This window comes from Trachypithecus francoisi, unplaced genomic scaffold (assembly GCF_009764315.1).
Source record: "Trachypithecus francoisi isolate TF-2019V2 unplaced genomic scaffold, Tfra_2.0 Lachesis_group6, whole genome shotgun sequence".
Lineage (NCBI taxonomy): Eukaryota > Metazoa > Chordata > Mammalia > Primates > Cercopithecidae > Trachypithecus > Trachypithecus francoisi.
Window position 1 is genome coordinate 69,115,204 of NW_022681471.1, and position 72,089 is coordinate 69,187,292.

At 41.6% G+C, this 72,089-nt stretch overlaps 1 long non-coding RNA gene across 4 annotated transcripts; it reads right to left on the bottom strand.

Moving 5' to 3' along the window:
* Nucleotides 1-19,383: 19,383 nt before the first annotated feature.
* Nucleotides 19,384-52,379, bottom strand: LOC117078247. 4 transcript variants are annotated; one of them, XR_004434954.1, is made up of 7 exons: nt 40,836-52,379; nt 38,925-39,014; nt 36,573-36,636; nt 32,050-32,186; nt 29,861-30,068; nt 27,907-28,070; nt 19,384-26,815 (listed from the first exon to the last, which is right to left on the bottom strand). It is a non-coding gene; the product is annotated as an uncharacterized LOC117078247 (long non-coding RNA). The 4 variants fall into 4 exon arrangements; XR_004434955.1 differs by lacking the exon at nt 40,836-52,379 and adding an exon at nt 40,746-40,775; XR_004434953.1 differs by lacking the exon at nt 38,925-39,014 and having other exon boundaries at nt 40,836-52,377.
* Between the last annotated feature and the right edge of the window lie 19,710 nt (nt 52,380-72,089).

The following is a 72,089-nucleotide window of genomic DNA, read 5'->3' on the forward strand; positions in this document are numbered from 1 at the left end:
ACAAAATTCCAAGATTCTGTGATGATCCTTTGAGTATAAGAATCACACAGATACATGCTTTCTTTAAGTTATCTATGTTATATTTTCTCTTTACACCCCCCCCCACCCCATTTCTTGACTCCTTTTTAAGGGGTCTTTGGGATCATGAAAGCAAAATGCAGCATCCTCAGTGTCACATGCATCCATGTGAAGAGACCACCAAACAGACTTTGTGTGAGCAATAAAGCTTTTTAATCACCTGGGTGCAGGCAGGCTGAGTCTGAAAAGAGAGTCAGCAAAGGGAGCTAGGGGTGGGGCAGTTTTATAGGATTTGGGTACATAGTGGAAAATTACTGTCAAAGGGGGTTGTTCTCTGGTGGGCAGGGGTGGGGGTCACAAGGTGTTCAATGTGGGAGCTTCTGAGCCAGGAGAAAGAATTTCACAAAGTAATGTCATCAGTTAAGGCAGGAACCAGTCATTTTCACTTCTTTTGTGATTCTTCAGTTGCTTCAGGCCATCTGGATGTATACGTGCAGGCTTGGGCTCAGAGGCTTGACATTCCTGTCTTTTTATATTAATAAGAAAAATAAAACAAAATAGTGTTGAAGTGTTGGGGTGGTGAAAAATTTTTGGGGGGGTAGTATGGAGAAATAATGGGTGCTGTTTCTCAGGGCTGCTTCAAGCGGGATTAGGGGTGGCGTGTGAACCTAGAGTGGGAGAGATTAAGCTGATGGAAGATTTTGTGGTAAGAGTGATATTGTGGGGTTGTTAGAAGGAATATTTGTCATATAGAATGACTGATGATGGCCTAGATACGGTTTTGTATGAATTGAGAAACTAAACGGAAGACACAAGGTCCAAATAAGGGAAGGAGAAAACCAGGTATTAAAGGACTAAGAATTGGGAGGACCCAGGACATCCAATCAGAGTGCCTAAGGGGATTCAGCATGATTATTTGCTTGGTTGGTGAATTTTTGGTCCTATCCTTGAGTTTTTTTATGTTGTCATATACCAGGCCAGATTGATTTAGGTAAAAACAACACTCTTCATTAAAAAATATACAGAGTCCCCTTTTTTAGCAGTGAGTAAGTTGAGGCCTTGGCGATTTGGGAAGAAAAAGAAATGCAAAGCCAGCAATTGTTTGTTAAAGAAGGATTAGAAACGGCTAGGAGACAGTGAGTGAGATTGATAGTGTGGTGGAGATAGCTGGGTAGAGATAGAGGATGGCATAAGAATGGGAATGAGAATAAGAATGAATATAAAAGTAAAGAATAGGACTTTATTAGGGTGAAAGTATTGGAGTGTGCCTTGCCACTGAAGATCTTCTATTCACCTCAAGAAAGACTTAAGGAAGGCGGTTTGAGGTAAAACAAGGAGATATGAGTTATGATGGTTTGGAGGAAAAGTGTAAACTGGCAGTGTAAACAAGGGCAGGGCATTTACGAGCAGTTGAGAATGGTGAATAGGAGTATGACTAGACAGAAGACAGTAGGGATGACAAGCTTTTGGGGTACAGTCAAAGTAGTGGGGGTGACTGTGTAAAGCCTTGTTGTGAAAAGTAGGGTAATAAACTTAATAGAATGAAGGAATGTATTAGGCTCATAAGGGTTACTACTGTTCTTCAGAAACGTGGGTGAGTTTAAGGAAAGTAGGGTTGAGTACTTGCAACTTCTAGGAGGAAGAGGAGAGATTAGGCTGGCTGTCCAATGGACACAGCTTTATTCTAGAACAGTGAACCTAATGGGGAGGGTCTTGCAGGTGGATGGCAGTTGGGGTATTATAGATGACTAAGTAGGGTCCAGTCTATCAAGGTTGTAGAGTTTGAGGGGTCAGATTCTTAACAAGAACTTCTCATCCATCTAGGGTGTCTTTATATGGCTGGGAATATGGACTGGGCAAGAGAAGATTATAATAGTAAAAGTTTAAATGGACTGTACCCTGTAGCATCTCAAGGACAGTCTCTAATTCTGAGAAGGGCAAGAGGTAAAAGAACTGTCCAATCTTTTTTAAGTTGGAGGCTGAGCTTGGTTAGGTGTGTCTTTAAAAGACCATTAGTCCATTCTACCTTTCCTGAAGATTGAGGATGGTAAGGGGTATGAAGGTTCCACTGAATACCAAGAGCCTGAGAAACTGTTTGGGTGATTTGACTAATAAAGGCCAGTCTATTATCAGACTGTATAGAGGTGGGAAGGCCAAGCTTAGGAATTATGTCTGACAGAAGGGAAGAAATGACCATGGTGGTCTTCTCAGACCCTGTGGGAAAGGCCTCTCCATCCAGTGAAAGTGTATACCCAGACCAAGAGGTATTTTAGTTTCCTGACTCAGAGCATGGGAGTAAAGTCAATTTGCCAGTCCTGGACAAGGGCAAACTCTTGAGCTTGATGTGTAGGGAAGGGAGGGGACCTGAGAAATTCTTGAGTAGTAGTAGTATAGCAGATGGACACTGAGAAGTGTGATATTTTCAGGATAGATTTTTACGAAGGAAAGGAAATGAGAGGTTTTTTTTGAGATGGAGTCTTGCTCTGTCACCCAGGCTGGAGTGCAGTGGCCAGATCTCAGCTCACTGCAAGCTCCGCCTCCCGGGTTCAAGCCATTCTCCTGCCTCAGCCTCCCGAGTAGCTGGGACTACAGGTGCCGCCACCTCGCCTGGCTAGTTTTTGTATTTTTAGTAGAGACGGGGTTTCACCGTGTTAGCCAGGATGGTCTCGATCTCCTGACCTCGTGATCCGCCCGTCTCGGCCTCCCAAAGTGCTGGGATTACAGGCTTGAGCCACCGCGCCCGGCCAGGAAATGAGAGGTTTTAAGAGGCAGGTTAGCAGTTTGCAACTTACATGGAAGATGTTATGAAATGACAACAGAATAGAATGGGCCTATGAGACTGGAAGGAGATATTTTCCTTGGTGCAAGAACCATTTGCCTTGTGTGGAAAGAGATTGATATGTGGAAGTTTCGGTGGGAGAGTAGGTGGGAGTGACTGACTAGAAGGAGGAAAACTGGCCATGAGGGACAGAAGTTGGGAAACTAGCAGTTTCTTTTTTTTTTTTTTTTTTTGAGACGGAGTCTCGCAGTCGCCCAGGCTGGAGTGCAGTGGCCGGATCTCAGCTCACTGCAAGCTCCGCCTCCCGGGTTTACGCCATTCTCCTGCCTCAGCCTCCCGAGTAGCTGGGACTACAGGCGCCCGCCAACTCGCCCGGCTAGTTTTTTCTATTTTTTAGTAGAGACGGGGTTTTGCCGTGTTAGCCAGGATGGTCTCGATCTCCTGACCTCGCGATCCACCCGTCTCGGCCTCCCAAAGTGCTGGGATTACAGGCTTGAGCCACCGCGCCCGGCCACTAGCTGTTTCTTTAGCTACCTTATCAACATAAGCACTGCCCTGAGTGATGGGATCTGATGCTTTTTGATGGTCCTTGCAGTGAATGACTCCAGCTTCCTTTGGAATAAGTGGTCTTAAGAAGAGTTTTTATTAAAGAGGCATTAATGATGGAGAACCCTTGCATAGCAAGGAAACCTCTTTTAGCCTACATGACAGCATGGTGGTGCAGTATATGGAAGGCATATTTAGTGTCAGTATAAATATTGATGCATAGTCCCTTTGCAAGAGTGAGGGCCCAAGTTAAGGCAATGAGTTCGGCTTACTGAGAGGTAGTGGAGATGGGCAGAGCGGTAGCCTTAAGGATAGATGTGGAAGATACTATAGCATAACCTGCCTTTACTGATGAGTGGTGATTAGGCCTGATGGGCCTGCCATCAATAAACCAAGTGTGATCAGGGTGAGGAACAGGAAAGAAGGAAATATGGGTAAATGGAGTGAATGTCAGGTGGATCAGAGAGATACAGTCATGGGGGTCAGGTGTGGTATCAGGAATAATGTGGGAGCCAGCATAAAACAGTAAGATCAAGTTGTTCAGACAGAATGGCTACAGGGCACGGTCCTGGCTCTTGTGTAAGAATTCCAGCTGCACAGTCCTGCACTTTGGCTGGGTGTAATGAAAAAGGTTTGGGATGAGTTAGGGATAGCTAGTGTGGGAGCAGCTTCCAGGGCTTTTTTTAAGGAATGGAAAAAAGAGTGGGGAAAGGATTTAGGACCTATGGAGTCAGCTAGGTTTTCTTTTGTGAGTTTATATAATGGTTTAGTCAGGATGGTAAAACTAGGTATTTAAAGGCAAAAGTACCTAACCATGCCTAGGAAAGAAAGGAGTTGTTGCTTTGTAGAAGGGGTTGGGATTTGGGAGATTAGCTGGACACAATCAGCAGGGAGAGCATGTGTGTTTTTATGAAGAATTATGTTGAGATACCTAATGGATGAGGAAGAAATTTGGGTTTTGGAAGGGGATGCGCAATGTCCTTTTGAGAATAAATATTGGAGGAGCAGGAGGGTGTCCTGTTGGGAAGATTTGTAGGAGGGGCTATAAAGTAGAAGGTCATCAAAATATTTAATAAGGTGAGAAGCAGATGGATGGAAAGATAGTAAATCATGAGAAAGGGCTTGACTGAAGTACTAGGGGCTGTCCCTGGAGCCTTGCACCAGTACATCCCAGGTAAGTTGCTAAGACTGATGGGTGTCAGGGTCAGTCCAGGTAAAAGCAAAGAGGGGCTTGGACGAAGGGTACAAAGGAATAGTAAAGAAAGCATGCTTGAGATCCAGAACATACTATTGGGTTGTGGAGGAGTTGTGAAGGGAGATATTGAGGATAGGAGAGTATATGGGTTTGGCACCATGGGGTGGATAAGCAAGACAATTTGGTTGATAAGGCGCAAATCCTGAACTAACCTATAAGACTTTTCCCATTTCCAGTGGCGTCCCACACAGATGGGACATGGCTTAGGAGGAATCCCAGGCTGCAGGCATTCCTTGGCCCAGTGGCCAGATTTCCCGCACTTGAAGCAAGATCCTGGGGGAGGAGGTCCTGAAGGAATGCCTGACCACTGTGGCTTAGATGTTTTGAAGTTCTTGTGTGCTGGAGATGTGGCTGGGGTTTCTTTCACAGTGGAGGCAAGTAATTGCAACTCTTCTCTATTATTGTATACCTTGCAGGTGAGGTTGACTAATTCCTGTTGTGGGGTTTGAGGGCGGCAATCAAATTTTTGGAGCTTTTTCTAATGTCAGGAGCTGACTGGGTGATAAAATGCATATTGAGAATGAGATGGCCTTCTGACCCTTCTGGGTCTAGCTAGGGTGGTAAAGTGTCTAAGGGTTGTTGCCAAACCGGTCATGAACTGGGCTAGGTTTTTATATTTGATGAAAAAGAGCCTACACACTAACTGATCTAGGAGAGGTCAGCCAAAGGAAATGGAGCATTAACCTTGACTACACCTTCAGCTTCAGCCACCTCTGTAAGAAGAAACTGTTGGACAGGTGGGGGAGGGCTAGTTGAGGAACACAACTGTCAGCCAGACTGGGTGTGAGGAGGGGAGGTGATAGAAGGATTATAGGGTGGGGGAGCAGAGGCTGAGGAAAAATTGGGACCTAGCTCAGCCTGGTGAAGGGCAGTCTGGGGAGGAGGAGAGAGGTCAGATGGGTCTGTAGAAAAGGAGGATTCAAAGGACTCAGAGCTTGGGGTGGAGACTGAAGGAAGAGACAGGAGAGAAAGAAGAAAGATTTGGGATAAGACACATTGGGAGCAGAGATTAGGAAGTGACTGATGTGCAAAAGAATTCCTGGACATCAGGCACCTCAGACCATTTGCCCATTTTACGACAAGAATTATCTAGATCTTGTAGGATGGAGAAATCATAAGTGCCGTTTTCTGGCTATTTGGAACCATTGTCGAGTTTGTATTGGGGTCAAGTGGTATTGCAGAAGAAAATAAGGCATTTAGGTTTTAGGTCAGGTGTGAGTTGAAGAGGTTTTAAGTTATTGAGAACACAGGCTAAGGGAGAAGAAGGAGGAATGGAGGGTGGAAGGTTGCCTATAGTGAAGGAGGCAAGCCCAGAGAAAAGAGAGGGTAGAGACACAGAGAGAAGGGGTGGGGGGTACTTGCCCCCCAGGGAGGTGGTGCTTGCCACCAAGGTGAAGGATCAAGGCAGGCATCCCTGCGGTGATCAGACACCTTTGAAATGTGGGTGAATAATCAGGCAGGCATCCCCACAGTGATTTAACACCAAAGGAAGACTGTCTTCCCAAGTCTGTGACTGGTGCCAGAGTTTTGGGTTCACAGATAAAACGTGTCTGCTCTGTCTCTACCAGGAAAGGAAAGGCACTGAAATTAAGAGAAGGGAGAGACTGAAGGGTGGCACAGAAATTGAAAGGAGAAAGAGGTTGAGAGATAGTGAGAGAGGTTGGAGAAGGAGTAAAAGGAGGCTGTTTATCCGATTTAAAATTGGTGAGATGTTCCCTGGGCTGGTTGGTCTGAGGACCAGAGGTCATAGGTGGATCTTTCTCATGGAGCAAAGAACAGGAGGACAAGGGATTGATCTCCCTAGGGAGGTCCCCCAATCCGAGTTATGGCACCAAATGTCACGTGCATCCATGTGAAGAGACCACCAAACAGGCTTTGTGTGAGCAATAAAGCTTTTTAATCACCTGGGTGCAGGCAGGCTGTGAGCAATAAAGCTTTTTAATCACCTGGGTGCAGGCAGGCTGAGTCCAAAAAGAGAGTCAGCAAAGGGAGCTAGGGTGGGGCAGTTTTATAGGATTTGGATAGGTAGTGGAAAATTACTGTCAAAGGGGATTGTTCACTGGTGGGTAGGGGTGGGGGGTCACAAGGTGCTCGGTGGGGGAGCTTCTGAGCCAGGAGAAGGAATTTCACAAGGTAATGTCATCAGTTAAGGCAGGAACCAGCCATTTTCATTTCTTTTGTGATTCTTCAGTTGATTCAGGCCATCTGGCTGTATATATGCAGGCTTGGGTTCACAGGTCTGACACTCAGCAGCTACTACCACCACTGGCACCACTGCCACCACTGCCACCACCCCACCACACCCCAGTTGCTTCACTCTTCATCACAGAAGCCTTTTCAGCAACAGCCAATATTTGTACCCTCACCAAGCCCTCTGATTTTCCCAATCACAAGGCCTTCACTACGATATTTTCTTCATTCATAAGTGCAACCTATTCTCCATCCCCAAGGTAAGTCAGTTCTAATTTTTTTGCAAGGGTTGACAGAGGTAAAGCCTGTCCAGATACCCCAAAGATGTTTCATCTTGGCAATTCTTGACTCTTTCAAGGAAATAATAATAGTCAAATACAACTAAGTAAAATAAATAAGAATATATAAGGTCTGTAAACCAAAAATAAAAATTCTAAGCCCCCCAACCAACTGAATAGACCCCTCCTCTCAGCCAAGGGCTTTCTAAAGTTAACCTGAAAGACTACTTCAGGCCATGATGGAAATGGGTGATCAGGCATGCCTCATTATATCCTCCTCCCTTTGGAATTTAGGCACAACTGACCAACATTAACATGAAAACAGAGACCTTAAGATTGACAAAGCAGACTCTTTGTAGCAATAAGATATGAACACAACAGATAGCAGGCCCCAAAATATATTTATTGAATATATTTTTTAATGATCCTGCAAAGCTGTCTCTGGTGGGGAAACCTACATTCTGTAGAGAATGCCCTTCCCTTTCCAGTTCTTTTCCCTTATCCAGGAGAGAATTAAGAGTCTGGTACCTTTTTAACTCTGATAAGAAACATTTACAACCTATTCTCTCTGAAGCCTGCTACCTGGAGGCTTCATCTGCATAATAAGAGCCTTAGTCTCAGAAGCCCCTTATGTTAATGCAGATACTCCCTTCTATTGATTTCAGGACTTTAATCAGAAAATATTTGAATCCACCTATGACCTGGAAGCCCCCACTTTGAGTTGTCCCAGATTTTCAGACCCAACCAATGTACATCTTACATGTATTGACTGATGTCTTATGTTTCCCTAAAATGTATAAAACCAACCTGTAGCCTGACCACTTGGGTACATGTTCTCAGGTCTCTTGAAGCTGTGTCATGAGCTATTGGTCACTCATATTTATTTAGCTCAGAATAAATCTCTTCAAATATTTTATAGAGTTTGACTCTCTGTAGACAAGTCCTAGTTTTAAATCAGTTACCTTGTAGATGAAGGAAACCAAAATGCTCCTCTTTAAAATACTGAGGATTGTTGAGCTAAAGAAAATTAAAGTGCGGGGGGACACTGCCCTCCCCCTTCTTGCCTGATGGCAGGATAGCAATTTACAAAGACAAAAGGTCTTCCTGCCCTCCCCTCTGCCATTTTTCACCCCTTTATAAGGCTTATCAGCTCAGAGACAGTGGCACTCAAAAATCTAGAAAATCTAGGAGCAGATTTTACTCTTCCCATACATTTATCTTCTCACATTTTCCTGCCTCTTAGAAGCCTGAAGATGCTCTCTTACTTGTCTTGTCACTATAGGATTTATGGCTTTTTGTTAAAATACTATTTAAGCTAGGACCCTAAGCCACTGCCTTAAGGGAGAGATACTTTCAAGCTGAAGCCTCTCCTGCATGATGGGTGTAGCACAAATCAATAAGCTTCTGCTGGTTTTTCTCTTGTTAATTTTACTTCGTTTTTAGGAGAGTGTCTCAACTAAGAACCTATGAGGGAAAGAAAAGAGATTATATTTTCTCCCCTGCACAGATAATCTGACCACTTCTCTGAGCTCTCCTAATACAATACAGCTAAATTATCTTAAATAACATATACCCATTAGTCAGCAAGTCAGTCCAGTGCCTCTGCTGGCATAGCTATAAACTAAATGACTTGTTTTTATTTCATTTATTTATTTTGAGATGGGGTCTTCCCTCTGTTACCCATGTTGGAGTGCAGTGGTACAATCTAGCTCACTGTAACCTCTGCCTCCCAGGTTCAGGTCATCCTGCCACTTCAGTCTCCCAAGTAGCTAGAACCACAGATGTGTGCCACCATGCCCTGCTATTTTCTGTATTTTTATAGAGATGGAGTTTCTTCATGTTGCCCAGGCTGGTCTCAAACTGCTAAGCTCAAGCAATCCACCTGCCTCAGCCTCCCAAAATGTTGGTACTACAGGCATGACCCAAGGCACCCAACTAAAATGACTTGTTTTTAGACAAGAGGTTAGAAATTTCTTTCCTCAAAGGCCAGAGAGTAAGTAGATTAGGCCAGGGTTTCTGAACCTCAACAGTATTCACATTTTGGGCCAGATAATTCTTTATTGTGGAGTGCTTTCCTTTTCACTGTAGGGTATTTAACAGCATCCCTGACTTCTACTCCCTAGGTGCCAATAACATCTTATTCTCAGTTGTGACAACCAAAACATTTTCCAGACATTTCTAGATGTCCCATAGGAGGCAAAATTGCCCCGAGGTGAGAATAACTGGTATAGACTTTGTATTCCATATGCTGTCTGTCACAACTACTCAGCAGTGCCATTATAGCGCAAAAGCAGCCATAGACAATATGAAAATGAATGAACATGGTACTTTCCCAATAAGTACTATGTATGGAAACTGACATTTAAATTTCATATAATTTTTGCATGTAATAAAATATTCTTTAAAAAATTTTAAGCATTTAGAGATGGAAAAACCATTGTTAGCTTGTGGGACAAACAAAAACAGGTGGTAAACCATAGCTTTCCAACTCCTATTTGTTTTGTTTTTGAAAGATTAATAATATATGTAATTTAAACTACTATATCAAAATAATATTATTTAACATGTGGTAATTATAAAAATCAATTCATAAATCAGTATGTATTTTACACTTACAATATATCTCAATTTGGACTAGCCACATTTTAAGTACTGAATAGTCATATATGGCTAATAGCTAATATATTGGGCCATGATGCCCTAGAGTATTTGCTTTTAGTTATTAGGCATACTTCCTCTCAAGAGGCCCTAGTCATTAGGAACATGAGGTCACTTTCCTTTGAAGGTAAAAGCCTCTAAGTCCTGTTATTGATCTAAACTCACAAAAAGAAAAAAACAAAAAACAAAAAAACAAGAAAAAAACACTGTAAGCAAGGTTTAAAAGACCACCATGACAAGATTTATCCAATTTGTGACTGTATTTCTGATTGGCAATTCAAAATTGTATTTGGCTTAGTAATTTTTCTTGCTATCTTGAAGAGGATCAATCCCAGAAGGTCTGATAGACAGTGAGTGTTTTGGTGTAACTGGGTTTCTTTATGTACAAAGCTACAGAATTCCCCTTGAAGGCCGGGCGCGGTGGCTCAAGCCTGTAATCCCAGCACTTTGGGAGGCCGAGATGGGCGGATCACGAGGTCAGGAGATCGAGCCCATCCTGGCTAACACGGTGAAACCCCATCTCTACTAAAAATACAAAAACGAGCCAGGTGAGGTGGCGGGCGCCTGTAGTCCCAGCTACTCAGGAGGCTGAGGCAGGAGAATGGCGTAAACCCGGGAGGCGGAGCTTGCAGTGAGCTGAGATCTGGCCACTGCACCCCAGTCCGGGCGACAGAGCGAGACTCCGCCTCAAAAAAAAAAAAAACAACAACAACAACAGAATTCCCCTTGAAGACACTGTCCTTGACATCCCTGAAACAGCAAAATAGCCTTTTTTGTTTACTCCACAGCTATGTAGTATATTGACAGTTAGTGCATTGTAGATAGGGCCATCTATTGAAATCTACATGTAATTATACTCTATTGAATATCTACTTTAAAACAGCAAACATGAGAGCCTACAACTCACATCTCACTGTTTAAAAAAAAACAATTTCACATATATATTCACAAACATACTGAAGTGGTCAATATTCAAAGCAAATAGTAAAGACTCAGATATTCCTCACTTTGCACCATGGTTTAGTTAAATAATACAAGTACCCCAACAACACAGTTTAAATTTCAGTTACCATGGTATATTGACTGTGATACTAAATAAAGTACAAATTTCACTGCTAGGTTTTCAGTATGTAAATTACTATATAACTAACAGATGTGCATCATGATCAATTGTGAATCACATCACTTCTTTCACAGTCTTTGGTGACTGGTCACTTATCATCTATTCAGTATATGTGCAGAGAACAAACCATGTGTTTATGTTGCCTCTTTGTCTCCCAGTGATAAACCCAAGTGACATTTGACAAAAATGTATAATGAAAGAGGGAACTGGCCAATAGAAGATGAAAGCTCAAGAAAGAAACTAAAAGGCACAATGCTGGAAATGAAATTCAAATCAAAGGTAAATGAAGTTATAGAGGAAATAGCTGATGGTGGGAATGTTGACACTTCCACTGGTTGGAAAGGCTATATAGATATGAAGCCAGAGGAACTTAGTTAAATCAGACATTGACATAAATGAGGAATTTGGTTGTGACAAGCAATGCCTATTTTAAACCAATGGCTTGTGTCCTCATTAGGGACTGTCAGTATACCAAAAGAATGGGTGTTAAGTCTAGGAAAATTATAATACATCCTTATGTTGACTTTTAGTTCCCAAGATTTCCTATGACTATAATTACTGTTTTTAGTATTTAGATATTACTGCTAATGGTAAAATGGCCTATGAGTAGAAAATATGAAATTTACATTTCTCTTTATCCAAATTTCCCAGTGGATCCCTGGCCCTAACAATGTTTACCACTTCTTACTGTCCATTTTCACAGATATGGGGTACATGATTATATGCCCTCAACCCCTATGTTTTCTAGGTAACTCTACTACAGAATAAAGTGGTACTCAAATAACTCTCAGCTTCCTTAATATCCACTCTAGGACACTGAAAAACAAACACAAAGGGACTAAACAAGATGAATAGTACGTATTCCATTTCTAAGTCCACTATCTTGATATCATGAGGCCCCCTCACTGGTTTTATGTAGATGTGCTACTGGAATGCATAAGCTAGTGCCAATTCTTATTTTCCAAAGATGTTAAAAGATTAACAAAGAATGGGAGGAGAGTGAGGATCAAAAAAACTACCTATCAGGTACTATGCTCACTACCAATGTAATGAAATCATTTGTACATCAAACCCCATGACACACAGTTTACCCATGGAAATTTACCTGTTGGTTTTTGCTGCAAAAGTACCCCTTGAACCTAAAATAAAAGTTGGAAGAAAAAAAATTAACATAGCAAATTTTTAGACATTGTTCTGACTTGTTTGCAAGACCTATGCTTTCTTTGCTGGTGCTGGATAGTTCTTTTGATTTTTTTTTTTTTTTTTTTCATTATCTATCTTCTCCTTCCCTAGCATTGCCACCAAGGGAAACTATTTCATGTAAGACATTCTTTCCCTCCGGCCACTTGGTTGGCCCTAATTTCTCTGAGCACATCTTTTCTACCTGTATTGTGAACCACAGAGCAGGCCTAAGGGAAGGTTATAAAGAATGTAAGATTGGTCTGTATTGTCTCAGTCTCTTTTAATATCTACTCCCTGTGTATAGTACTCCTTCTTCTCAGAGACTGAAGGCCTATTCTCTAGCTTCTTCATAATCAGCTTTCAAAATAGGATCTGCTGGCCGGGCGCAGTGGCTCAAACCTGTAATCCCAGCACTTTGGGAGGCCGAGACGGGTGGATCACGAGGTCAGGAGGTCAAGACCATCCTGGCTAACATGGTGAAACCCCGTCTCTACTAAATATATATATATATTAAAAATTAGCCAGGCGAGGTGGCGGGCGCCTGTAGTCTCAGCTACTCGGGAGGCTGAGGCAGGAGAATGGCATAAACCCGGGAGGCAGAGCTTGCAGTGAGCTGAGATCTGGCCACTGCACTCCAACCTGGGCGACTGAGCGAGACTCCGTCTCAAAAAAAAAAAAAAAAAAAGGATCTGCTGTCAGCGATTTATCCCTTTAGTGCTAGGATGGTAAATAAATTTTATCTTGCATGCCAACTCTAAATTATCAGTAGCAGTCACCTGAAATGCTATGTGAAGGATTCTGGGGATGCATCCAGTTGAATTAGTTATGAGAAGAAAAATTGGTTACTATAGGAAAGAGAATCAACAATTCAATGGATTAAAGAGAAAGAATGTTAATTATTTCTTACATGACAGTATCAATGTAAAAAGTTCAAATCAGAGAGGGAATTCTGTTTCTTAGTCATTCAGGGACTTGATTTCCTTCCAAGTCACTGTACTTTCATCTCATAGGGAACCACTCTCATCTGTATGACTGAAACTGGGTAGCCATTACATCTGAGTTAAAGCTGGTGGGAGAAAGTATGGAAAGGAGAGCATACCCTGTGTCTTATGACCCAGGTGTGGAAATGGCACACATCATTTCTACTCACATTTTATTGATTATAACAATCATTTGCTATGCAGAACTGCAAAAGAAGCAGAGAAATGTAGTCTAGCTTGGCAGTCACACATCAAGCAAGAATGGGAGAATGTTTTTTGGTGGGCAACGAGCAGTTTTTTCCTTACTAGGCTTAACAGGAATCAATGCTGTGATTAATGAATGAAAGTTTCCACGAGTTGGAAAAAAGAAACTGTGGCAACCACCCATATTATGGTATTAGCTGATTTTGCCTTACGTGTGAAATGGAAGTCTTGTTTTCTTTCCTAGAGGGTCTGAAGTTTAAATATAATTCAAAAAAATTTAACAGACATTTTCTACTATGAGAAAGGTAATTTTGTTAGGTACAAAAACAAACTAGTCCCTGCTTTATCACTTATTGTAGAACCAAAGATTCATCTCCAGATAATGGAATTTCAGACATCAGCTACCAAGGAGGGCAAATATAGGCTTGGGAAAGAGGGCCTTCTTGTATGAAATCACACCACACAGGCACTAGACAGCTCTAATTACATATAAGTTTAGCTCTATAAAAATGAGATTGGGGTGTCTCAGATATTTTATTAGGAAATGTACAGAGAAAACAGTTGATGGGGCAAAAGCTATAAACACTAAGGTGAGAAGGAATCAGAATATAGGCAAGAGTTATAAAAGCATCTAAATGGCATTTGTATCTGTTTAATCAGCCTATCAGGTAAATCTGCCCACTTTTCTCCCTACCAGTGAACATCTGTTTTGAACCTCTAGGATATGGGACCTCTTACTTGATACCACAGTCTTTCTGTGCCTACCTATACTAAAGCCTGATGTCATCCTCTGTGCCTTCCCTTACAGGCTTATTTCCTTCAACACTGACCATTCCTCCAGCATTTCTTATTCTAAAGAAGAACAGGTAAAGAAACTTCATTGGAGGGAAAATTAAGCAGGGATTGGCATTAGAGAGGGAGCTGTGCACAGTCCCTGTCTCAACAAAAATAGCTTAAGATGAGATGAGTACCTTACTTAGCATAATCTTGCTACTGAAGGGGCTATTCTAAATGTCCCCCAACACAACACCATTATGTAAACATTCTCTAATATTCACTACTCAATTTAGATAATCCACCTTTCCTTCTGGCCATTGCATTCCTTATCTAGCAATGCAGGAAAAGGGCAAGAAATCAAAGGGAAGGAATAAAAGGACTTCTGATTCCAGACTGTATTTTGAAGGGAAGTCATGGTTGGTTTGCGATTTTCTTTAGCTTTTGCTTTGCCTTTGCAGAATAGCTAATATTATTGTTTTACCTATGGGAACTGGTATCCAATCTAGTGCCTAATGGGGCTGTTGTTACTAGAGCTATTTTCTGTGAACCTCACAGTGGACTCTCTTCTGCTGAAAATGAGATTTACTATTCATTCTGGGTTCTCTCAAAAGCCAGCCTGCCATCTACAAGAATTAGCGGTCCATCCATTTGGCTATAGTTCAGGTAAGTCCATACTTCATGTCCTGCTTCTCAGCAATCTGCTGCTCAGAGCCAAAAACCCTATATTAGAACCCCAAAATATATGTCTAGTTGCTGTATTAAAAATCAGGTAGCAGCCTTTACAGAAAGTCCCTTCTCTCAGAATCTAGTTAAGCCAATACTAGGCAGTGGCCACTATATTCTTCTTGGTTCATTCTCTTTCTTTTGGAGGCAACAGCTTAAAATGGTGAGGAAAACTGGAATCCATTTCTACCTATTCACCACTTTTTAAGTAGTGAAAGTGGTAACTCAAAAGTAACTTTATTCCCTGCTAAGTCTCACTCTTTCCAATTATTATTCAAACATGAGAGGTGACAGTGAGAAGATTGGTTTGGCATTATAGGATGGTACCACGCAAGGTACTCTAACAACTTGCCTTCTCTCTCATGGTCTATCTCCCTGCAGATTCAGGTTGCATCAGCTGTCCTTTTATGTCCACAATCCAAATGCTATGGGATACTATGCCAGACAAGTTTTCCAGTTCTTCAGGAAGTAGCAACTGTGAGTACTCTAGCTCACAATGGGAGGAGCACAATGACTGGACTCCAGCCATGAGCAAATACAAGTAAAGGTTTAGCTGAGACTGTCTGCTCCCCAGTTCTCCAACCCCTGCCTACCCCAGGCCCCTTTTTGTCTTCATTTATAGTAGAAAAGTAATAGCCGGCCGGGCACAGTGCCTCACGCCTGTAATCCCAGCACTTTCGAAGGCCGAGGCAGGTGGATCACCTGAGGTCAGGAGTTCTAGACCAGCCTGGCCAACATGGTGAAACCCCGTCTCTACTAAAAATAAAATTAAAAAAAAATTAACCGGGCATGGTGGCAGGCGCCTATATTCCCAACTACTCGGCGGGCCGAGGCAGGAGAATCATTTGAACCCAGGAGGCAGAGGTTGTAGTGAGTTGAGATCATGCCATCGCACTCCAGCCTGGGGGACAAGAGCGAGACTTCGTTTCAAAAAAAAAAGAAAAGAAAAAGAAAAGTAATAGTCACAAAATGGATATAAAAAGAGAGGTAACAATGGGAAACTACAGGGGGGCAAATTAATACTTTTATAGTTTCAGCAGTCCTGTAGTAATAGAAGAAAAACTGATTTTCACTTGGTTCTGACTATCTCCCTGGGCTAGAAGGTATAGGGCCAAGGTAGAGGAATCGGAGGTAGATGAATTATCTTCCTGTGTCTTCCTTTAAGTAGTTCACATTGCTCCCATTTAGGTACCAGCTAATAGTCATAATTACTATAATCCCTCTCTTTGGATATTCTCTAAGACTTTATTTCCCTGTGAGCATAAAGACATACAATAGTACACTGGAGGTTAGCTATGATTAGGAGGAGCCATTCTAACTATAAATTACTCATAATCCAAGCTCTTTCCTGATGAGCATGTATACGTTATAAAAGAGGCTATGATAATATACAGTGAGAAAAGAATTCATTTAGAAATTAAGTGAAATTTGGATCTAGGGTCACCTCAGCTATTTTGCACTGTGACATTGAGCGAGTTATTTTCTCTGGGTTTCAGGTGCCTCATCTTTATTTTGTGCATTTAGATACACAATTCTAATTGGTCTAATGGGAATTACACAGCTAACACCATCATGCAGCAAAACAAAATAAAATACAGTGGAATTGAAGTGAGGGAGTGAAACCACCACACTATGCAGATGAGACTATCTGCCTAGTAACAAGACATTTCTTGGACTCTGGTACTTCAGCCAAATGTCCTCTGGGGGTGGGGAGGAAAACAATATAGCCCACTGCCCGATAGAACCCACATCTGTTCCACCATTCTCATTGTCATTGCGTTTCCTGGGATACTTTCAGAATAATTCATTAGTAAGGAAAAAAAAAAAAAAAAAAACAGCAAGGAAAAGGCTATAAGGGGAAGGGTCTTTCTACGTGTTTGGGATATATCTAATCATTTCTTCATGGAATATTATAAAGTAGGGTCCACTCAAAGCTCATCCCTCACAAGCCACCCAACCTTTGACATTCTTCTTCCATTTAATACGAGTCTTGCTAAGATTTTTTAAAATCCTGCCTGCAAAGTCTGCTTATGAACTTTTTCCCTTACCACGGAGTTCCCAAAAAGGGACAGGTTCTGCCTAAGTAGTTGACTACCTGCAAGGCTGCTCAAATCCAACTTTCTTTCCCATTCTACTTTGCATTCTACTCTCCCTTTGCTCTCCTTTCCTTAGGCCCTCAAGTGATGCCAGCTTTTGTTCTAGCACTCTGGAAAGGAGTTACAATTTTGATCCAGAGTACACAGGGAAGAGAAACTGGAGTGGGTAAAAGGAAGCTCGTCACTGGGAAAGCTGGTACTGGGAGAAAGACTGTGGCAAACCCAGGAAATACTAACAATAAGAACGCCTCAAAAGTTCACCTTTATCAAGCCAATGGAAACAATATAGCTGAGTGGGGTTTAAATTTTGAGACCTATTCAAATGAGTCCTCAGCTACCATGTAAATTGCCTTGGTGCTCCATTTGCTATAATTCATAGGAAAGGTACTAAGGCCCTTCAACTGGTTTTCCTTGCTACCTCCACCTTTGTCAGAAGTTGAACCTATGACTAGCACACTTCCTGCCTATCCATTCACAGTGAATAGAATGGCTGGCTAAATTTTAGACCCCATTTAAATTATTTCACTTTGAAATTTGAATGATAGATGCTTGCCTAAGTCTACTAGCCTCAGTAACATTACCTTTTCTCATGACCAAGGGTAAAAGAGTAAACTGATAGGAGGCACAAGTTTTTGTGGATGTGGGTTGGGCTGGCAGCAAATCTAACTACAGACATACAGTGATCACTTCATACTCACCACATAAAAAATACAAAAGCTGAAAAATACTATCAAATGCTTTGACATTTTCTAAACATTCCTACTGCCCCTATAAAATTGCCTTGTCTGACCTTTCCTCACTAACCAGGAGACATGGTGTTTTTCATTTCCTCTCCCTTCAAATTTTACAAGAGAATGAAGAGAATTTGAGGACCAAAGCACCACAAACACAAGAGTAAGCACAGCAGATATGACAAGGGGACTGAAGTAAGCCCCTGTGGGAATAGGATCGGCTGAAGGAATCAAGAGGGATGGACAGAGGAACAGAAGACATTCAAGAATAACTTCAGGAAGTCTCCTTACCTCCTCACCTGCTTTCCCTGTCCTACACATCTAGCCTTGCAAAGAAATAAGAGTAAAGTCCGTGTAGGACCATCCCAGTTCAGAAGCAACCCCTAGGATATGGGTCAACTTTATCACCTCAAACTCTACTCATTTATAATGACAAAATTCAACTGTTAACACATATGTAAGAGTTCTTCAGGCATTGGTTTTGAAGGTACATGTACTGGGACGGGCGCAGCGGCTCACACCTGTAATCCTAGCACCTTGGGAGGCCAAGGCAGGTGGATCACCTGAGGTCAGGAGTTCAAGACCAGCCTGGCCAATATGGTGAAACCCAGTCTCTACTAAAATACAAAAATTAGCCGGGCATGATGGCGGGTGCCTGTAATCCCATCTACTCTGGAGGAGGCTGGGACGGGAGAATCGCTTGAACCTGGGAGATGGAGGTTGCAGTGAGCCGAGATCACACCACTGCACTCCAGCCTGGGTGGCTGAGCAAGACTGTCCAAAAAAAAACACCATAGTTTCCAGTTTAATTTCCAACAAAGGAGTAGGAACTCTTGCCTATAGAATACCGTGCTGGGGGCTGGGCACGGTGGCTTATGCCTGTAATCCCAGCACTTTGGGAGGCCGAGGTGGGTGGATCATTTGAGGTCAAGAGTTAACAGACCAGCCTGGCCAAAATGGTGAAACCATCTCTACTAAAAATACAAAAATTAACCCAGTGTGATGGTACACACCTGTAATCCCAGATATTCGGGAGGCTGAGGCAGAATTGCTTGAATCCGGGTGGCAGAGGTTGCAGTGAGCCGATCACGCCACCGCACTCCAGCCTGGAGTGAGACAGACTCCGTCTTAAAAAAATAATACTGTGCTGGTTCATTTGCCTATAAAGTCACCAATCTAATGTTTGGGTATTTGATCATTCCGAATTCTAGAAACACTGAAGATCCTTTCACCTACTCAGCGTCTGGGCCTCTTTCATAAATGCTTAATTCCCACAGACTTACAGTTTATTTATACCCTGCTCCTCTCCCACTTTTGGTCCTCAATACTTTTTTGCTTCTCACATTTTTTATTTGGTTTCTGCTTCTCAGTAGCCTTGACCAAAACAACTGACACTGTAAGAAATTAGACTTCAAATCATTTACCCGCACTGGGTGGTTAAGGTCGTTTTAAAAAAGAAAGAAATGAGACTGGGCGCGTTGGCTCCCGCCTGTAATCCCAGAACTTTGGGAGGGCGAGGCAGGTGGTTCACTTGAAGTCAGGAATTCGTGACCAGCGTGGCCAAGATGGCGAAATTCCGTCTCTACTAAAAATACAACAATTAGCCAGGCATAGTGGCTCAGAACTGTAATCCCAGCTACTGGTGAGGCTGAGGCAGAACTGCTTGAACCCAGGAGGCAGAGATTACAGTGTGCCAAGATGGCACCACTGCACTCCAGCCTGGGCAACAAAGCCAGACTCCATCTTCAAAAAAAAAAGAAAAAAGAAAAAAGAAATGAAGAACTTAGGGTAATTAGTGTGGTTAGGGACAGTGTGTTAGAAATTGTCACATCAAAATACAAAGTTTTCAAAGCAGTATATTTTATTTTACAATAGCAACTCAACTCCCCAGTTTGTTTCAATTGTGACATCTAGATGGCTTAAGATTACTTTTTGGTGGTCACCCATGCTGAACAATATTTTTCAGTCTTCAAAACAGCAAAGACTCAAAAGAGATTCCGCATTTCACATCAGTTCACAAGTTCAAGAGTCTTCCATTTATCTTAGCATTTTGGATAAATTCTCTGAGGTAGAAGAGCAATGACGAAGCCACTTAATTCCTTGTGTCTGCATAAAAGCAGATTTATTCATCACAACTTCATTTATGTGAATAAAGCAGATGATGATAAAATGTTCTCTTATTCTTGTTTAATCAGTAGTGGTAGTGATGCCAGAAACTGTGAAAGGAAGGCTTTTAGTTACTTTCTTCTTTCCGTTTTCCAATAATGCATTCCCCATCCCCACCTGAAGAAAGGGGTGTTACTGAGTCCAGCTGATACCACACATATTAAAAGACAAACATTAATATTTCAAATCTGATGTCTAACTAAAAATGTGCAGAATGAAAGCTAGAAAATTTCAACCCCAGATTATCTTCAACCTTGCTCCCTCGACCAATCATACTTTGACATTTATCTATTTCCTTCTCCACTTATGGATGTAATTGACTTGCCATGGAAACTACAGTTTAGATGCTTTGAAAGTATGTATGAACTACAATGAACAATAAAGTCCTCTTCTTTTGAAGCATATTTTGGCTTCAGCTTTAAGATAATCTTACAACAAGAGGGGTCACACTGATTCACTTAATAAATTCCATTCTTACCTAACACAAGGTTTAGTTGATAAGCACTTGGACAAAAATAATTACTTTTCAAAAATATAAGCAAACTAGTGAGGACAAAGGATTTTGTCCTCATCTCAACAATGATCAGTTATTGGAACTGCATGAAACTAAACACTTTAGACCTGGAGCTGGTAATGTTCTTAAGGCCAATTCAGAACAAAGGCAGGCTGCCCTTAAAACAGATTTGAACTTTTCCTTCACTCTTCCTCCTGTCCCACCCTCTGTGAGTGATTTAAAATGGAAAAGGTCAAAGCCCAGCCAGGCCTACATTTAGAGAAATTTAAAAAAAAAAAAAAAAAATTCCTTTCAATTTTGGCCAATTATTTCCAATTTTTATTTTATTCTTAAAACTTAAGCATGGTAAAATGTTAAGCTGTTTTCATCCACTGATATTATTCTACTATAAAAAGCCCCTCTTGAGTAGATTTGATAAAAAGGAGAACATTTCTAAGGTATAAATTGAGAAGCTGTTGCATGAGAAATCATGTCTCCATCTCCATTTTGCTATGCATTAGCTGAGGATTGTTTCTGAAAGAGATCTATTTAGGCAGTGTATGTATGTGTCAGCATGTAAAAAGTAATAACTGAAAATAGACAAACCTTGTAAATGCACTTCAAAACCAATTGTGGCTCAAATATGGGTGGTTCCCCAAGGCTGGTACCAATGAGACTGGGGTTTGGGAATTAGTTAGTCATCATCCCTCCTGCTGCCCAGCAGTGGTCAGTCATTTTTCATGAGGGATGGGCTAGGAAAATGAAGTGTCTATTATAAGGAGAGTTCCTGCAACTTAAGGAGCAAGCTCACTACAAAACCCAGCTCCCTGCTTATCGTAGTGGCCAGAGTGGTAGAAGAGATATGGAGTAGGAAGTAAACCACACAATGTTATTTAGGGACTAAGCCATGCCCCTAACAAGAAAACAAGCCAAAAGGAAAGTATTAGGCATTCTCTGGGAAGGGATGCATTTTTTTTCCCCATGTCTCTGGGGCCAAAAACCTTATACCAAGTACCTATTGGCACCCAAATATATTGTAGAATGAATGAATACATGAAAAAAAAAATAAACAGTAACCTTTCTCCTATATTCTACTTTCCAAGCCAATTAATAAGCAAGTGTCTTTTAGTCATGATCTTTTTTGTTTTCTGTCTAGCATTTAACACAATGGTTGACATAACAGTCACTTCTGTTTGATGAAGAGTATCACTTCATTCCATTTATTGTGTTTTTGTTGCATCTCCAAGTCAAAATAAATGACTTTTGGAGCAGATGTATTTCATTTAGCATTTAGTATCATCTTCATCAATATTCATATGAATGAAAAAATAAAAAGCCCTTTCTTATTCCCACTCTACAGAGCATGTCAAAGGTGATCTGTTTAGTTTTTCCTTAGTATCGAACATATCACAGCTACTCAATGAAGTTTCCTCTCAACTAAAGAAACAGTCTCTTAGAGAATGTGTTCCTGTGTTTCCACCATAAGATAAATGAGATAAAGTGCACTTTGGTTTAGGTCTTTCAAGCACTTAAGAACAGCACTTTATTCAGTTTTAATAAATTTTTACTAAATATGGTAAATGGGAAAGAATTTTTTGTATTGCTCAAATGTCTTCCTGTCTCTAAGCCAGACCAATGAGCAAATACCTTTAAAACTAGTTGTTTCATCTTGAACCATGTAACTGCAATAAAAGCAGAATGTTTGCTTAATAAATTAAAGAACAAACCCTGATGAGTCCTTTCATCAGTCTCCTGCCTTCAAACTAAGCCAATGAGCAAGTGATTTGGGGGATTCCTGAAACTAGGAAAAATGTCTCCATTTTGAAAGACACTTGCCTTTTTCTTTCTTTTTTCTTTTTTTTTTTAATCTCAAAGGCAATTGAGTGTGTCTTCTGAACCAGACCTATTTAATTTACTAATTTACCAAGCATAGGACCTTGCAGAGAATAGGCACAGAAATATTATTTACACAATCAAGCCAAAGATGTTCTTCTATCTTCAGCTGTCAGTGGTCTAATGCCCTCACCTCTCTCATCCTCAGGACCCAGAATGGTACATTCCACATAAAAGATGCTTTGTTTATCAAATGAATCAAAAAGCAAACCTGAGGCATTTATTTTTACTTCTTCACTGTCTGTAAGCCAGGCCAAGGTGGGTCTAATTCACTTCTATCATCAGTACTTAAGAAACTGGATGGAAGACCACAACACCTTGTTTTTTGTAAAACTTTTCCATCCCTTCAATCAGGCCAGGGAGCACATATCTTCTGGACAGGACTTTATCTCTCTACTTAGCTTAGTACACTGCCTTATACTAGTCCATTTGTCCCATGTTTTCATCATTGAATAAACTTATTAAGTGACTTTTGGTCTGGATCTCACACCTATTACTTCATTTCCTTCTGTGAGCACTCTATAATGATGACATCATTTTTTTATATCCTAGGGCATGTAGTTCCGAGCCCCACAGAAAGTAATCACCATTCAGTAAGCCAATAGTTCATTCCTATCTGTATAGAACTGTAGGCTTTGTAAATCAGAACGTAATCACCATTCAGTAAGCCAATAGTTCGTTCCTATTTGTATAGAACTGTAGGCTTTGTAAATCTACACAAAGGTCTCCGTTTTAGGTTCAATAATGATAATAAATGTTTGTGCCCCCAGCTGTTATCTCTAAGGATATGAGTAATCAATGATCATTCAGCAGATACTGCTTATATATGGGTGGCAGTTTAGAAATTATAAATTGATTTTACACTTATTTTCTTCTGCTACCCAGGACACAATAAAGATGGTTTATCTTTGCATCCCCAATGCCTAGCAATGAGATTGGCACACAATAGATAACTACTATAGTGGCATTCTTCAGACAACCAATCCCTTGCATATGCGTATTCAAAAGTTAATCATTGTTACTCAAATTTTCCTACTTTATTTGCACAATATAATAACTATCACACAATTGTATAAACCTAGTACTCAGCACCAAGTAAGAAAATCAACAGTTACATTTACATGGTGCCTTAGAGTTCACAAAATGCTAACATAGGTATTGCCTTATTTTTGGCTGTGGGTAAATGAAATATGGTAAATTTTCAGTGCCTTTAACAATGAGTTCACATAGTAGGCAATCAAAATTGATCCATTTAACAGGTATTTAAACCCTTGGTTTGTATAACTACTTATAGAACCCTTCTCATTGTGGTTTAAGTATACAATGAGAATTTTGTAGAGACAATACCTATCTTACAGAAAGTTTTATTCATACAGAAAGCATCGAATTTTTCACATTTACAAGTGCTTTATAATTTAGAAAGCACATTCGCAAGCTTAATTAAATGACTTTTGGTCTGGACCTCACTTCTATTACTTCATTTCCTATACTATCTCCTTCCCGGTTACCCGGGAAAATGTACCGGTAGTAATTTAACTTAACCTCACCAGTAACATCTTGATTGTTTAAAATCAAGCAATATCTCATTCCTTACATCTGAATAGTCTAGAGGATAAACTTTCCTCTTATTATAGGAGAATTATCTTGTATTTCACAGTACCCAAAACAATAGCTGGTATATAAGAGGAAGTTAATTTCATTCATTCATTCATTCATTCATAAATATGTAGCCCATTGACATTTGTATTGTGCTTTAGTTTACAAAGCACTTAATACGCACCTTTCTGAAATTTTTTGTTCTGTGAGAGTATTTTTTCCCCTTTGGTAGCTCTAGTGCCCAGCATGGTATCTGGCACATTATAGGTGACCACAATAAGCTGAGTCCCTTATGTTTTCAGTATACTTTAAAGTTTAAAAGCAGTTTCCATGTGTTTTCATTTCTGATACCTGGAATACTGCATTTTTACTCAAAATTACCAGAGCAGCAAACACAAACTGGCCTCAAATACACATATAATTTATTCATTTATCAAACAATTCTTTGTGTCTGCATAGTACTATATCCTTTTGAAAGAGCACTTTTTTATGCTTGCTCCTTTCTTTGTATCCACAATGTTTATCACAGTAGAATACAAGTGCTTTATAGTTTACAATGCATATTCACTGTTTTTCTTCAGGTCACCTACATGTGAATAATCATTGCATTTTGAGTGCCTAGCACAGGGACAGGCACAGAAAAGGAAATTATTAGTATTCAGACATTTTCTCTGAATAACGAATAATACATCAGGGGGTGGTAAGCTATGAACAGCAGGCCAAATCCAATTGGCTCAAAAACTAAGAATGATTTTGACCTTATAAAAAGGTTGTTTAAAAAACAAATATGTAACAGAAACCGTATGGCCCACAGTCTAAAGTATTTATGATTTTGACCCCTTACAGTTTCAAATGTTAACTATGCACTTTCAAATGTTAACTATGCATGATTGCCAATGCACTATTAAGGAGCACGGCTTGGTTTTTCTCTTACATTTTACAGTGCTTTCATATACATTATCAGTCATTTAAATCAACTTCCCACATAAACAGGAAGGAAAAAAATCAAGGGAAGTATTAAATGTGCTCAATAGTCCCAGGTTCTCTCGTCTTAAGCCTAGAGATGGGTATTAAACCCAGGAGTAGGGTTGGCACAGTCCACCAAATTATTTGGCCACTACTATGAGCAGGGAGTTCAGGCTATCCCCTTGGGACCTCACTTTGTCCCAGGCCCAGTCACCCTTTCCATAACCATCACTAGAAATCCCAAACCCCAGAATCCTGCTCACCTAAGCTCAAAGAAAGAAGCTGTTGCTGGCAGATGCTTCTCAGAAGTCTGGCACATCTGTGTATTTCTTGTCTAATTCTTCTCATTGGCCTGGAGCATCTCTCCACATTTTTCTCTAGAGGGCCTGGCACTTTTTTTCCCCAACAACCTGACCATTTTATCTTCTCAGTCTAGGGATTCTGGGGTTAAAAGAGGGGACTGAAATACAGTATCACCTATATGAATGTTTGCTCCTGAGGGGAATAACAAAATCCAGATTAGATACTGACTGGATTCTGGTGTCTCTCTCAAGTGGAGTATATGTGAATAGAAACAGAAGTTTACAAAGCACTAAAGCCTAACAAATAGGTAAAAGCTGTGATTTAAAGATGGCTCAAGACTGGCCCAGGCATAATACTGTCAATCTAAAGATATGTTCCTTTAAGGTAACTGGCAACATTAAAAAGTACATCTCAAAAGAATCAGGCTTAAAGAGAAACAGGAGAACTGGAAATACGTAAGAGTAAGAAGTATAAACAATAGAAGAGAGGTGGGGTTTAGGGTTCTCATCTTGGGATTTCCCCAGGTCTTCAAGCTTCCATCCTTCCTGGGTTCTGTCTGGGTCATGGACCTCCAGATTCCGGCCTTTAGTCTTGAGATATCTGTTTCACTTGGGTCCTCTATCCATATAGGTAGGTTTTGTGACAGAGGCCTTCCATCCTTGGGTTGTAGGTCTTCCAACTACAACCCCGGGCTAATCTTAGGTCTTTGGCCTTGTGTCACAAGTCTCAGTTCTTAGGCCTTCCATGTGTCCTGTCCCAGGTCTTAAGACTTCGAACTCAAGACCTGAGACTTCCATCCAACTCAGGCCTTCTGTCCAATTCAGACCACCCTCTGTTTTCTTGGCTCTTGAGGCTTTTGTTCGTTTCAGGCCTGAGGCTTCTATCTATCTTGGAACATGGGCTTTCCATCTTAGTCCTCAGGTCTCAAGTCTCAAACCATCTGTCTTCTACTTTGGGCCTTTTATCCATATGAGCCTTCCACCTTCTGTCCTACTTGAGTATTGGGTTTTACTGCAGTCTAGACTCTAGGGCCTTGTTTTGGTCTTGGATCATCTCACATGGCAGCCTGGCATAAGGAACCGCTCCACAATGCTCATTCTGATAGCCGACGTTCTGCACCTATCAAGCAGGGGTTAGGAAGCCCCTCTGCCACACATGACACACACACACGTATACATGCCCACATATGCAAAGAAATACTTAAGGAGAGAAGATTACATGAAATCAAAGAGAGGGAGATAGATTCATGAAGAGGCTGAAATACTCAAAGGTGAGTAGAAAGGGAAGAAGCAGAGAAGAAACACAAGCCAACAGAGATTAATACCGAAATAGAAAAGCGCAAACAGCAAGAGATGCTGAGGCACGCAGGGGAGGAAAAAGGGAGAAAATAGCCCAAGAGAGGCAGAAAGGAAATGTAGAAATGAGAAATGTGAGATAAAAAGTAGAAACAGTAGAAAAGAGGCCAGACTCAGAAAAAAGGTGAAATTTAAAAGGAACATGAAGGGGAAGGGGTAATAAATAATCACAGTTCACAAAGAGAAAAGAGAGGTAGGCAGAGAAAGGAGAGGTAGACAGAACAAGAGGAGGACAAAAAGCACACACGTGACCCAAAAAGGAGACATGAAATAAAGCGTGAAAGAAGAGCCACATTTAGGAGAGCAAAGAGAAACAGCAACAAAAGGAAAAATGAGAGATATGTCTAAGACAAAGCACAGACCAGTCTTGTGAACAAAAAGAGAAAATGAGGCAAAGGCACACATGAAAGAAATTAGCAAGAAAAAGATGGAAATGGGTAAGACACACTTTAGATAGAGAACAAAGAGCAAAGACAAGGAAGAAAGAGACTAAGAAATACACACTTGAGTGCAAGAGATAAGCAAAGGCAGACATTCAGAGAAAGTAAGTAGCAGAAGAGACAAGATACAGTGAGGGGCACAAGCAGCATGAAAAGCATCACAGAAAGATAAAAAAAATCAAAAAGTGTCATTAGTAATTATATTAAACTATTGTTACTACCAATACTATTTATACTACTACAATAATAATTATAACAACCACCAACACCAACACAGATGCTCTTCTATTTACAAACTTTTACCTTAGGGATTTCTTATATAGAACCAAAGCATGCCAACTCTGCCAGCTACCTGATAGTGCTAGTGGTCACTTATATTGTGGGAAATGAACTTATGAGTCTTCTTGGCTTACCTTTTACTTGCCATGTGCCAGGCACTGCAATAGGTGAGCACTTTACATACATGATTTCATTTAACCCTCACAAACAGGCCAAGTCTAATCAGAGACTTTAAGTTGCCAAAGGTCATATACCTAATGAGTAGCAGAGGATTTAAAACACACAATGTGTGCCTCTTAACATTCTGTTACAATTATTCACTAGGATTTCTGGAAGAGCCAAATGGGATGTCACAGATGACTAAATATTTTCATAAAGGGCTCTTTGATAAGACTTGCTCAATCCCCTCCTTTAGCATCACCTTTCCCCAACTCTTTGGAAAACTGACTTCATTCTCACACTTTTATAATGGCTACTTCAGAGTTTAGCTTTCTTTTTACACTCATCTTAACTGACGATAGAGTCTCTCACAAATGGAGATGAGAAAGGGTTACCCTTTCAGCAGAAAGCAGAAATGGTGTTTTAAGCTTCTCAATGTTTAAGGCTCTAAGAATGACAGAGGATGTATACAGTGAAGACACAGAACACACAAGCAAAGGCTAGATTCTTCTGTGATACAACTGGTAAGAAGACCATAATGTCTTTGAGTCGCTTCAGTGAACTTGGTAATAAGGAAGACAGGTCATCTTTCCATCTCACATTTAGCCCCACTTCACATTAGACCAACACACCACAGCCAACACCAGCTCCCAAAAAACAGCTGTTATTAATAGTTCTGAAGTGATCCTCACAGGACTGCAACACCAACAACTTACTTCATTCAGCTATCCTAAAGTGCTAGAGTACCAAGCATGTTGATCTTCAGGTAGGAAGGCTGACCTCCTTCAATGTGTTCAAATTTCTTGGACCTGCTGAAGACTCAGCTCTCTGCACTGCTTGTAGGAAGTGTAATGATTTGGCAGATAGGAACAATGAAGAGCTATAAAAACACACGAGATAAACCATGTAAATGCCATAAGTATTGAGTACTGTGCTAGAGTTATGTAAGATTCAAATTAATAAGCAATAGAAAACGTTTCCACAGAACTTTGAAACCTACAAAGTCAAAACTTTTAGGTCTTTAGAGAGAAAATTTCCTCATTCAACAGAATAGGAAACTGGCATAAATGGGAAAATGTCTTGCCAAATATCACTTGATGAGGCACTAGAGACACCACCACCAGTCATAGCCTTATACCTTGGTTAAAGACTAGAACTGCCGGGCGCGGTGGCTCACATCTATAATCCCAGCACTTTGGGAGGTTGAGGTGGGCAGATCACCTGAGGTCAGGAGTTTGAGACCAGCCTGACCAACATGGAGAAACACTGTCTCTACTAAAAATACAAAATTAGCCAGGTGTGGTGGCGCATGCCTGTAATCCCAGCTACTTAGGAGGCTGAGGCAGGAGAATCGCTTGAACCCGGGAGGCAGAGGTTGCGGTGAGCTGAGATTGCGCCATTGCACTCCAGGCTGGGCAACAAGAGCAAAACTCCATCTCAAAAAAAAAAAAACTACAATTCTGTTTTAAGTGCCAATCAGCTAGGAAAGAGTCCCTTTAAATGATTAATAACTGAGATCACAAAAATAATAGATATGAGAGGGAAAAACATAAGGTATTTCCAATGTTTAAGGCTCACTTCAATGTTTTAGGACCACCTCAAGTTTGCTTTATTTAAGTCTCCTGGCTCAGGACTAACAAAACACAGCCACAGAGCAGCATTTCCAAAACTCGTAATACTGCTCTTTGAGATAAAGGTGAGTCACTCTGGAAGGCAAATATTCTCACAATAAGAAAATTCACATAGGTTGTTTAACATTGCAGCTAAAATACCAAAAAAAAAACAAAAAACAAAAAAAAGAAAAAGAAAATTTACATAGGCTACTGGCCCTAGGAGAATTTATCTAAAGATTTTGAGTACAATAGATAGATCTTCCTAGATAACTCTCAACTTAGCTTTCTAGTTCCTAGGCTTTCTAACAATTTCTGTTAGTAACTTTCTCTATTTCTAAATCTACAGAGCTTTCTAGTCATATTTCATGAAATTTATAGGTACCCACTATTTATGAAGAATGCTGGGCAAAGCCTATACGATCAGAATTTATTGCACTGAATGGTCACCTTTATCTGCCAATCCTCACTCGCTAATCAGCCTCTCCCAACACTGACCTAGAGAATGTAGGGTCCTGGTTCTTTAGCTCCTGCCTGATGACAGATAACTTTGTGCCATTTTTAGTCCATTTGCATTTATGCAGCTTCCATCAATCAGCAACCATAGCATAAAAAGACACACCTCTCACTTGTCCTATTATATCCCATGGCATGCCAAGCCGAAGTATGTAAATGACTGGCAAAGTTCTTCTGTAAGGCTTTAAGAGAGACTTTGGGGACCAGATGGAACAGAATGATTTGCCCATGTGATCAATGTCACTGATGTGGCAGTTGTCCATGTTCTCCTAAAAGAAAGAACAATTTAGCTGTAAGCCTCTGCCACACGTTATAGTCCCACTCTGAACACCCGAACACATGCAACCTGCTACCCTCTTTACATCATCAATTTAACCAATCTCACACCCAGTTGCTTCCCAGGTAAATTAGGAAGCTGTTTTTACCAAATCATATGCAGAATAATGATAAATACGACCTCAGTGAAACGCTAAGTACAATGTATACTGGAAAACAAAATCAAAATTGAGACTACTTATTATGCTTTTAGGGACAGCTTACGCACCTTGACGTGTGGTGGTTGTTTTTGAGACTTTATCTTCCTATCTGGGACCACGAAAGTATCTGACAGAACCTCCTGACCTAGGGTTGTTGCCCAGTGGTAGTGAGCTTTTCCCCTGGAGGATCCTCATGCCCCATCTCCACCTAGGGATCGTCAAAGGGAATGGATCACTAACACTGTAAAGCAACAAGCCTATTCTTCTGAGGAAGATCTGAAAAAGAGATAAAAGAAAAAGTATTGAAATGGAGTACACTGGGAAAGTCTCTCTTAATGGGCAACTACTGGTTGAGTTCAACCATGTTTACCCTTTTCTTCATGTGGATTGAAGAGTGGACATTTACAGTTGTGCGGAGCTGTTATATTCTGGCTACCAACCTAACAAAAAAAAAAATTGTCCTATTTGTCCCAGCTCTATTCTGTATGGTTTCCCTCATTTCTAAGAGAAATGAGAACTGAATAATTGCCAATATCCCCATACTGCATTTTATTCTCCAGTCTTTATTAATGAGCGATCCTCTAAAATGTGGGTTGTTAATGCCCTTGTGTTCTCAGCACAAAATATAGTAGAGGGATCAAGAAATCAAGAGGTTGAAACTAATGGAAGAAGAAGCTAATTCTTTCTCAACCAAGAGAGCCATGAAGCCACACAGAAAAGGTCCAATGTGGTCTAACCCTACGAATTCTGTAAGAATTCTCCTCCACAATGCCTCTGGCTTCTTTTATAAAGCGCTATTTTAAGAACTGAGCAATCCACCTCAATCAAAGTGCCTGTCAGCTAGTTTTGTAGCATTCCCCTCTTTTAATTTGTACTTTAAGTAGTGCCATGCCATAATATTGCCAAGATAAAGAGAACTGTTTGCTACTCAATCCACATGGTAACATTTCTTCAACAACCTGTATAATAGGGAGCCACCAAAGTTCTAGGATATTCAGAGAAACCAAGAATGGTCACAAGCATACAGAACTCCAGTTATAACAACAGCTGGTCAGGCGCAGTGGCTCACTCCTGTAATTCCAGCACTTTGGGAGGTCGAGGCGGGTGAATCACCTGAGGTCGGAGTTCGAGACCAGCCTGACCAACATGGAGAAACCTCGTCTCTACTAAAATACAAAATTAGCCTGACATGGTCACGCATGCCTGTAATTCCAGCTACTCGGGAGGCTGAGGCAGGAGAATAGCTTGAACTTGGGAGACGGAGGTTGCAGTGAGCCAAGATTGCACCATTGCACTCCAGCCTGGGCAACAAGAGCGAAACTGTATCCCCCCCCCCCAAAAAAAAACCACAGAAACAGTTAAGCAAATCTATGCAGAAGGAAAAACAAGGTACAGAAGACTAGGGATTCAGTAAATTCCTTACACAGGCCACCCCCCAGGGCTCTCCTATTCTACTTTTTAACAATTTCAATTGTTTTTCAAGCTAAGAAACTTTCAATTTCTTAAAACAAGAAAATGGCAGTGATAATGGAATTAGGCCTACCAAAACTGAGCTAATACAGATGAAGTTGGTCTTATTTGTAAACAAATCCTGAGAACTTAATACCCATCTGCCAAAGGAAAGTGGGAATAATTTAAAAGCCCACTAATCAAAAGGTGTTAAGTTCATTGTATTTCTCTTGCTAACTATGTGGTGAGAAAGGAAATAACTTATTGCTTTGCATCTCTCATTCTTTATTTATGAAATGGGGATCAAGTATGCTTGCCCTTACAGACCTCACTGGAGCCCAGCTCTGAGGGGTAAATGAAACAGGCCAAACTCATTATGAAAAGTTACAACGTATGTGTATATGCAAAAGAAAAAGTATAGGAATTAATGAAAACTGGCTCATGTTCTGCTTTTCTTTCTTTTTAAGAGACTGGGTCCTGCTCTGCCACCTAGGCTGGAGTTCAGTGGCTAATCATGGCTCACTGCAGCCTTGAACTTCTGGGCTCAAGCAATCCTGCTGTCTCAGCCTCCAGAGTAGGTAGGACTACAGGCACTCACCACCATGCCCGACTAATTTTATTTTATTTTATTGTAGGACATGGGTCTTGAACTCCTGGCCTAAAGTGATCCCCCCCACCTCAGCCTCCCAAAACCCTGGGATTAAAAGCAGGAGCCACCGTGCCCAGCTGTGTTCTGCTTTAAAAACGAGAGTTGTAGGAAGTTAAAGCCAAAGACAGACGCCCTACAACAATAAATTCCCCGAATTACCTTTTTCTCCAGGTGGCTGGCAACCCATCCAAGTAGATTTGCTGGAGCTTGGCCAGATTCTCAAAAGGAACGATATGCTGAATTTGAAGCCTCTCGCAGCTGTTTGCAGTCCTCGGGTCTCACATGCTCAGAATGTCCTTGAGAAGAAAGACAGGGTTCAGTAGGCTACCAAAGCACCGGTAGGATACCAAAAGAGTTACAAAAACCCCAACAAAAAAAACCTAGGAAGTATAAACTGAAACATTAGACATAGGCATTTCCTGTCTCTACTTTCTAGCCTGTTTGGTCTCCCTAAAGTCCTCTAATAACAAGCCCTGGCGGTATCACTGGAGGATTAGACAAGTGAAGAAAAAGAACTACATGAAAATATGGGTCAAACCAATACTGACCTTAAGGGCTGACGCTAAATTTGTGGCTAATGGTCATCCTGTTGCTGAAAATACTTCAAGATTCAAGGTAGTGTGGCCATTGCTACTACTGCTTAGAAGTGCAATTGTCTTGATTGTTTTTAATAATTGGCTATCTAGGCCGGGCGCGGTGGCTCAAGCCTGTAATCTCAGCACTTTGGGAGGCCGAGACGGGTGGATCACAAGGTCAGGAGATCGAGACCATCCTGGCTAACATGGTGAAACCCCGTCTCTACTAAAAAATACAAAAAACTAGCCGGGCGAGGTGGCGGGCGCCTGTAGTCCCAGCTACTCGGAAGGCTGAGGCAGGAGAATGGCGTAAACCCGAGAGGCGGAGCTTGCAGTGAGCTGAGATCTGGCCACTGCACTCCAGCCCAGGTGACAGAGCGAGACTCCGTCTCAAAAAAAAAAAAAATAATAATAATAATAATAATAATAATTGGCTATCTACCTTTACTGTAGCACAGGAGCTCACTAAAGCGGATCTAAGCCAAATTTGCAGCCTTGAAAGCATTTTGCATGGTATGGTACGGTGTGAAAAGCACCCAGTATGTTAAACCCGAGGACCTTAAATGAATACAGGCTTCCAGATTCCTGATCAGGGATTATTGTATCATGACGAAACCTTTATGTCCATGTCAAACAGGAATGTATGGAAGATCACTTATTCAACTCTATTCTCTAGCTTTAAAAAGGCCAAACTGTTCTATGACGTTCTCAATATGAGCAGAACAAGCTTCAAAATCTCTTGCCAACATCCTTCCCCATCCTAATTTAATCTAAGATTAGATACTTCACTTCCAAATGCAGGCTTCCAGTTAAACATGGCGGTTCATACATGTTTATGCATTTACTGCTTCCTGAAACTCCATTAATGAGAGTAAAAGTGCACTCCATGTGCAAGCAAATTGACGTAAAGAAATTTTAAATCAATGGACCCTAGCTCAAATTCATTTATACACTGGCATCTAAAAGGAAACAACTATTCCAGTCTCCCCAAGTCTTCTTAACCATATTTATGGAGTATCTTGCTTTAGCATCAAAGCCCTCTAGTTTTGCCTGTCACTATGGTGATGACATACTCAAGGAGCATTCCCTTTCCCTTAACGGGAATCTAAGGCTAGAGAAAATGGTTACATTTTGGAACTGGAAATCTAAGGCTAGAGAAAGTGGTTACATTTTGGAACTGATACAGAACCATACATTTCACTAGGGTTCAATATTCACAGACAAGAATTTTGAGAATCTGTCATATTGCAGACCAACGAAATATCAAAGTATTATGGAGAGAATAGCCAAGTGGCATAGGCAGCCATCTGGTTCAAATACTCCAACATCAGACAGAATTGTCACAGATAGAAGTGATATTAATAATCACATAGGCCAGGCGCAGTGGCTCATGCCTGTAATTCTAGCACTTTGGGAGGCCAAGGCGAGTGGATCACCTGAGGTCAGAAGTTCGAGACCAGCCTGGCCAACACGGGGAAACCTCGTCTCTACCAAAAATACAAACATTAGCTGGGCATGGTGGCGGGCACCTGTAATCCCAGCTACTTGGGAGGCTGAGGCAGGAGAATTGCTTGATCCTGGGGAAAGGAGGTTGCAGTGAGTCGAGATTGTGTCACTTTACTCCAGCCTGGGCAAAAGAGCGAAACTCCATCTCAAAAAAAAAATTTTTTTTTAAATTAACATAATTCAACATTTTCATTCCCTAAGGAAACTGGGAACCCAGAAGATGAAACTACCTTAATGTTACACAAATAGTAGGTGGCCAAGTGATACTTAAACCCATGTCTTCCCTCAATTCAAAGTTCTTTTAACTCTGGGGTTTGTGCATGGATTCTCAGGATGTATGGGAGCTTTCTACAAAACTTTTACAATACTCTCATTTCACTGTAAGGATAGTCTAGATCAGCTATATGACTGCCTCATAATATAGGACCACATTGCCAGATTAGCGGCAAATGTTCTAGTTTTGCTGCCTGGGGATAATAGAAAAGAACAGAAGCAAACAATATATAAATGTGTTTTGTGCCAAATGAAAGCCAAATAGCATTGCTATGTGCTATAACAGCAGGATTTAAAGCAGTTTGAAAACAGCAGTTTGGTGAAGAGCATCAACACAGCATGTGATAGTACAGACATACCACTCAAAGGAAACTATAATACTATAATAGTAGTACCATATTTGCATTTTAGTTATCTATTAACTACTAATTTGTACATCTGCTATGTTTTATAGTTGTATTATAGATGTAGACAAACAGATTTCATCCCAGGTTTGTTCATACACTTTAACTTAACAATTATTCCCATAAACCTAAAGAGTACATAATAATATTTTTCTTCTACAGAAAAAGTTTAATCAAATATAGCAAAATATTAATTGTAGAATCTAAGTGGTAGATTATGTAGGTGCACACTGAATAATTCTTTTCTTGAGAGAAAACCTCCGTACTATCAAACTTATTATACAGACTTGAGAAACACTGTCTCAAACTAATATCTATATAAAATATTACAATTATACTCAACACAATTTCATGTTATTTTAAATTGCTGATTAATATGCGAGGCACATGGCAATGCTGTTAATCAGGGCAGTTTTTGTAACAGCACACCAACTTTCTTGACTAAAATTGAAAGGTTAAAAATTACATTTGGGTTACAATTGCCAAGGAAGACATCTACTCCTTGGGTCTTAATAGGCACTTTGGAAGGCTAGCTGGAGGTCAGTAAATGAACCTTTCCTATGCACATGTGAACATGCCTTTCCCCTCCTTTCTCACCTCCAGTGTTCTCAGGGTCCTTTAGCTCTTAGAAAAAAACTGAAAGAAGAAATGCAGAAATGCATACCAAGGAACAGCTTACCTGGCGATATCAGAATAATTTAATCTGAAAATCAATGTTAAAATGTGGATTGAAGTAAATTCTGGTTCTTAAGATAAAGTTTGTTTCTGCAACCTATTTTACGTTTCAAAATTGGCAGAAACATTTAGGGCAGAAGGTCATTTCTAGTTTCAAGAATACCCTACAGCTAAACTCTCCCTAAACTTAACCATAGAAGCAAATGTCAAACACTCACTACCCTAATATTAACAGAAAAATTCCCAACCAAGCCAGGTTTCTCACTGTAGAAATGGGAGGTAACAGATAAGCAAGGAGGTGAGACTATAATGACCCATGTGGCAATGATTAGAGTTGGAGATGTAAGTATAAACACATTTAGTTTAATATAGATACAGATGGTTATATATGTTTATAGATATGTGCATATACACAAGTTAGAATGCAAACATGTATCTCCTTGTTCTTGTCAACTGAAAAGGTCTTGAAGGAATGACACTCCAGTAGCAATGAGCGCACCTAGCACTCACTTCTTGATTTCTAATATTACTCTCCAATAAAAAGTATCAGGCTCCTTGGAGAAATATATCATTCTAGGTCCAGGCAGGAGATATGCAAATGAGCCTGAAGCATCTTGTCATGCCAAAAATAAGAAAGTGCTCAAACAAAAAACCCACATTCATGGGGTTACATCAAAGCCAACTGAAAGAACTCCCAATGGCCAAAGCTGGAACAATTTGAACAACAGAATAAAGTAATACTGTATTATAACCCAAAGTATAAAATATCCCTGAGATCATACTAATATAAACAACTGAATTAACACAATACATTGTGGAGAAAAAGACATCCCATGCAAAAGAATTCCAAATAATTTATGTAAATACTCTGCCCTCAACAAAGTGGAAGATAATTCCCATTCCTTAGTACCAGCTGCACATAGTGACTTTCTATGTGAACAGTACAGTATGGAAATGGAGAAATAAAGACTAATTTTATGCTGGAGAAATCTGACTAATAGTACCTCAGACAGGTGATTAAGGATAACATAAACAGTGATAAGTCATGTTGATAGCATGTACTCTTGATAAATGATAAAATGGCACTCTACCTTTGTGGTCTTCCTCCTAAACACTCATAAACCCAATCTAGTCATGAGAAGAACATCAGACAAATTCCAATAGAAAGACATTCTATAGAACACTGGACCATTAGTCCTCAAAACTGTGAAGTTCATCAAAAACAAAGAGTCTGAGAAACTCTCATTACCAAGAGGAGCCTAAGGAGACATGACTACTAAGGACACGTGCAGCATGGTATCTTCAGTGGAATCCTGGAACACAAAAAGAACATTAAGGAAAAACTAAGGAAATCTGAATAAAATATGGACTTTAGTTAATAATAATGTATCAATATTGGTTTGTTGTGATAAATGTACCAAACTAGTTTAAAATGTTAACACTGGGAAAAACTGGGTGTGAAGTACACAAAAGCTCTATCTTCAGAATCATTCTGTAAATCTCTACACTGTTCTAACGTTAAAAGGTTATTTTTTCTAAAAAATCTCCCAATCAGATGCGGAAGACTTATAAGATAGTTTTTAAAAAGCAAGCAAAATGGAACCTGAGAACTGGTAAGTCTATGTTCCAGATTTTGCTACAGTAGGTACCATCATTGTTTGCAGATCTGACCTAAAGACTTATTCTCTTTCTTTTCTGTTTATATGTATTTATAATAGGTAATTTTGATGTTAGAACATACAAGGTCCAAATAACCAGGTATCCATAATATCAAAAAGTTATTTTTAAAAAACATTAGCAATTAAACTTTGTTTTTGTACATCAACAGATTTCCTGGAAAGACCTAGTCAATCTGCTGTAAAAAGTAAGTCAGTGAGTTAGTAGCTAATTTTCAGTCAAGTGAGATCTATAAGGCTGGAAAACTTTAATGATATATAGAATGTAGAGTGATTATATCCCATCACTGTTCAATGCCAATCACACTAACAGCATACTATAAAATAGTTTTATAGTATGTGCAAATAGTTTTCAAAGCTATGGGTAAAGTAACATAGATAATTTTATAATGGGACCTGGTAAAGTACAGTGATGTTCCAGTCACATTCCTATTTTAAATCCTTATATACACTTGATTAGATTATGTAATAAGAGGGTGTTACTTGGGTCTACTGCATAACCTCTCATGTTTCTGGGGACACTAGAAGAATAGCATTCTAACTGTTAAGGAAAATAATACTTTAAGTCTACCCATAATTAAGAAGTCTAGCACCGGTCAAATTTATATTTTGTTTCAGTCTCTCATCCTAACATGAAAAAAAAAATCAAAAGTTATTTCCAATACAAACATCAAAACAGTAAAGGAGAGGCTTCTTTACCAAACTCATTTGTATAAGATGCAAAAGGAGCCCAAGTTCCATGTATCAGTACTCAATTTGAAAAGGTCAAGGAAGAGCTATCAAATAAAGCCTAAGTCACCAACAAAAACATACCCAACTCAACAGTCTAATACACATATATATAGTGATATATAACTGTACATGGCCATTGAAGTTTAACTTGTTAAATTCAGCAGGCCAGCTATGTCTTAAATACATGAGCCCCAACTTCAGTTGGATTTTGAAGGAAACCTGTGTAAAATGCTACTTGCCTACAGCCCAACATTGATAGTGAGAATATCAATTTTCTCCCAATCCAGTCTTTACGACAAGGCAGAGGAAGGCATTAGCTCTGTTTAACTAGACATATTATTATTCTTTGCCATCCAAATTTATAAGGTTGGGGGGAACAGAAGAGGTATTAGCTCAGTTCAGATATAATCATTAGTTTCTCTTTAAGCTGGTAACACATCTTTCCAGGATGCTTTCACATATAAGAATATTTTAGCAGTCAACAAAGGTCAACTATTAATTCATTACTTTAAGACACGAACTCCCTCCAAGCTCTACATTTGATAATCAGGGCACAAACACCCTGAAAAGAAATTATGAATGCCTAATCACAGCAGCCCCGGGTCTCATAGTCTTCTGTAATTTAGGGAGGTGGCTAGAGAAATGGAAGTTACAGAAAGATAAAGCTGAAAGAGGATATGAGAAAATGGTAAACTTCCCCCAATCCTACATGTTAAGGTTTTATAAAGGGAAAAGTCAGAAAAGAATAACAATCATCATTTAGAGAAATGCCAAAAAAAAAGTTTCTTTTATTAGACTTTTGAAAATTTTCCAAATCACAAAATGTCAGGGATTTAGGTATTTGATTTAAGCCCCTATCTTATTTCACTAGCAGTCTCGAGATGGTCAGACTGATGGTGATTTGAACCAAAGTCAGAGCCAGGACTAAAGTCTAAGCGTTTCTGCCCAACACCATAATGATTTCCTTCTGCATCCTCCATAAGAAAGCAAATTCCTTGATATAAATCCTGTCTTTGGTTTTGCTATTTATTCCAGTACCTGGAACAATAATATTTGTTGAATTAACACAATAATTATCTCTATTTTGAAGATGCCCACATTTCCAGAGCATCCCTTTTTACAATTGCTAGAGATTTTTCTTAACGGTAGAAATTATTTCAAGCAATGAATTTAAATACAGCTTCAAGATTCACCTTTGGATGCTATCTAGCAGAATCAATCCACCTAAAAGCAAGCCATCCTTCCTCTTGAGTTAAGGTACAGAATCACCTCTAAATTCATTCCTTTAAAACAAATTCCAATAATAATTATAATTGTATGTTGACAATGAATGACAATTTAATTAGCAATCCAAGATTTCATAAGCATAGACCAGTATTTCTCAAATTGGGGTGATAATCCTGGGGATTTGTGGATATATTCTAATGGATCCCCAAGTTCTACATAAATTATATAAAACACATCTTTGACAAAGACAACATGAAATTGTAAAACATATTTCTTTTTTTTTCTTTTTTTTTTTGAGACGGAGTCTCGCTCTGTAGCCCGGGCTGGAGTGCAGTGGCCGGATCTCAGCTTACTGCAAGCTCCGCCTCCCGGGTTTACGCCATTCTCCTGCCTCAGCCTCCCGAGTAACTGGGACTACAGGCGCCCGCCACATTGCCCGGCTAGTTTTTTTGTATTTTTTTAGTAGAGACGGGGTTTCACCGTGTTAGCCAGGATGGTTTCGATCTCCTGACCTCGTGATCCACCCATCTCAGCCTCCCAAAGTGCTGGGATTACAGGTTTGAGCCACCGCGCCCGGCCATGTAAAAATATTTCTATTTCAAATACCTTTGTTAAGTCAGTGTTCCTCAAAACACATTTTTTTAGGATCTCAGAAAATTCTGTTCCTTAGGTGTTTCATCATGAAGCATTACTTGAGAGTTTGAGAAACAATGGCACAGACCACGTTTCCAAGAAGGCTCAAGACCATGATGTATATTACCCCCAGTCAGCCAGACAATGTTGTTAAGCATCTGGAGTGGGGTGTGGGGCATGGAAACAAGTCATGAGGAAACATGGATGTGAATTAAAATGGGCTATAAGTGAAGCCAGTTCATTTATATGGTTCTCGTTGCTCCTGCTGCGATGCATGAATGTGCACCAGAAAAAAAGTTTCAAATGTTATGTTAAACAATTTTTTTCAGTTGGAAAACATTAAGGAGGCTAAGCTGCTTTTAGCTTTACAAAAGCTGGGAGGAAAGAGGGTATATAAACTACAGCATAAAGTAGGCAAGGAAGGTCAAGGTTTTGACTTCACTCTCCACTACTCTCTTGGCAAAAAGATTCCGAACTAAAAAAGTATTTATGATATGCATTATCCATGGTTATGTGTTCTTGGGCAGAATGTAGTAAAATTGTGGAAAGAGCCGAAGTATTAGATTCATACCTTCAATCTCTGAACTTTAAAATACTCAAGCTTATGAGATTTAACAATCACTAATTTGCCAACCTTGGCAAAAAGCCAAACACAATGGCTATGCCCTATCCCTTTCATCTCTTTCCATGGCTCCAAAAGAGTTAAAAAGCAAATGAAATTAAAATAAACCAACTGGACTATCCAGATGGCTGCAATATTAATCCTATCTTGGCTTAAAGAGAAAAAGCAACCCCACTTCCTTAAGTTTATTCTATCAACTTCAAATCCTTGTGGGTTCCCTTCTTAAAACTACTACTTATGATTCACACAAAACAGCACTTTATTATTATTTTCTAAAGTTATTTCAAATGTGCTTATATTAGCTCCTCAACAATAAAACCATCTCAGGAATGGAATTATATAGGATGATATCATTCCCACCCAGGTTATCAATGTAACCTAGCATAGAGCTGGGTCCACAATATTAATTCTACAGTTCTGCTGGTTAACTCACATATATGTATTATGTATGTATGAATCTATCTATCTATCTATCTATATATCTATCTATCTATATATTGCAGATGAGGTGGGAAGAAGGAAAGAAACTTACTGGACCCTCTGACTTTTCTATAGGTGGCATCTAAGAGAAAGAAAATAGAATAGGAAAAAGATTACTTAATAGCTACAAAGTAGTACTTACAGTATTCTAAAGAGCCAGAGACTCTTCTTACAGCTGTCCGAGGAGCTAGTAGGGCAAACTGCTCCCTGAGCTGGGCCGATCTTTTGACATCCTTCTCAGAGAAACAATATTCTTTTTCAGTTATTACAAAGAACTGCTGTTGTGATAACTAGTTATTTGCTTGAGCAGTTCCATGTTACATACTCCTTTGCCACAAAACACCCTGTACACTAGTGGCTGGGATATTATTCATTTCCACTAGGCAGCTATCTCACTGTTGAAATTTATATCCAAAAGAATATTTAATTTTGGCTTATTTTTCTTATAAAATAGGGAACTGGTCTTATCATTTTTAAGTCCTCACCTCAGTGTGGTACTTCGAACTACTTCAAATTATTAGTATAATTAAATGCTTCATTTATGATAGACAAATTAATAAAAAAAAGATGGCATATGCTTTTTAAAAGCACCTCTGCATATGTTCCCTCATTTAATCGTTTTACTGCAATCTTCTTGAAATAAGTAGGGGCAGGTGCTCCAGATGAAAAAATTTAAGGATTATAAAATTTAGGTAGTTTTTCTAAAAATGAATCCTGGTAAAGCCCACACAAAGATACTGGTCTTAAGAGTTCCACTCTAGAACGCCTTTGATAATATTAAAGTAGCAAGAGTCAGTGTTCTATCCACAGACCCACCACCCTCAGTTAAAATGAGACACTGGTCATCAGGCACATAGTATAAATGGATTTTTTGGCTTCAAAAAAATGACCAGGTTACTGAGTCCAGTCTACAATCCAGATGTCTTTCTTAAAAATTTTTTTTAAATAATAATAACAGCAATTTTTCTGTCTGTATCCTGGCATTTGGCACTTTACAATAACAATATACAAAGGGAACAACAAGAGATTCTTAACCAGGCAATCGGCTCTGGAAAGAAGAATGCAGAGAAAGTGCCAACCTTCCTTCCTGGGGAGACAATTTGATAGTGTATACTGGAAACACAAAATAAAGGATGGCAATCCAGCTCCCTGGGTCTGACTTGCCTTGAGTATTTCGCACAGTAAAGCAGTAACAGAGGTGGGCAAGAATGGTTCTTGTCCCTAGAATCTGACAATAATTGAAACTGGGATCATTAATAAATGAAAGAAAATGAATGAAGGCTTATCACCTAGTTGAGGCCTGCTTTTCATAGTCAACACTGCACAAACACACCAAAGTGGTAGGGAGATCTTGGACTGATGGGCTGAAAAATGGGACAATCAGTACTGTGTTCATTAATAACACAGAAGGGGCTTGGGTAGTCAGCATACTCAGAAGCAATACAAAAGGAAGTAGAGGGGTTCATGTATAATGGATGGGACCAAGGAAAGTGCAACTGAGTATTTTTTAAATCCAAGAGAAAGGGCCTTGTCCAGTCAACATTACCCAGCAAAGAGGCAAATGGGGCAGGGCAGGGGGAAGGGAGGAGGGAGAGAGCACAATCTTATCTAATATCTGGATATATGGATACCTAAGATTGTGAGCAATAGTCTGTAAAAAGGGGCCAAGGGCACACAAGGGGCAGAGAGGGAAGACTCATACATAAAGCATGACACCATGGCTACCTGTGATTTTACACACTGGTGCAATGCAGAAGGGGTGGGAGTATGGTCCACTGTTTGATGGACAAGTGCATGGAATATTCCAATGCTTATACTTTATTATGCCATGGGAAACTAAGAGTGGGGTGCAGTGCTTGCTTAACAAGATCAGTGAGGGAAAAAACCATTGATAACTGCCATTGTGCCTGTTAACAGTCCCAGGAGAAGTTCTGAGTAGTTGGCAGCCCCTGCAGTAAAGCAAAGGGGATACTAAGGCATAATGTCCCATTCTAACAGAAGGAGACACGTATAATTGCAAATATTCACATTAACAGTCCAAGGGGCCTTAGTGGGTCAGTACCCCTGATGTATGCACGAGGAGGCAGGAATCTTATCTAATGATCAGTGCCCTTGATAACTGTTATTAATGCATATTAATTGTCCAAGAGCTGAGATTATGAGCAGTTAGCACTTTTCAGCAGCAATCCAAAGGGTAGTAGAAGGAACATAGAGTCTTTTTCTACTACACAGGTCCACAAATAAAATTGTGACATTAATATTAAAAGAAAAGGGTTTATTCATAATTAATATGCCCTGATGCAAGGGGAGTATGTGGAGATCAAGTCTTAGTCTAAAAGAAGAGGTGGACAATTGCATTAATGCATATTAAGTCCAAGAGAAGGGGCACTAAGTGATTATCATCCCCCTGCTCTAAAGCAAAGGTGGTACAGGAACATGCTTAGAGAATTGTGTTTGTGCACATGAACATTCCAAGTGAAAGAGTCTTGAGTAGTGGGCACTACCTGCTAAAAACGCTAAGAAAGTAGGCAGGATCCTTATCTAGTGCACAGACCAGGAGCAAATGTAATTGCGCATATTAACAGTCCAAAATAACAGGACTTTGGTGATCAGGACACCCTGCTGTACTACAAAGGAAAGGTGATGGGGTATGACTTCAATCTACTGACAAAGACAAAAGAAAATTTCAATTATGTATGTTGATAGTCCACCAGAAGGGGCCTTGCAGGCAAGCATTATATCCCACAGTAATGCAAAAGAGGTGCAATGGTCCTAGAAGTGATACGGTTGTGGACAACTGCAATTATTCCCATTAACTGTTCAAATGTAAAGATCATAAGGAGTGGGCACCCACTATTGAAAAGAGGTGGGGCATCCTTGTCTAGGGCACAAGAACCCACATAAATGCAATCATGCATGTCAATAAGCCAGGAAAATGGGACTTAGGGGTCAGCAACCCTGGTATACTGCAAATGGAGGGTGAGAGGGTAGGACCTTGTTTAATTAGGATGAACCATGTGGTGATTATATACATTAACGTCCAAGGGACACTGTTGTGGTCCATTAAAACCATGTACTTTGGACAAATATAAGAATCTTAAAGTAGTAGGTACTCCTTCTTGAAAAGCAAAGGGAGTCCATGAGAAGGTGTCCTTAGCTAGTGCACAAGAATACAGACAAGCCAAGAAAAGAGGCCTTAGTGATCAGCACCCCAGCTATACTGCAAAGGGGGTCTGAGAGTAGGACCGTATTCAAATAGGGTAAGCCGTGTGCAGTTATGCACGTCAATTTCCAAGATGCATGGTTGTGGTCACCTACAATTGTGCACCTTGATTGTCCAAATGTAAGGGTCTTATGGAGTGAGCACTCCCTGCTGGTAGGAAAAGGAAGATTACAGGTAGGTAGGGTGGGGCAGAGGAGGCTTCCTTGTCTAGTACACAGAAACCCGGACAAATATAACCACACACATAACAGGCCAAGAAAATGGGCCTTGGTTATCAGCACCCCTGCTGTACTGCAAAAGGGGTCTAAGAGTAGGACCTTATTCAGATGAGATAGGCCGTGTGCAGTTACACACATTATTGTCCAAGGTGCATGGCTGTGGTCACTTACAATTGTGCACCTTGACTGTCCAAATGTAAGGTTCTTATGGAGCAGGCACTCCCTGCCAGAAGGAAAAGATTGGGGGTGGGGTGGGGCAGGGGAGGCTTCCATGTCTTATACACTGGAACCCAGACAAATATAATCACGTACATTAACAGGCCAGGAAAAGGGGCCTTGGTTATCAGCACCCCTACTGTACTGCAAAAGGGGTCTGAGAGTAGAACCTTATTCAGATGGGATGGGCCATGTGCAGTTACACACATTTATGTCCAAGGTGCATGGTTGTGGTCACTTACAATTGTGCACCTTGATTGTCCAAATGTAAGGGTCTTATGGAGCAGGCACTCCCTGCCGGAAGGTAAAGGAAGATTGGGGGTGGAGTGTGGCAGGGGAGGTTTCCATGTCTATTACACAGGAACTGGAAGAAATATAATCACACACATAACAGGCCAGGAAAAGGGGCCCTGGTGATCAGCACCCCTGCTGTACTGTGAAAAGGATCTGAGAGTAGGACCTTATTCAGATGGGATGGGCCATGTGCAGTTACGCACATTAGTGTCCAAAGTGCGTGCCTGTGGTCACTTACAATTGTGCACCTTGATTGTCCAAATGTAAGGGTATATGGAGTGGACACTCCCTGCTGGAAGGGAAACGAAGATTGGAGGTGGGGTGTGGCAGGGGAGGCTTTCGTGTCTATTACACAGAAACCGGGACAAATATAATCACACGTAACAGGCCAGGAAAAAAGGGCCCTGGTGATTTAGCACCCCTGCTGTACTGCAAAAGGCATCTGAGAGTAGGACCTTATTCAGATGGGATGGGCCATGTGCAGTTATGCACATTAATGTCCAAGGTGCATGGCTGTAGTCACTTACAATTGTGCACCTTGATTGTCCAAATGTAATGGTCTTATGGAGAGGGTACTCCCTGCTGGAAGGGAAAGGAAGACTGGGAGTGGGGGCGGAGTGGGGGAAAGGCTTCCTTGTCTAATACACAGGAACCCAGACAAATATAATCACCCACAAAACAGGCCAGGAAAAGGGGCCTTGGTGATCAGCACCCCTGCTGTACTGCAAAAGAGGTCTGACAGTAGGACCTTATTCAGATGGGATGGGCAATGTGCAATTACGCACATTAATGTCCAAGGTGCGTGCCTGTGGTCACTTACAACTGTGCACCTTGATTGCCCAAATGTAAGCGTCTTATGAAAGGGGCACTCCCTGCCGGAAGGGAAAGGAAGATTGGGGGTGGGGTGTGGCAGGGGAGGCTTCCATGTCTAACACACAGGAACCCAGACAAATATAATCACATACGTAACAGGCCAGGAAAAGGGGCCCTGGTGATCAGCACCCCTGCTGCACTGCAAAAGGGATCTGAGGGTAGGGCCTTATTCAGATGAAATGGGCCACGTACAGTTATGTACATTAATGTCCAAGGTGCATGCCTGTGGTCACTTACAATTGTGCACCTTGATTGTCCAAATGTAAGGGTCTTACGGAACAGGGACTCCCTGCCGGAGGGAAAGAAAGATTGGGGTGGGGTGTGGCGGGGGAGGCTTCCACATCTAGTACACAGGAACCAAGACAAACATAATCGCACGCATACCAGGCCAGGAAAGGGGGCCTTGGTGATCAGCACCCCTGCTGTACTGCAAAAGGGGTCTGAGAGTAGGATTTTATTCAGATAGGATGAGCTGTGTGTAGTTATGCACATCCATGTCTAAGGTGCATGGTTGTGTTCACTTAACAATTACACACCTTGACTGTCCAAATTTGAGAGTCTTATGGAGTGGGCACTCCCTGCTGGAAGGGAAAGGTGAGACTGAGGTATGTGGAGAGGACCCTCCTTTTCTAGTGCATAGGATCCCAGACAATTATAATCACACATAACATGGCACGAAAAGGGAACTTGGTTATCAGCACCCCTTCTGTAGTGCAAAAGGGGTCAGAGAGTAGGACCTTATTCACATGGAATGAGCAGTGTGCAATTACGCACATTAATGTCCAAGAGGCATGTTTGTGGTCACTTACAATTGTGCACCTAGACTCTCCAAATAAAAGGGTCTTATGGGGTGGGCACTTCCTGCTGGAAGGGAAAAGTGGTGATGAGGGGAGCACTTCCCTTCACTAGTGCATAGCAACCTGGACAAATACAGTCACACATATTGAGAGGCCAAGAAATGGGGCCTTAGGTGTCACCAACCATGCTGTCCTTCAAAAGGAAGGATCCTAATGTAATTGTCATTAGGCACATTAACAGTTTGAGAAAGAGGCCTTAAGTGAATAGTACCCCATGCAATAAAGCAAAGAGGGTGTGAAAGGTCAGAAACCCAAGTCTAATTGAAGGACCACTGATAACTGCAAATACATGCATCTACAGTCCGAAGAAGGACTTAATGTTGGTTAGCACTCTCTGCTTTGATAAGTACAGGAGTCCTGATAAAAGGCACAGCTGTGTACAAATGAAAATGTGTATATAACAACTAAGATTATGCATGCTAACTTTACTAGTCAAAGGGTCTTAAGTAGTAGGTACTTCCTGCTGGGATGTAAATAGAGTGGGTGGGGTCCTTACATGGTAAAAAGGTACAGGAGCAAATATAAGTATGCACATTAACAGTCCAAGAGAATGAATTCAGGCTAGTTAGAAGCTCCTGCAGTAATGCAAATGGAGCAAGGAAGCGGGAATTCCACTCTAACATAGAGGCACATCAACTACTGTTAATTATGCGCATTTAAGCAGTATAGGAGAAGTAGCACTAGCTAGCTAGCATTCCTGCGCTATGCCAAGGAGGGATGAGGGGGATGGGATTCCAGGGCAACTGTTTTATTTTTCTTTCATGTTGGCCAGGCTGGTCTCAAACTCCTGGCCTTAAGGAATCCTTCCACCTCAGCCTCCCAAAGTGCTGGGATTACAGGTGTGAGCCACCACACCCGGCCTCAGGGCAATTTTGCACACTGGAAGTTCAAGAAAGACTTCAGGAAATCAGTACCCCCTGCTATGATACTGAGAAGTCAAGATATTAGCTTACTGCGAGGTACCACAGACAATTGAAAATATGCACATTAAGAGTCGTGGACAATTAGAAATATACACATTAAGAGTCCCAAGAGAAGGACTTTGGGTTGCCACCATCCCTTTATATAATATAAAAGGGGTAGAACATTGGTTTAAAGGGAGAGACCACTAACATCGGAATTTTGCACATTCATAGTCCCAGGAAAAGGTAACATGGGTAATTAATATCCCTTGCTGTAAAACAAGGAGGGTACAATGGATCTGATCTGAAAGACATTGCTGTGATGAACTGCCATGGTTCACATTAACTATCCTAGTGCAAAGGTCTTGAGTAGAGGTCATCCACTCCTGAGCACAAGGGAAGTAAGTGGGGTCTTTAGTGCACAGGAAGAGGGACAAATGCAAGTAGCACATTAACAGTACAAAAGAAAAGTCTTTGTGATTAGCACCCTCTACTGTAATGCTAAGAGGGTCGGGATCTTAATTTAATGGAAAAGACCATGATTGCAATTATGCGCATTAACAGTCCCAAGTACCCCCTGCTGTAAAACAAAAGGAATATGAGGGGATGAGACCCCAGACTAACAGCAGACAGGGAAATTGCATTTTGCACATCAATAATTTCTGGAGGAGGGGCATTAGGTAACCAGCACCCTCTTGATGTAAAGCAAAGATGATGCAGGGACCATGATATAAAAGACTCAGTTCTAATCACTTAGGATTGTGCACATAAACTGTCCTAGTACAGAGGTCTTAAGTAGTAAGGGTCCCCTGCTGGAATACAAAGGGAGTGGCAGGGTTAGTGCACAAGATCGTGGACAAACACAATTATGAACATCAATGCACAAGAAGAGTCCTTGGGTGATCAGCCCACATTGTAACATGCAAATAGGATACAGAGTCCCTTTCTAATGGACAGGACTTTGGACAACTGCAACTGTGCAAATTAACTGTCCAAGGGCTGTTATTGAATAATCTGCACTCGTTAGCAATATCCCACAGAAGGTGGGATGGGGTGGGAATCCATTTTTATTGCACAGAACCATGAATATATGCAATTATGCATATCAACTGTTTAAGAGAAGAGAACTTGGGTAGTCAGAACTCAGCAGCAATGGCAAAGGAGATATCCTAGACTAACGAGTGGGACCATAGGCAATTAGTGTTTTACATATTAATGCCAGGTGGTAGGCAGTTCACACTACCTACGAGCAATGATAAGGGCATACATATAAGTGAGTCTCTCTTGTTAGGCAGAACCATGAATAATTACTATTGTATCATTAATATTCCAAGGGAAGGGGCTCTAAGAATGAGTCCCTCTGCTGTTACGCAAAGATGTTTGCAAAGCCCATATTGTAACTAACAGAACTATGGATAATTGGGATTTTATTCAATAATTTAAGAAACTCTTAATCTCAGGTAGTCAGCACTGCCTCAAGGCAAATGCAAGGGCGACTGGTAGCCTTCAAGATTAATGGGTGAGACAATTAGCAATTACTACTTTGTTCTTTAATCGTCCAAGAACAGCAGGATTCTCCAGAAGCACAGCAAAAAGCGCAGTAGGGTGCCTTTGTTTAATACGCAAAGCTATGACAATTGGGACTGAGCATTTTAACTGTCCAACAAAAGACGGGTTGTCTGAGACCCCCTGCTGAATGCAAATGGGGTTTAGAGTTCTGTCTAATCCAATGGGTAGGATTATTGGCAATTAGAATTTTACTCAATGCAAAGAGTTTTAGGTGGCCAACACAGTACACAATAAAAGGTCACTACTCAAAATTGGGACTGTGACTACAGAAGCAATGACAGAGAAATGGTTTCTCCTTTAAGGGCAGGGGATTGGGAAAATGATTAGTAACTCAAACTGTGGGCAATAATGCTCTGATAGAAGGCTCTCAATTGACATTCCCTAACTTCAACGTACTGAGTAAAGAAATTCCGTTCTGAGATCACCGACAAATGGGATTGTATGCATTAACTGAAAATGGTCAAGGGGTCAGTACTGAAGATCAGCGATGCCAAGGATAAACAGAATATCCCAGTATAATAGGATAAGCAATGGACAACTTATTTTGAGCACTGAATCAATGAAAATTAGAGTGACTTTCCAGAGAAGCTGGGCGGGACTGAGGAACTAGGACTGGGACTGGGGCTAGGTCTAGGGCTTAGGGGGCTGGAGCTGGGGCTGGGGTCGGGCTGGGGCTGGGGCAGGGCTGGGGCAGGGCTGGGGTGGGGTGGAGAAGGGCTGGGGCTAGACTAGGGGGGTTTGCTGGGAGCAGGGCTGGGGAGGAACTGGATGCTAGGCAGGCAGAATACAACAAAAAATTGAAATGCGGACATTAATACTCCCATATAAGTCTGAATAGAGGACACCAGACCACAGCAATTCAAGTTTCCTGCCTGATAAGTAGGTGATTATTCAATTAGTGCAGCATCAAGGATGGGAACAAAGCAAGGCTGGACCTGTGTAAACCTTCAAACACTCTTTTTTACATTAGATCATGAAGTTAAATTTTTAACTATTTCTGTGCTACAGACTCTTCAAAATCCAAAGGAAAGTAGTTAAGTCAATTTCAAAGACAATAATCAGCACATTTTTTAAAAATTAGAAATGATTTGACTTTGACTATCTACTGCCAAAAGGTTAAGGAATTTGTAAAGAGAAAGTAAAAACTTTAAGGAATTTTAAGGAACTCAAAATAAAAACTCATTAAATGTAATTAAAATGAATTCTACAAATAAAGCCTCTTAATACATTTCTGTAACAGTCACTTAAGACTTAAATTCAAACACTAGCAAACCACAAAATCAGACTGTATGACTGACATCCAAAAGATAAATATAAATCAAAATCCGACCCAGCATAAGCCAAGGGGTAGGTGTTCCTCTTGAGGAAGGCAGGAATTCCTCTTCTGCCACCTGTTGGCCAACGATCATCTGTGATCCATTCTGGTCCTTGACACGGGTCACCACCATGTCCACACCAAGCAGGCCTGGAGCACTGCGCATGGCCACAGTGCAGTGCAGGGCAGACCAGAGGGGGTGGGGCGGTGGGGGGTAGGGAGTTGGGGGAGTTGGGGGAGTGGGGGGAGGGGGGGTGGGCGGAAGTATACTTAGCCTTAGGTGAGGCACCAATACAGAGGGATGGAGTGAGGTTCAGACCACACAGCCAGATATCCAGCACTGCAAGAGGCAGCACTGGACAGGAGGTGACAAATCAGAGGGGACAGAGGTGGAAAGGCCAAATGTCCTTGAAAAGACCTTGAAAACACCTGGTGTACCGCCCACTGGGAGACATACACGTGGCCCCTCCACTTCTTTCTTTTACTGGCTAAAGACAGCTGCGAAGTGCTATACTAATTCACCCAAGTCCTCGCTGAGTAGCTGGACAGTGTGTCATCAGTCTAATTCCATCTTCTGCTCTAATTGGCTGTGATCAATTCCACCCCCATTTCTAATTGGTTGGGTTATGCGACAATCCAGTACTGTCCATCCCACTTTCTCTCCCGCTCTGCATGGCACTAGGCGGCAAAACCCGCCATCTTTAACAATGCGGCAAGCCCGCCAAGATTGCACCGAGCAAAAGCCCGCCATGATGTCCACGTGACAAAAGCCATGATATACACATGACAACGCCTGCCATATTGTCCCTGCGGCAAAACCCAGCATGAAAAGCACACAGCAAAGACAAAGAGGCCCGCCATGTTTTACACTGCGGCAAGACCTTCAGCCGCCATCTTTTCCTGTGTGACCGCACATGTCCACCACCATGCTAACCACTTAACAAAGCCTCGCCCATCATGATGTGGCCTTCCCGCCACTTGAACACTGCGACAGAACTGGATCCGCCATTTTGGACAACCTAACAAAGCACAGCCCGCCATGCTGAGCAATGCCGCAATGTCAAAATCGCCATTTTAAGCCTTGCACCTTAGTCTTTTCTAACCTTTCATTTTCAACTAGTGCCTTGTACTGACGAAAGACGATTCTGTCTTACTGCCTCCCGATACAACAATCACGCAAAGCTTGTAACAAGCCCCAAATCAACTCATTCAGATAGGTTTAGCTCATGCAATGCACATGACTTCCTCTGCCTGACCTATCATCCATCTTGCCTCCCTAGTTTAAACTTAGCACAAACGACTAGCCCTAAGCTGAGTTATGCAGGCAAGTCTAAAATGGCGGCCACTTTTCCTCCACGCCCTTAGCTTAACTGCAGAGTCATCCCTGCCAAAGCCATAGGTACACTCACACACCACCAAATGATCAGCAGCAAAAAAAGTGTAGATATTCCAGAGAGTGCAACAACCCACAAAACCAACATTTTTTCATCCATAAAAAGCAACGACGGGCGATGAAAAAAAAAATCAAAGCAGGTATCCGCGGCCCCGATGGGCCAGAAAAACAAAAATTAAAGCAGGTATCCGAGGCCCCGATGGGCAAGGAAAAATAAAAAATAAAAGCAGGTATCCGAAGCCCCGATGGGCCAAAAAAAAGAAAATTTTTAAAAAGCAGGTATCCGTCACCCCGATGGGCCAGAGTGTTGGGGGGTCAGAGGGGAAGGGAATCAGCAGGTATCCGATGCCCCGATGGGCTAAGGAAAAAAAAAAAATAAAAAGCAGGTATCCGCGGCCCCGATGGGCGAATAAAAAGGAATTAAAAGGTAGGTATCCACAGCCCCGTTGGGCAAAGAAAAATAATAAAACCAGGTATCCGCAGCCCCGATGGGCAACATATAGAAAAGAAAGTGGAAGAGTGGAAAACTGATCCACAAAATCAAAGATGTCAACCAAAAATGATTCCAAAAAAAATTCCTTAAAAATTAAAAATTGCCTCAAAATATTCCAAATATTTTTTTTAAAAAAATATGGAGGACGTGTCAAGAAAACACTAGGAGAAAGTATAGAATTTTAAAAAATATTTTATGGAATTTAGGTGATTTTTTAAAGAAATACGCCATAAGGGGTATTGGGGGACTAGAAAATGTTCTAGAAAGAACCCCAAGTGCAGAGAGATCTTCAGTCAGGAAGCTTCCAGCCCCGAGAGAGGAAGAAATATGGCTGCAGCAGCGAATTGCAGCGCTTTAAGAAGTGAGGGGGGGCTGAGGGCGGAGAGAACATAAGAGGCGTGGCCTAGAAGATTGAAAGCCCGACATCTTTGTGATTTGGTTGGTTCAAAATTTACCCAGTAAGGACAAAAAAGGGAAATTTCAAGAAAGCAAAGATATACCAGAAAGAACATTAACTGGAAGTAGACTTCATTTCTAGACCAGGAGTCACAACTTCAATGGGTTTTCCAGTTCTCATCTATAACATGGGGACATTGAGTAAATCAAGCAATAATTAATGCTAAAATCCTCCATAAACTACATAATAAATGTGAAGATGTTAATTCAGTTAGGTTTTGAGATTGGGGGAGAGGATAGGGAGAGCTCTGATGTGTGATAAAGTATCCAAATGTATCATTCAAACCAGAATTTGTAACTCCTCCACCAAACTTTTGAACCAAGAAGCTAGAAAGGAGTAATACATTGAGGTTAGTACCATCTTCAAAGGACTTCCCATTCTGTTATCCAATGTAATAGATAATGGAATATGTATTACATAGATAATAATAAACGATTATTCCTGTTTTATACATTATAATAGAGTTCTATAGAGGTTACATCATGTGCCTGAGATCACACACCATGATTCAGAGTCAATGTATTTTTTACTCCAACACCTTACCTTGTATGGCTCTCAACCATAAGAGAACAAAAGTGCTTATGAGTCAATTGGTGAGCAAGAGAGAAAAAGGAAAGAAAGACATTTCATAGAATGGCTATTTGGTTCCTAATAATCAAGAAAGAGTACTGTTTGTGATCTGTTTGTAATTTTTAAACTATGACTCCTTAATCTTTACTATTTTCCTATTTCCTCCACGAATCTGAGGAACCCAACATTGGACCAACCATAATGGCACAGTAGTGAAGTTGACCCTCTGTCAGTAACTGGTAAGTGGTAGGAAAAAAAGCTCGTATAAAAGCCAAAGCTGCCCTCAGAAACCTGGCTATTTCAGTAGGAAGCAATTAATCTCATAAACTCTTCTATATTATTCGAGAAACAACAGAGAACCAGACAGGAGACAATGGCAACTTAAGCATTATAGAGCAACTTCTAGAAAGTCAAAGGATACATTACCCTCCCAGCGGCTGAACTGGAAAGTGTAACCATCAACCCAAATCTATCAAGTAAGCTTGCTCTTCAGTTTCCAGATAAATAATAAAGTATGCAAATTTTCTTCCTTAAGAAATACCTTCCATCTTCTAAGTGTCCTTGGATCAAACAAAAAAAGTAATCTGACTTGTCATTCCAAATGAGGGTTATTGTATTGTAAAGTGGTACAATACAATGGTACCTTTGAGAAAACAATGCTTAACAAAAAGTGAAACTACCTACAGTGACACCTATGAAGCAGCTCTCAGAAAGACTGGATTACCAAACCTCTAATACATCTTTATCTACTAGAAGTTTCTGCAAGTGTGGAAATGTTTTATACTTTTAAGAAATTTGGTTGGCCAGGCACGGTGGCTCACGCCTGTAATTCCAGCACTTTGGGAGGCCGAGGTGGGTGGATCACCTGAGGTCAGAAGTTTGAGACCAGCCTGGCCAACATGGCGAAACCCCGTCTCTACCATAAATACAAAAATTAGCCAGGCATGGTGGCAGGCACCTATAATCCCAGCTACTCGGGAGGCTGAGGCAGGAGAATCACTTGAACCCGAGAGGCGGAGGTTGCAGTGAGTTGAGATTGTGTCACTGCACTCTAGTCCAGGCGACAGAGCAAGACTCCATCTCAAAAAAGAAAAAAGAAATTTGGTTGGGGAAAAATTTTCTAAAGACTCAAGTAGCATCAACTATAAAAGATTGATAAATTGACTCTGAAATTAAAACCTTTTGTTTCACAAAATACCTTTTAAAATAAAAGGCAAAAAGACAATTTATAAACTGGTTGCCCTGGGTTTCTGTGACCAGGCCCTGGTTCCAGGTGGGCAGTCACGCTAGCCGATCACTCTCATTGGTTGTCACTGGATTTTTTTAAATGGTAATTCTTAAGGTTAGGCATGCAAAATGGTGCTGATGTGCCGTTATGGGATGACACTCACATTGGACACAGGACATGTTCAGAGCTGTGGCCTACCTAAGTCACTGTTGACCCTTAGGCTAAAGAAACTGCAAAAGCAAGAAATTTATAGTTTCAACACAAAGAAGTTCCAGAGTGCGATTGCAATGGAAGTAGTACAGTGTTGCTATGTTTTTCTCATGGAGGGAGATATGAAATTAGCAGGAATGGTGCATTTAACAATAAACATAAAGAGATGATTTCTGGACCTAAACAGGAAGATATGGTGCAAGGACATTATAAAAATTGGTATGTGAACTGTTGAATAAACAAATATGTAAGCATCTCTTCTCCACCTGGTATTCTAAATTTTCATTGATAAATCACTACACCTCACATGGGCCCATTTATTTGTAATTATTTTTTTTTTTTTTTTTTTTTTTTTGAGACGGAGTCTCGCTATGTCGCCGGGCTGGAGTGCAGTGGCCGGATCTCAGCTCACTGCAAGCTCCGCCTCCGGGTTCACGCCATTCTCCTGCCTCAGCTCCGAGTAGCTGGGACTACAGGCGCCCGCCACCTCGCCCGGCTAGTTTTTTGTATTTTTTTTTTTAGTAGAGACGGGGTTTCACAGTGTTAGCCAGGATGGTCTCGATCTCCTGACCTCGTGATCCTCCCGTCTCGGCCTCCCAAAGTGCTGGGATTACAGGCTTGAGCCACCGCGCCCGGCCTGTAATATATTTTAATCAAACTGTTTACATTGAAGGAACTTCTGAAAAATATTAGCCTAGGCCTTTGCCCTAGAGCAGTCCTGCCCTCTTCTGCCATTTATTACCTTCAGGTTTTACTTACGCCCCTGCCCTCACTAGCTTTCAATCACTTTACTTCCTCTCTTCCCGACCTGGCCTCACCTTCACTACTGCTTGGCTCCATTTTCTAAACCTGTTAGGATCAGAAGTATGGAAACTGAGACACTAGGCGGAAAAGTGACGCTCAAAGTCAATTAGCTAGTGAGAGTTGGGCTCTGATGGGGATGTTTCAGGCATAAATGTGGCCATGCCACATGCTGTGTTAGCATCCTCTTCTTTGGGCTCCCAATCACGTGGCACACAATAGGAAGAAATCAGGTCCTCTTTTTAAAGATTCAGATTACTCCAGTTCTAGGAATCTGTACATCCTCTCCCCTGCTAAATTAGGACCCAACAAAAGCCGGCACTGTCGATTTAGCCACAAGATGGCAGCATAAAATCATCAAAGAAGCACTGAGCCTGTCTGCAGGAAAGGAGCCAAAGGCGTATACCGGGCAGAACCAGAATCTGATATAAAGGGGGAAAAGTCTGATTCATACAAGGTTAGTATCAGAAGAAAGGGTCAAAGAAAAGTGCTCAACCCCCTCTAATTTGAAGAGCACCCCCCACTAAACAGGAGTCTGTCCTTGGCTTGAGGGCAATGCCATTTAAAGAGGACTTTGATAAAGCCTTCTAATTAGCAGGCTGGTGGGGGCCCTCCAAATCATCACTAGTGACAAGCAGTTAAAGGGACCAGGACATATTATGGAAAAGAAAATAAAAGACCTGGGGAAGGGCTCTTTACAACTTAAAGGGCTGTCTGCAATGGGGGAAGTTGATGAATAGTCTTGTTGTGTGTAGCTCTAATAAATAAAGATGTCTAAATACTCTGAGCTGTCCAAAGATGGAACAGTAACACCTCCAGAACTGGTGAATGCCAATCTCTGAAAACCTGCAAGCCAATAGTGTATTTTGTGAGGATGCTACAGAGACAATCAACAGATAGAAAAGTTGTGCTATATTCCTTGTAAGGGTCTTCCAAATAGCCCCAAATCCTATGAACCTCATCACAGTATTTGGGCCATTCCTCTAGCCCTCAAACACACTATTTATGATATCCTTCAAGAGTGTATTAGGACGTTGGGAAAGATTTTATAGTTTATCGAAAGAGAACAAGGGGTTATACATATTAAAGCTCAGTGAGTGTACTCTTAACAATTGTATACATACTTCACGTCAACATTAAAAATACTGTAAATGGGCTGGGTATGTTGGCTCAGACCTTTAATCTCAGCACTTTAGGAGGCCAAGGCAGGAGGATCTTTTGAGGCCAGGAGTTTGAGATCAGCATGGGCAAAATAGCGAGACCTGTGTCTCTACAAAAATAAAAAATAAAAAAATTAACCAGGCGTGGTGGTGCATACCCGTAGTTCTAGTTTCTCAGGAGGATGAAGCAGGAGGATTGATTGAGCCCAGGAGTTCAAGGATACATTGGGCTGCGATTGCCCCACTGAACTCCAGACTGGGTGAGAAAGCAAACACTACCTCAAAAAAAATTACAATCTACTAAAAACATCACCAGTGGCCGGGTGCGGTGGCTCATGCCTGTAATCCCAGCACTTTGGGAGGCCGAGGCAGGCAGATCACGAGGTCAGGAAATCAAGACCATCCTGGCCAATATGGTGAAACCCTATCTCTACTATAAATACAAAAATTAGCTGGGCATGGTGGCACATGCCTGTAATCCCAGCTACTCAGGAGGCTGAGGCAGGAGAATTGCTTGAACCCAGAAGGCAGAGGTTGCAGTGAGCCAAGATCATGCCCAGCCTGGCAACAGAGCAAGACTCCATCTCAAAAAAAAAAAAAAAATTCACCAGCAAACACTAGGGAGAGGGAGGAATTTTATTCCCAAGGTATCACATTATAATATTTAAATGTGCAGTTTTCATTAAAAAATTACAAGGCATACAAAAAACAGGAAAGTATAGCTAATATACAGAAAGAAGGTAATTAACAAAAAATGGTCCCTGAGAAGTACCAACATTAACTTATTAGACAAGGATTTTAATTAATTAATTTGCTTATTTTCTCATTTTAGTTTTTCTAGTAATTCTTTTTCAAATGTATTTTTAGTTCACAAATAATTGTATATATTCATGGGGTAAAATGTGGTATTTTGAAATATGCATGCATTGTAGAATAATTAAATCAAGCTACTTACTATATATCTCAGCTCACATACTTATTTTATGATGAGAATACTTAAAATTTACTCAGCAGTTTTTGAAATGTACAATACCTTATCACTGTTGTCATCACGCTGTGCAATATATCTCAAAAACTTATTCCTTCTCTCTAAAATTTTTATCCTTTGATCAACACATTTCGACCCTCTCTTCAGATTGTTAACCACCAGTCTACTCCTTATAATTTCAAGTTTTGGAAATTACACATATAAGTGAGATAATATAGTATTCATCTTTCTGTGCGTGGCTTAGCTTAGTATAATGTCCTCCAGGTTCATATATGTTGTTGCAAATGACAGATTTTCCTTCTTTTTAAGGCTGACTAGTGTTCCATTGTGTATGTATATCACATTTTCTTTATACATTTATCTGTTGATGGGGACTTACATTGATTTCATATCTTGACTATTGTGAATAATGCTATAATAAACATAGGAGGGCAAATGTCTCTTCAACACACTGATTTCAATTTCTTTGAACAATACCACAAGTGGGATTGTTGGATCATAAGGTAGTTGTATTTTTAGTGTTTTCACAAGCCTCCATAATGGTTGTACTAATTTATATTTCCACCAACACTGTATAAAGTTTCCCTTTTCTCCACACCGTCACCAATCCTTAGCTTTTGTCTTTTTGAAAATAGTCATTCTAACAGGTGTGAGGCAATATTGCATTGTGGTTTTGATTTGCATTTTTCTTTTTTTTCTTTTCTTTCTTTTTTTTTAATTTTTATTTTTTTGAGACAGAGTCTCTCTCTGTCACTGAGGCTGGAGTGCAGTGGTGCGATCTCGGCTCACTACAACCTCCACTTCCTGGGTTCAAGCGATTCTCATACCTCAGCCTCCCAAGTAGCTTGAATAATAGGCACCTGCCACGATGCCCAGCTAATTTGTGTATTATTAATAGAGACAGGGGTTCACCATGTTGGCCAGGCTGGTCTCAAACTCCTGGCTCAGGTGATCTGCCCGCCTCGGCCTCCCAAAGTGCTGGGATTACAGGCATGAGCCACTGCGCCCGGCCTTATTTATTTATTTTTTTAGACAGAGTCTCATTCTGTTGCCCAGGCTACAGATAATGCAGTGGTGCTATCTCGGCTTACTGCAACCTCTGCCTCCCGGGTTCAAGTGATTCTCCTGCCTCAGCCTCCTGAGTAGGTGGGATTATAGGCACCCACCACCATGCCTGGCTAATTTTTGTATTTTTAGCAGAGACAGGGTTTCACCATGTTTGCAGGCTGGTTTCGAACTCCTAACTTCAAGGGATCCTCCCACCTGGGCCTCCCAAAGTGCTGGGATTACAGGCATGAGCCACCGCACCCAGCCTGTTGGCCATTTGTAAGTCTTATTTCGAAAAATGTCTATCCAGGTTCTGTGCCCATTTTTTAATTGAGCTATTTGTTTTCTTGATATTGAGTTATTTGAGTTCCTTCTGTATACTGGATATTAACTCCTTACTGGATGTATGGTTTACAAATATATTCTCCTATTCCAAAGGTTGTCTCTCACTCTGATCATTGTTTCCTTGCCTATGCAGAAGTTTTTTAGTTACATGTAATCCCATTTGTCTATTTTCGCTTTTATTCCCTCTGCTTTTGTGTTCATATCTAAAACGTTATTGCCCACACCAATATGATAAAACTTTGGAACAATGATTACAGTTTAATAAGAGTATTCTGAGGCCGGGCACGGTGGCTCAAGCCTGTAATCCCAGCACTTTGGGAGGCCGAGACGGGCGGATCACGAGGTCAGGAGATCGAGACCATCCTGGCTAATACGGTGAAACCCTGTCTCTACTTAAAAATACAAAAAACGGCCGGGCGCGGTGGCTCAAGCCTGTAATCCCAGCACTTTGGGAGGCCGAGACGGGTGGATCACGAGGTCAGGAGATCGAGACCATCCTGGCTAACATGGTGAAACCCCGTCTCTACTAAAAATACAAAAAACTAGCCGGGCGAGGTGGCGGGCGCCTGTAGTCCCAGCTACTCGGAGGCTGAGGCAGAAGAATGGCGTGAACCCGGGAGGCGGAGCTTGCAGTGAGCCGAGATTGCGCCACTGCACTCCAGTCTGGGCGACAGAGCCAGACTCTGCCTCAAAAAAAAAAAAAAAAAAAAAAACTAGCCGGGCGACGAGGCGGGCGCCTGTAGTCCCAGCTACTCAGGAGGCTGAGGCAGGAGAGGGCGTAAACCCGGGAGGCGGAGCTTGTAGTGAGCTGAGATCCGGCCACTGCACTCCAGCCTGGGTGGCAGAGCAAGACTCCGTCTCAAAAAAAAAAAAAAAAAAAAAAGAGTATTCTGAATTTGACCATGTGTTTACTTTTACTGCTAAGTTTTATACTTCATATCTTTTCATTTCATTAATTAATGTCTTCTTCTTTCAGATTGGAAAACTTTATTTAGCATTTCCTCTCAGGCAGGCCTTGTGTTGATGAATTCCCTCAGCTTATGTCTGGGAAAGTCTTTATTTCTCATTTAATTCTGAAAGACAGCTTTGCTGATTATAGTAATCTTAGTTGATGAATTTTGACTTTAACACTTAGAATATATCCTCACACTCTCTCCTGGCCTGTAAGGTTTCTGCTGAGAAATCTGATGGTAACCATATTAAAGCTTCCTTGTATGTGATATGCTTCTTCTGCTCCTTTGAGAATTCTTTCTTAGTTTTTGAGTTTTGATAGTTTGATTATAATGTGTCTTGATGAACTCTTCTTTTGGTTGAATTTAATTGCATATTCCTGAGCTTCTTGTAATTCTATATTCTCTTTTCCCAGATGGGAACTTTTTGGCCACTATTTCTTTAGATAAGCTGTCTGCCTCTTTCTTGCTCTCTTCACCATCTATAGTTTCAGTATGCAAATAGTAATTTTCTTGGTGGTGTCCCATAGACCTGTAGGCTTTCTTAATACCTTTTCATTTTTTTTCTTTTTCTCCTCCAACTGGATGATTTCCAGTCATCTATATTTGCATTCACTTATTTGTTATTCTGCTTGATATAGTCTGCTGTTGAAGTATCTTTGGTATTTTTTACTTCAGTCATCATATTTTTCAGCTTGAAAATTTATCTGGTTCTTTTTTCAAGTTTTGAATCTCTGCCTACCTTCTTGTTTTGTTCATATTCTGTCTTCCTGATCCTTTAAAATTATTTTTTTTTTGTAATTTGCTGAACTTCTTTAGAACAATTGTTTTGAATACTTTGTCAGGCAATTCATGTACCTCCAACTCTTTGTGGTCACTCACTGGAAGTTTATTGTGTTTTTCTGGCAATATCATGTTTCCCTGATTCTTCCTCATCCTTGTAGTCTTGCAAAGGTGTCTGCACTTTTGAAACAGCAGTCACCTTTCAGACATTATGGCCTGGCTTTGGCAAGGAAAGCCCTTTACCTAAGAAGGAAAAAGGGAGACATACTAGGTGCACTGTGGCACTGGGTCTAGACCATAGGAAAACAAATGTGGGGGCGTAGTGTAGCTCTGGGTCTGGTGGTGTGGCGGCGGGTGGGGGCTGAGTCTAGTCAGCTCAGGCATGCATAAGTCATTGGCAACTGCATGGTCCTTTGTGTCAAGAGCTGTGGGAGGTTCGCAAAGATTATGAGGGCTGTTGGGGTCCTCAGCTATGTATATGTGACAAACAGCTAGGATCTGGGGCTGGCAGCAGTGGAGGCCAGAGCTGAAAGTGTGCACATGCTCCACTGTGGAGTCTGGTTGCAGCAGCCTGTTGTAGCCTCACACATGGTAGCAAGAGCTTGGGTCATATGCCAAAGCTGGGCCTGAATGTGAGCGTAGATGTGGTGGTAGGTGCTGCAGGTTGCCCATGCCTGATCACAAGGGCCAGATGCATGATGGCAACAGGGGTCAGGCTGTCCGCATGTGTGTGTGTGGCAACTGCAGGGCTCAACTGGAGGTGGGTAGGCATGTGCAGCATAGTGATAAATGCAGGACCATGGGGCAGGGCCAGCAGCTTATGCATGAACCACTATAGGAGCCAGGGCTGACAGCATGCAGTAGTCCTCCAGAGATCAGTCGTGAGTGTATGTGGGGTCAATTCCTGAGGTGAGGGGCTTTAGGGTTCTTTGCAGGCACAGGTGCAATAGCTGCACTGGGTCTCTGGGCCAGAGCACCCATGTAAGTAACATCAGGGGTGGCTTTGGAAAAGATGGTTGTCTTAGGCACCTGGAGTATATGAAGGCCACTGCAGTGGTACCCTGGGCTGGGACAACCACAACAGGAGCAGTTCAGGTGGCTTTGGGGAGGAGGGTGGTTGGTTAGGCACCTAAAGACTTCAAGGCTCCTGGGTTGTGTCACCAGGCTGAGGAAACTGCAGCAATAGCAATCCTGCCCTAGATGGCTCCTGGGAATGGGAAGGGGAGATGACTCAGCACCTTAGACTATGAATGTGAAGAAAACTGCAAGTCCTTCTGTAGCAAAAGTGGCAGGGGGGTTTATTGCATATGTGCTGGCATTTGTTTTTCTCAGTAGTAAAAGCTGCTATGTTCCTCTGCAGGACAAGTTGCTGGGCTCCACAATTTCAAACACTGAGGAATCCTCAGCGGTTAAGGCTGTGGAGTCTACACAGCAGCTCCAGGGGCTGTTTGGGTCCTCAGTGGAGAAGTCTGCTGCTTTCCCATGTCAGGTAGGCCACTGAGGGTCACAATAACTTGCACCTTTTGACTGATTCTAAAAGAGCTCATGCAGGCCAGGCGCGGTGTCTCACGCCTGTAATCCCAGCACTTTGGGAGGCCGAGGCGGGCGGATCACCTGAGATCAGGCTTTCGAGACCAGCCTGGCCAACACGGTGAAACCTCGTCTCTACTAAAAATACACAAACTAGCCGGGCATGGTGGTGGGCGCCTATAATCCCAGCTACTCAGGAGGCTGAGGCAGGAGAATCACTTGAACCTGGGAGGTGGAGGTTGCAGTGAGCCGAGATGATGCCATTGCACTCCAGCCTAGGCGACAGAGCAAGACTCTGTCTCAAAAAATAAATAAATAAAAATAAAAATAAAACCTCATCCCTTGTCTTTGTTCTCGGCTGTCTCCAGATATCTCAGCTATGCAGGTTACCCCCAGAGATCTGGGTGGTTTGAAACTGAAGCTAGTCATATAAGCAGTGTCCTAAAATACTGGCAAAACTGGTTATATACCTTGCTCTGCTTTGTCTTGCAAGGCAAACTCAAGCTAGGGAGGTCCTTCTCCATGCTGAGCAGTGTCAGCATGGAGGATGGAGTGATGGCGGTAAAATGAACTTGTTCTTATTACCATTTTTGTGTGGCTCTTTTTGGGTTTTCTCTTCTACTGTATTGTTGTGTCACCTTAAGTGGATCCTAGCCTCTTCCAGAGATATTTTGGTTCATGGATAGGTGCAGAATTGTTCTTCACAGGGAGAGGAAGGCTGAATCTTCTATGCTGACATCATGCTGACCTCACTCCACTAGACAAGGAATTTAAATTAAGTATTTCAAATATGCTCAAAGACGTAAAAGAACAGACAAAGAACTAAAAAACACCGAGAGAATGATGTCTCAACAAACAGAAATTATAAATTAGAAATAGCATTTATAAAAAGGAACCAAATAGAAATTCTGGAGCTGAAAATACAATAACTGAAACAAAAAATTCATTCCAGCCATTCAACAGAAAATTTGAGCAGCCAATAGAAAGAATCAACTTGAATAGGTCAATTGAAATTATTCAGTCTAAGAGGCACAAATAAAAAGAATTAAGAGAAATGAACAAAATGTGAGGGACCTATGGAACACCATCAAGATTCCAACATACACAGTATGGGAGTTTCAGGTGGAGATAGAGTGAACTAGCATAAAAAAAATAAAAATAATAAAAAATAATTTAAAAAAGGATAAATAATGGTTAAAAAAAAAAAAACTTCCCAAATTTGATAAGACACATTCATCTACACATTTAAAAAAACCTCAGTGAGCCAGGCCAATCCCAGCAGCCCCAGGCTCCAGACCAGCTCACCACTAGGCCAGCCCCCATAGTCCCAATCTTCAGTTCCACCCCAGCAATCAGCTGTTCCCTGTAACTGTAGTCATCAGGCTGGCAACCACAAACCCACCTCCTGGTCAGCCCCTGTGGTGCCAGGTTTCAGACTTGCTCCAGCACCATGTCAGCAATGCTGGACTCAAACACCAGGCAGGCACCCACAGACACAGGCTCCAGGCCTGCCCAGCACCAGGCCAGTCCCCATGACCTCACACTCCAGCTGGACCCTGTGGCTTCATGCTTCAGCAGACCCAGGGTCCAGGCCTTTCCCAGTAGGTCCCTGTGCTGGATTTGCCCCTACAGACACAAGCTTAAAGATTGCCCCAGTGTATCCGGGTCACAGGAACCCTCAAGTCCCCTAAACCCAGGCCAGCCCTCACAGTCTTAGTCTCTAGGCCAGCACCTACACACCCAGCCTCCAGGCTGGGACAAGTGGACGTGAGCTCCAGGCTGAGCCTGACAGCCCCGTGCTTAAGACCAGCCCCAGGATCTCCAGGCATGAGGCCAGTTCCCACAGACCTAGGCTTCAGACTAGACCCTGTGAACCCAGGCTTTACGCCAGCCCCAGCACCAGGTTAGCCCAGGTTGATCCCAGTGGAAACAGGCTCCAGAAAACACAAGATCCAGGCTTGTTCCAACAGACCCAGGGTCAAGGCCCACTGCAGTAGACCCCAGTGCCGGGCTAGACCCCATGGACTGAGGCTTCAAGACTATATCTGCAGACATAGGATCCAGGCCAGGCCCTGTGGACCCAGGACCCAGACCTGCACCATGGACTCAGGGTCCAGGCCAGCCCCAGTGCCAAGCCAGTGCTTGTGGACTCAGGCTCCAGGATCATCCCAGCAACTGCCCTGCCTCTGTAGATGTAGGCCTAAGCCCCACCCCACCAAGTGCTAGGTCAGCCTCTGGACCAGGCTTCAGGCTTGCCTCTGGAGACACAGGTCTCAGCCTCAGACTCATGGACCCAGGCTCTGGGCTCAACAGTGCAGTCCCAATTAACAGGTTCACCCAAGTGGATGCAGGCCCAGACTCAACCCTGCAGGTATATAGGTGGCCTACGCCTGTCTACCTACTGACCCAGGCGTAGGCCAGCTTGTTCAAGGACTCCAGCAACAAGGTTTTCTTCAAATCACGCCTGAGAGCCTGCCGAGAATATTTGGATGAGCTGATTGGTGAAGGGCTTTCCCAGGGAAAGCATTCTATAAAAACTGAAACAAGGCCCAAATTGTTCAAATCCACAGACATCAGCTGAAGGCAACAAGAAACATGAAACACCAAGGAGACATAACTTCATCAAAAGAACACAACAATCTCTCAGTAGGCCAGGCGCAGTGGCTCACACCTATAATCTCAGCACTTTAGGAGGCCGAGGCGGGTGGATCACGAGGTCAGGAGTTCAAGACCAGCCTGACCAAGATGGTGAAACCCCATCTCTACTAAAAAAAAAAAAAAAAAAAAAAAAATTATCCAGGCATGGTGGCGGGTGCCTGTAATCCCAGCTACTTGGGAGGCTGAGGCAGAGAATTGCTTGAACCCAGGAGTTGGAGGTTGCAGTGAGCCGGTGAGCCAAGATCGTGCCACCGCACTCCAACCTGGGCAACAGAGGAAGAATCCGTCTCAATAATAATAATAATAATAATAATAGTTTCTCAGTAGCTGACCCCAAAGAAATGGAGATATACACACTGCCTGGCAAACAATTCAAAATAATTATTTAAGAAAGTTCAGGCTGGTGCAGTGTCTCATGCTTGTAATCCCACCACTTTGGGAGGCCGAGGGGGGTCAATTGCTTTAGCTCAGGAATTCAAGACCAGCCTGGACAACATGGTGAGAACCTGTCTGTAGTAAACATACAAAAAAAATTAGTCGGGTTTAATGGTGCACACATGTAGTCCCAGCTACTTGGGAGGTGAGGTGGATCGCTTGAGCCCTGGGGGTGGAGGTTGCAGTGAGCTGAGATCTCACCACTGCACTCCAGCCTGGGTGACAGAGTGAGATCTACCCAGTCTCAAAAAAAAAAAAAAGTTCAACAGCTTAAAGAAAACAATTAAAAGTAATAATGACTAAAAGAAGAAATTTAACTGAGACTGAAATTAATTTTTTAAAAAGTCAAACAAATTCTTAAGCTGAAAAATAAAAGGAATGAAATGAAGAGGAAATCTGTGAACTCATAAGACTAGAAATTTGAAAATATATCATCCGAGGCTAAAGAAGGAAAGGAATTAAGAGCTTACTACATTTATGAGATAACATCAAAAGAACAAATATTCAAGTTATGGAAGTTCATTAAAGAGAAGAACAGGCTGGGTGCAGTGGCTCACACCTGTAATCCCAGCACTTTGGGAAGCTGAGGCGGGTGGATCACCCGAGGTCAGGAGTTCGAGACCAGCCTGGCCAACATGGTGAAACCCGTCTCTACTAAAAATACAAAAATTAGCTGGGCATGGTGGCAGGTGCCTCTAATCCCAGCTACTTGAGAGGTTGAGTCAGGAGAATCACTTGAACACAGGAGGTGGAGGTTGCAGTGAGCCGAGATTGCACCATTGCACTCCAGCCTGGGCAACAAAAGCAAAACTGTGTCTCAAATGGAAAAAAAAAAAAAAAAGAGAGAGAGAGAAGAATAAAGGGGAAGAAAGCTTATTTAAAGAAATAATAGCAGAAAAAAATTCAAATTTGGAAAAGATGTAAATATCCAAATACAGGAAGGTTAAAAGTTTCCAGTCAGAGTCAATCCAAATATAATAAGACTATATCAAAACATATTATAATGAAACTGTCAAAAATCAAAGACAAAGAAAAAATTCTAAAAGCAGCAGGAAAAAGAAACAAATAATATATAATGATTTTTCCAATAAGGCTAGCAGGAGATTTCTCAGCAGAGACCTTACAGGCCAGAAGAAACTTGGATGAGATATCCAAAGTGCAGAAAGAAAACTGCCAACCAGCAATACTGTATTTGGCAAAGCTGTCCTTTAGAAATAAAGATGAGGCTGGGCACGGTGGCTCACGCCTGTAATCTCAGCACTTTAGGAGGCCAAGGTGGGCAGGTCACTAGAGGTCAGGAGTTCCAGACCAGCCTGGCCAACATGGTGAAACCCCATCTCTACTAAAAGTACAAAAAATCAGCCAGGCATGGTGGCACACACCTGTAATCCCAGCTACTCGGGATGCCAAGGCATAAGAATTGCTTGAACCTAGGAGGCAGAGGCTGCAGTGAGGCAAGACTGCGCTGCTGCACTCTAGCCTGGGCAACAGAGTGAGACTCCATCTCAAAAACAAAACAAAACAAAACAAAACAAAAGTAAGTGAAAGGTCAAATGCTCTAACAGTGTAATGGTGGTGGTTTGTAAATCATTTTTATTTTTAGTATGAAGGTTGTAAGACAAAACCATCAAAATAACAGTAGCACCTTGGGAGGCTGAGGTGGGAGGATCACTTGAGCTCAGGAGTTCAAGACCAACCTGGGTAACATAGTGAGACCTTGTCTCTACAAGAAAATTTTTAAAAAATTAGGTGGAGTGGTGCCACATGTCTGTGGTCCTAGCTACTTGGGAGGCTGAGGTGGGAGGATTGCTTGAATTCAACAGGTAGAGGATGCAGTGAGCAATGATGGTACCACTGCACTGCAGCCTGGGTGACAGAGTGAGACCCTTTCTGAAAAATAATAAAAATAATAATAGCTGCAATAATTGTTAAGGGATACACAATATAAATATATGTAAATTGTAACATAAAAATTTTTAAATGAGGGAGGGAACAGAATAAAATGTAGAGTTGTTGAGTTTTTTTTTTTTTTTTGGTTTTTTGGTTTTTTTGAGACAAGGTCTCATTCTGTCACCCAGGCTGGAGTGCAGTGGTGCAATCTCAGCTCAGTGCAACCTCTACCTCCTGGGTTCAAGCGATTGTCATGCCTCAGCCTCCCAAGTAGCTGGGATCACAGGCACATGCCACCAAGACTGGCTAACTGTTTTTGTATTTTTTGGTAAAGATGGAGTTTCACCATGTTGGCCAGGCTTGTCTCGAACCTGACTTCAAGTGATCTGCCCGCCTCGGCCTCCCAAAGTGCTAGGATTACAGGTGTAAGTCACTGTACCCGGCAAACGTAGAGTATTTTTATGTATCTAAGATAAGCTGTTATCAGCATAAAAGAGACTGTTATAACTATAAGAAGTTTTATGCAAGCCTCATGGTAATGACAAAGCAAAAACCTATAGTAGATACACAAAATAGAAAAAGTAAGAAATGAGTCAGACATAGTGGCTCACATCTCTAATCCTAGCACTTTGGGAGGCTGAGGTGGAGTATTCCTTGATGCCAGGAGTTTGAAAGCCGCCTGGGCAACACAGTAAGACCCCCTCTCTACAGAAATGTTTTTAAAAAATTAGCCAGGTTTGGTAGTGCATACCTGTAGTACTGGCTACTCAGAGGCTGAGGCAGGAGGATTACTTGAGCCCAGGAGGTCGAGGCTGTGGTGTGCCATGAGCATGTCACTGCACTCCAGCCTGGAAAACAGAGTAAGACCCTGTCTCAAAAAATAAATAAATAAATAAATAAATAGTAAGGAATGAAAGCATTCTAATAGATAAAATCATACAATTACAAAGGAAGAAAAGACAGGAAGAAAGAAACAAAAGATCTGCAAAATAACAGAAAATAACTAACAAAATGGCAGTAGTAAGTCCTTACCTATGAATAATTACCCTAGTGTAATTGGATTAAATTCTCCAGTTAAAAGAAAGAGTGGCTGAATGAGTTTTTTACAGCCAAGAAAAAAAAAAAAAAACCCCAGCTATAGGCTACCCACAACAAATGCACTTCACCTGTAGGAAAATACACACAGTAAAGGGATGGAAAAAGATATTCTATGCAGATGGAATCAAAAGAGAGCAGAGCACACTGTATTTATATTAGACAAAATAGACGAAGTCAAAAACCATAAAAAGAGACAAGGGAGATCACACTGTAATGATAAAGGGGTCAGTTCATTAAAAGGATATAACAAATATAAATGTACATGTACCAGCTGGGCATGGTGGCTTGTGCCTGTAATCCCAGCACTTTGGGAGGCCTAGGGCAGGCAGATCACTTGAGGTCAGGAGTTCGAGACCAGCCTGGCCAACATGGTGAAACCCCATCTCTACCAAAAATACAAAAATTAGCCAGGTGTGGTGGTTCACACCTGTAATCTCAGCTACTTGGGAGGGTAAGACAGGAGAATTGCTTGAACCTGGGAAGCAAAATTTGCAGTGAGGCGAGATCTCACCACCACACTCCAGCCTGGGTGACAGAGTGAGACTCAGTCTCAAAAAAAAAAAAAAAAAGCATACATGTACACACACACACACACACACACACACACACCCGTAATATTGGAGCACTTAAATATATAAAGCAAATGTTAATAGATCTGAAGAGAGAGACAAACTATAATATAATAAAAGTAGAGAACTTCAATAACTCACTTTCAACAATGAACACATTCTACAGAAAGTAAATCAATAAGGAAACATAGGACGTTGTTTTGAGACCCCCCAGTTAAATTAAGGTTCCAGTACTAAAGTGGCTAGCAACCTTGACCTAGGGGAACATGAAAGGGAGTTAGACATGGGTGTTTACAGTATGCCTTTCATGGGATACTTCTTTTACCTGGTTGACAGCCTAATGCTTAGCTGTCTGACCTATAACCAGGGGAGTGCCCTCACACAGGAAACTTGTTATACTGGCAGAGACCAGACCACTGTGACTGTTATCTGACTTGTGTCCAATTTATGCCATGCTTGCCATCACTGCCACTGGGAGCCAGATATGATTTTCTCGCCAGCATCCTGGGCAAAACTCAGCCTGGAGCAGCCCCAAGTTCTTCAGGTGGAAGGTAAAAAATCAATACATACCACAATAAGAAACAAGTTCAAAGATTTTTACTTAGATTCTGGTCAGGTGGCCAGGCATGGTGGCTCATGCCTGCAATCCGAGCACTTTGGGAAGCCGAGGTGGGTGGATCACTTGAGGTCAGGAGTTCCAGACCAGCCTGGCCAACATGGTGAAACCCCATCTCTGCTAAAAATACAAAAATTAGCCGAGCGTGGTGGCATGTGCCTGTAATCCCAGCTAATCAGGACACTGAGGCAGGAGAATCGCTTGAACCGGGAGGCGGAAGCAGCAGTGAGCCGAGATTGCACCACTGCAGTCCAGACTGGGTGACAGAATGAGACTCCGTCTCAATAAATAATAATAATATTAAAATAAAATTGTAGGCCAGGCGCGATGGCTCAAGCCTGTAATCCCAGCACTTTGGGAGGCCGAGACGGGCGGATCACGAGGTCAGGAGATCGAGACCATCCTGGCTAACACGGTGAAACCCCCTCTCTACTAAAAAATACAAAAAACTAGCCGGGCGAGGTGGCGGGCGCCTATAGTCCCAGCTACTCGGGAGGCTGAGGCAGGAGAATGGTATAAACCCGGGAGGCGGAGCTTGCAATGAGCTGAGATCCAGCCAGTGCACTCCAGCCTGGGTGACAGAGCGAGACTCCGTCTCAAAAAAAAATAAAATAAAATAATAATAATAAAATTGTATTCAAAATGAATATTGAGGCAACATAAAATTTTAAGAATTTTCTACAATCCACCCATTCATGCCTCAGCATTATATTTTAAGTCTAAAGCAACTGTAGTTGAATGGTGAAGATATATTAACTTTAAGGAGAAAGAGAGGTTGTCGTGGTTATATTTGCAAGGTGAGAAACTGTGGTGGAAAGCTGGAGGGTGGTAGTAGAAAAAGACATCAGGGAGTGGGTAATCCTCCCCTAGGGTGTCAAAGGGTTGACAAATATGGGGGCTGGTGTTTCCTGGGGAAAGTATTAATCTCCATTAATTTTAGTAACATGTATCAGAATCCCTTGTAGGTATGAGAGTGTGAGGGTAACAGAGAGCAAGAAACATACTAGAATCATGGACTAAGCAAAAAAAGTCCTGCGTCCATTTGTGTCTTAGGAGAAGCAGTCCATGGACATCACTAGAGTGCAGGTTTAGTGCAATTGGGGAAGTCCTCTGCAGCACAGAGGCAGAGTCATTCCCAACACCGAGGTCTTGGGTTGGGTGATACTGTCTGCAGCAATACCCAGCAGTAAAGTTTTGAGTTGGGGCAATTTCGTCTGAAGCTATGTCATTTCCATTTTGGGCCAAGACAATGTCACCTAGGATATGGGACTGGGTATCCTTTACAAGTGGGTACCCACTCAAGTAGATGTGGGCTTCAGCGTTTTTCATGTTTACTTGAAACAGTCATCTACTGGAGGGTTTGGGCCTCTGGTTCTAAACCAATTAAAGCACCCAAACCACTGGCAAGAAGACCAACAATCAACAGAATAGTGTGCAGTTGCACCTGATAGAGTTTTGTTTTAGGTGGAAATTTAGGTTCAAATGGTACCCTCTCATATGTGAAGCTGTCTGGTCTATGGGAAAAGCTATGGTTAATGAGTCTGATAAGAGTAAGTGTCTTCGATCTGGTCTCCAACCTTTATGGGATGGGAGTAAGATCAAAAAATTATTTCAAAAAATTGACTAAGGCCTGGGGCAAATTAGAGAGCTTTAGGAGTGTATTTGTTGGACTGGAATTTGAAAAGAAATTGTTGCCAGGTGTGGTGGCTCACGCCTGTAACACTAGCACTTTGGGAGGTCGAGGCAGATGGATCGCCTAAGGTCAAGAATTTGAGACCAGCCTGACCAACATGGTGAAACCCCGTTTCTACTAAAAATACAAAAACAACTAGCCAGGCATTGGTGGCGGTCACCTGTAATCCCAGCTACTCAGGAGGCTGAGGCAGGAGAATCACTTGAACCCAAGAGGTGGAGGTTGCAGTAAGCTGAGATCACGCCAATGCACTCCAGCCTGGGCAACAAGAATGAAACTCCGTCTCAAAAAAAAAAAAAGAAAAGAAAAGAAATTGTTTGAGGACATCATTGTGTCACCCAATTAAATCAATTATTTGGAAACTATCGGGCATAAAAGTTTAATTGAGTGTTTAATGCCTTTTCCAGAGCCCAGCATAGTATAGTATAACAAGTAAATTTGTGTTTTGGTTAATATTACTAAGTCTGTAACTCTGAAGGGAATAAGGAGTGTCCTGGCAAGGTCTTGCATTGTGGCCTTAGTATAGGTGAAGATGGGTGATTTTGATTTATAATTTGAGTGTTTGTGCAGCAAGAGGTTCCCAGAGTTGAACCTTGAAGGGAACAATTATTAGGTAATGGCCTAATAATTTATAATAAATATGAAGACGAGATCATTTGTTGATTAGGGCATCTAGTGCTAAGATGACTGCTTGAAGTTTGGTTAAGTGTGTTGTTCCTTAGGCCTGGTCCTTCGTTAGGGACATCCAGGCTAAGGGATAGAAAAAATAACATTTCATTAAGCTGTGTCATGTATGATAGTTAGAAGTGCTGTTTGCAGAGTCTGAACTCCCATTGCTATTCACTCAGTTTATCCCAAGGGAATTCCTGGGTACTCCAGAAGTCTAGGAGAGGAATAATGTCCTTTAGCACCCCGGAATTTGTCAAGGGACAAAGGACAGGAGAAGCCATCCCTTTCTGCAGGTGGAATATACCAGAAGGCCCAGGTTTGGCTCAATTCTGTCTCAAGGAGGCCT